This window comes from Amphiprion ocellaris, chromosome 22 (genome assembly GCF_022539595.1).
Source record: "Amphiprion ocellaris isolate individual 3 ecotype Okinawa chromosome 22, ASM2253959v1, whole genome shotgun sequence".
Classification (NCBI taxonomy): domain Eukaryota; kingdom Metazoa; phylum Chordata; class Actinopteri; family Pomacentridae; genus Amphiprion; species Amphiprion ocellaris.
The window spans coordinates 10,025,850-10,086,797 of NC_072787.1; the positions used below are offsets into that span (position 1 = coordinate 10,025,850).

The window sequence follows — 60,948 nt, forward strand, 5'->3', positions numbered from 1 at the left end:
CATTTCTGACAGCTGAAATCTTGAAAAAAAAAATTGTGGCGGTAATCATGGCACCATAGAAGGTGTCAGTTTAATATAGATGTACCCACAAACAAAATGACCTTACGCAGAGCACAGGCGTGTGTTATGCATGTGTGACCAGAGGTTGTGTGTGCTCTTCCTAGCCGCTGTTGGGCGCCGTGCCAGCGGTGCGCGTACCGTAATTGCTGGGCGGTACTATGCGCCCTTTATAGCCAGGTGCATGACAGCGGTATTTCCCGTCTTCTGCTCTCTGCTTGCTTCGGTGGTGGCCGTGGCTCTGCGTGGCAGCGTTGCTGGGTGCAGCTGCTTCTCTCTGGTGTGGCTGCCCAGCTGTGGTGATTGCCGTCGAGGCGCGTGGTCTTCTGTACGTGAGTGCTCTGCTGTCTCTCCCTTTATTGCGGGTGATTGCGGTAGTCTTACCTTCTATGCTCCTTTTAGCGTAGCTGACTGCTGGAGGGCCAGAGTGACCATCAGCTGGAGTCCAGCTGTGTGCGCGAGTACCGGCCCGCTCCAGGAGTGTTGCGAAACTGTGTTGTGTTCTGTAGTTATAACCAGGAGGCGCTACTGAGCATATTAAGGTGATGTAGAGGTGGTTTTAGTAAGTGAGGGAGAAGAAGAGAAATTTATTTATTTATTTATTTTTTAATTGAATGTTCATAATAACATTACATTTATTATGCCAGGGGTTTTTACTTAAAACAAAACAGTGAAAAACAATAATGTTCAACAAATAAATAAAAATAATATAAAGACAATGGGGATTTGTTATTTTTCAGACACCTTATTGCTTCATGTACTTCCTGGAGGGTTAAATTACTATCACAGAGTTTCTTATCTGCATCCGAGATATTTTTATAATTAATTGAATTAAGAAAATTATTGGCTTTTGGTTCAGAAAAGTTGGAAGAGTAGAGTTTGCTGTAAAAGTTGGAGCAGAATGAAGATATAGATTTAAAGTTGGATGTAACTTCATTATTAATTTGAAGAGAGTCCAGAGACTCAACTCACTTCTTCAGCCATAAAGTCAATCGTTTTCTTGAGTCCTTCTATTTTGAGAGTAAACACTTTCTCCAGTGAATCAGCCCGGGAGTTGATAAGAGCAGAAAGTTTATCCACAATGGAGTCAGGGTCCTGGATGGTATCGGCGGGCTTACCCTTCTTGGTTGCCGGAGAGTGAAGCGGGGAGTCCGGCAGGGGGGAGAGCGCGAAATCTCCCACCTCTGTAGGTCCAGGCTTAGCGGTGCTAACGTTAGCATAGTTGTGCAAATCTACTTCCATTACCGTGGACAACTCACGTTCCTTCCTCTTGGTGTCGGTTTTAGGTGGCATGTTGGTGACAAAATACACAACGTGATAATTGTCTCAAAAGTCTTTGTATATTTGGCTCAAAAAGCGTTTTTCTGTGGAGCTTGAGTGTAGAGATGTCTATAGAGCCGCCATCTTGCCCAACCCCCGAGAAGAAGAGAAATAAAGCTATGAAGTGAAGCATAGATGACGTTTCTTCGGCTGGTTATTTATTTTCGTGAACTGGAAATACCACATTTTTGGCGACGAGGATGGCAATTTCTGTACCTTTACCTGCACCGTTCTTGCTCTGCCCAGGCGAACCAGCTATTGCTTTTCCTACTTGGCTGAAAATGTTTGAGAACTACATGCTAGTTATTGATGCTATAGCTGGCCTGAAGAAAGAAAACGCGCCGTTCTCCGTGCTCTGGGCACAGAGGGACAGACTGTTTTACTCTTTACATGATACAGGCACTACCTACACTTCCGCTGTGGACGGACTGAAAAAGCACTTTGTTCCCAAAGTGAATGTAGTTGCAGAACGCCACAAATTTCGTGAAAGGGCGCAGAGACACGACGAGACAATTAACCAGTTCCTGGCTTCACTACGTGAGCTGGCAGCAGCATGTGAGTTTGGAGATATGGAGGACCAAATGCTTCGTGATCAACCAGGGGCGGATTTAGAGAAAAATTAATAGGGTGGCAGATACATTTTAGGGGGTGGCATATACACTATATTTTTTATTTATTTATATATATATATATATATATATATATATATATATATATATATATATATATATATATATATATATATATAGATATATAGATATATAGATAGATATACACTCTGCCAAGGAGGCGGAGCCTTGACAGAGTCGTGATGATTAGCATTGGTTTGTCCGTCTGTCTGTTAGCAACATTACTCAAAAATGGAATGATGGATTTGGGTGAAACCAACCAGCAGGCATTATCAAATTGACGCAAATACTGCTGAAATAAGTATGTTAAATAAGTAAATATCATTTGTATTTGTCAGCCAATTCTAAACGAGTTGTTCTTATTAGCTGTCAATCACAATATGTGATTTGATATGTCTAGCAGAAAGGGGAAAAGATTTAAAATGAAATAAAGTCAACCTTATACACTTTGAAGAAACCAAATGCTAGATATGTTAAAAATGTTTCTTAAATTTAGCAACAAATTAGATTGACTAGACAATGTCTCTCTTATGCACTGTTTTGGGAAATCTGCATTTGTGTGATCTACGCTTATGTTCGGCCTGCCACAATGATTACATTATTAATTCATCTAGAACAGAGTCAGAGTCCAGATAATTTTATTTATTGTCTTAGATTTGTGGTTTTATTTTTTGATGCTCTTTATTTGAGACATTTCTTACAATAATTCTATAATTGCAATATTTGGATATTCCTAAGAATTAAGGATCTACTTATCATCTTAAAATTAAAAGACTAACTACATCAGATAATAATTTGTCCAAAAAGGTAATTATTGCAACAGGTGTACCTCTGACTCAGATATATTATACTAAAGCAATATTCATAGCATGTGGACCAGCTGGACCAGAGATAGTCTCTGATTTACCTTTCACTGTCGGAGCTCTGCATGCCTTCATTTCTTTCTCTCTCTCTTAACTCTTCCTCCTCCATCTCCTCTCTGGGATGGTCTTCCTCCTCTTTTCTTTTAGGCTGGGAAAAGCTGGTGGTGGTTCCCTTCCTCTTCATTCTTTACTGTCTCCTACAAGAATCACACTGACGGAATTTTTTTCCTTTGATAATTTTCATTATTAACTATGATACAATCTGATGTGTACAATTGAAAACCTTTAAAGAGATACTTAACATGTAAACGTTTTTTCAGCTGTGTAGTTTCTCATTCATCCAGGTCATGGTTATCCAAAGTTGTTTAAATCAATCCAACTGGACTTTTTTCACCTGTAAACTCAATGATATGACTGATGATATGAATGATGTGATGAAACACATCAATGTTGGTGTTATTATGACCTTGACACCAAAATTAGAAAAAACAGCATTAAACAAGCAGGATGTAGTTTTCAAACTGTGCATGAAAACCTGCTGTGACTGGCGGTTTGGTTACACTTTAATGTCATGTAAAGTCTTAGTGAATGTGTGATTTCTTTTGAATTACAGTCTGTTGTCAGAACCACAGGTTGTAATTATCCAAAAAAAAAGAGAGAAAAACTTCCACAGACATCCCCCACCATCCTTCTGTGGCTGTTATCTAACATTAGCTAGCTACATAATTAAAAATTAGCAAGGCCCAGGCTCACTGGAAACCGTGGCTCGTCTCGCAAGCAAACACTTTATGTGAATTTAGGCACTATTAGCATTTAATACATTGTAAACAGTTATATTACCATGTGGTCTAACCCAGTCTAACTAGCGTCTTACTGTCACGTTTTGCCGGCCACACCGAAGTCCAGCTGTCATCCACATGAGTGACGTCTAAGAACAGCCCCCTCAGGGGATTCGTGTCGCCTCGTATCTGTAGCAGCATAGACTGTACAGGACGTGACGTCAACATGGTGCATTCGAAAGCACTCGGACATCGGAGTTTCACTCGTTATTCGTCTTTCCTGGACTTTCGCTCTTTACGGCCGGCCACAACCTTTCATATACATATTTTTGAATTAGATTGTTCAGAACTGGGGTGGCAGCCAGGGTGGCAAGGCATCTTCTAGGGGTGGCAGTTGCCACCCTATGCCACCCCAGTAGATCCGCCCCCGTGATCAACTAATAGAGTGTGTTGCTAATACACGTATATGGGACAGATTGTTGCTGGAACCGGATTTGACTTTAGCTAAGGCTACTACACTGGCTTTACAGATTGACACCGGACTACGAAACGCTGATGTCCTTTCCGACACTACTGCAGCTGCACCGGTAAGAGCCATACACACCCAGCCACGGGGCAACCGCTGGCGGGAAGAAAGCAAAGCAGCTTCAAAGAGTGCTCCTGCTACTGCTCACACTGCCGCTAAACGCCGCTCCTGCTACCGATGCGGATCCACCAGCCATCTGGCCAATAAGCCTTCATGCCCTGCAGCTAAAGCTACGTGCAATTGGTGTGGAGAACTTGGACATTTTTCTAAAGTTTGTCAATCCAGCCCAAGGGAGCTAAGTGAGGTACGCATAAATGAACTGACTGTGCTTTACATGAATGATGCTGTGCAGGATAAAATACTCTGCACTGTGCATGTGAATGCAAGCGGACATTTTCATGACATTAAGCTGATAGTAGATACAGGTTCATCTGTTTCCATTATTCCAGTGAGCATGTACAAGACTCTCTTTCCTACATGTAAACTTGCTAAGCCTACAGTGACTCTGCTCATGTATTGAAAACAGTTAATACCAGTTATGGGATCTTTGTATGCTACAGTGACCCATGCTGGACATTCAGCTACTCATTTATGGTGATAATCAATCTTTATTGGTCATTGCACATTTTCATATACAACGAAATTTCATTTGAGCTGCCCTGCCAATGACAGCTCCGGCTGCTGCGCAGTGTTGCGCGCACCTTTCTTGAAGAAAAAAGAAAAAGGACATGTTGGGATCTGGGTAGGGATAGCAGAGGGTAAAAGAAAAAAAAAGGCTCGTTTTACCAAATGAAACCTCCAATGTTGGGAAATTCAATTTGAGAAGGAACCTAAAAAAACAAACCCGCAAACAGGCAAAGCATGACGTTAGACAAGGATAGTTGGGATAAGGATTTGAGGAGGTGGAGGGGGGGAGCACTGCACAGTTAGCCGGTTCCTGTGCAGGTGCACGGATTCCTGGCTCCTGTGCATAGCGAGGGAAGCTTGTGGAGGCGGGGGGGATGGGGGATATGGGAATGTGTGTGTGAATGTTTAGCTCAGTCCTCAGTTCATGAGTCCGAATGTTTGTGTATGAGTGTAGCCCATCTTCTTCCGTCTCAGACCTCCGGTGTCTCAGTTCGCGAGGGTGGGAGTGCGATAACACAGCAAGGTTGCTATGGAGACGTCCTCGGTTGGCCCAGTCCAAAAGTCAACAGGTGTCCTTGGGAAGGTGGGGGGGGTGTAGGAGAGCTATCTCTTGGCCATGAAACTTCCAGAGGAGTTTGTTATTGTTCCAGGGGCGCCAGAATGTAATCAGTTATTCACATGTTTGGGCGGGAGAGAAGTAATTTCACCTTCTCCCTACTGCTCTCAACAATTTTAGACCTCAGCTGTAGCGATTCTCACCCTGATGGCTTCCAATCTGCGACTCAAATCAACAGTCACACCAAGCAAATTGTTCATCTTACGATTGAGTTCGTCATACCGAGAATCGGCAGCCGTGATCCGTTCGTTTGCATAGACCAGCAGAGTTTGGACGTCGTTTCTGTCTGCGGTCTTCCTGATTTTCCAGAAGCTCAGGCCAGTGAACAAGCCAATTATCAGCAGGCCTGTCATCATAAATCCGAATATATAAACATCTTCCACATCCTCCACGGATAGGGGTGCCAGGCACATGATCCCCTTCCACTTCCCCCCAGGCGTCGATCACGTAACCAGAGGCAAAACTCCCATCCGGACAGGTAGGCTCCCCTAGGCCTGTGCTCTTTGTGGCGACAATCTTGTCAATTGCGTTGAGAGACCAGTTAATCAATTCCATGATCGGTGTTTCGAAGGTCCAGTGCCAAGCGATCGCTCCAAGTCAGACAGACGAGACGAAGAAATGTAGCAAGCAGGGAGATATGAGGGTAGGGAGGAACAGAGATAGCGGAGCAAGGAAAAGTGCGACCGCCTCCTACGAGAGCTGAGAGCAATTTTGAGTCAGGTGCTGCTTTGCTAGGGCTAGACTTATTTGTTGCTGTAAATATGCGCATTGAGGGGAACACAGTCCTTCCTGCTACAAGCCCCAAGGACCCCCCTGCTCCACAGAATGCACCTACTGTGCCAAATGTAACACCTCTGACTGCACCAGAGATACAAGTACAGGACGTTGGATGTGCCAAAGGATTCATACACAAAATAAAACTGAAACCAGATGCAGTGCCAGTACAGCAGAAACTGAGGAGGTTTCCATTTACTGTGAGACAGGCTGTTACTGATGAGCTCAAAGATCTAGAAGAAAAAGGCATAATAGAACACATTGATGCATCTCCATGGGTCTCTCCTATAGTTGTGACCCAGAGAAAAGAGGGAGGAAAACCTCGAATGTGTGCTGACCTCAGGGAGCCAAACAAGTCAATTGTTAGCGACTGTCGTCCCTTATCGCATATGGATGAGCTGTTCACTAACCTGCGAGGAGCCACAGTCTTCTCTACCATTGACCTAGCCTCTGCTTATCACCAGATGATGCTACACCCAGACAGCCGTGACCTGACTGCATTCATCACTCACGAAGGTCTTTTTCGTTTCTGCAGAGTTCCATTTGGCCTTGCTACAGCTCCGTCAGCCTTTCAAAAAATGATGTCAGTCGTACTTGCAGGCCTACCAGGAGTACAAGCCTACTTTGTTGATGTCATAAGTTATGGTGCTACCCGGCAGGAACACGATGCTAACCTACAGAGGGTGTTACATGCTTTGAATGAGGCGGGACTCAAACTGAACATGCATAAGTGTAAGTTTAACCAGACATCTTTGTGTTTCCTAGGCCACACCATATCAAAAGATGGTCTTCATCCTGACCAAGACAGGGTCAGAGCAGTGGCTGATGGACCTGCCCCACATGACACACCCTCCCTACACTCATTTCTCGGTCTTGCATCATGGTACAGTAAATTCATTCCCAACTTTGCTGCTGTTGTCGAACCACTACGAGTGACACTGCGTGATTCTACAGACCTACAATTCAAATGGACTGCTGAGGCTGACTCTAGTTTTGCAGAAATTAAAAGACTGATTCTAAACAGTCCGGCTTCAGCACTCTATGACCCTGCTTTGCCTACACAAGTGACTACTGATGCTTCTGACTATGGACTCGGGGCTGTGCTTACTCAACTTCACCCAGACAATACAGAGAGGATAGTAGCTTTTGCTTCCAGGACACTTTCCCTTGCTGAACGAAAGTACTCTACTGTTGAACGTGAAGCACTTGCCTGTGTTTGGGCAGTAGAAAGGTGGAGAACCTATCTGTGGGGACATCACTTTGTACTGCGTACAGATCACCAAGCACTCACAACTCTCCTTACATCTAAAGGTACTAGTCGTGCTGGATTGAGAGTTTCCCGATGGTCTGCTCGACTGCTTTGTTTTACATATGATGTTACTTACCGCCCAGGGAAACAAAATGTCACTGCTGATTGTCTATCCAGACTTCCACTTCCCACTACAGGGGGCACTGCTGAGAGACCAGACATGGTGGCTGCTGTCTTCATGGAGTCTTCCCATGCCATGTCTATATCAGAGTTCACTGCTGCCTGTGAGACATGTCCTGAATTGACACAGCTGAGACATCAGATACAGACAGGTTGGCCAAAATGCAAAAAGAATGTGCCACCTGAACTTGCTCCTTACTTTAATGTGCGAGATGAATTGGCTGTATATGACGCACTTATTATGAGGGGCTCTGATCGTGTGCTTGTTCCCACTTCACTCCGGTCCAGAGTGGTAGATTTAGCACATGAAGGGCACCAGGGAATAGTATAAACTAATCAGAAACTACGTGAACTATACTGGTGGCCAAAGATGGACAATTGTGTACAGACTTTGATAGCTTCATGTGTGTCATGTCAGTACAACGACAAAACTGCAAAAACTGCACCTGTACCACTTACACCAGTAGAACTCCCAGATGGTCCATGGGAAAAGGTGGCCATTGACATTACAGGTCCTTTTGAGCGTGCCACATGGGACTGTCGTTATGCCATTACTCTCACTGACTATTATAGTAATTGGCCAGAAGTGGCATTTGTCTCAGCTATAACAACAGAGGTCATTATTCAGTTTTTAACGTCTGTGTTCAGTCGGGAGGAAACCCTTCATTCCTGGTTTCTGACAATGGATGTCAGTTCACCTCCACGGCATTTGCTTTCTCAGGGAGAGAGAGATAAAACACCTGCGCTCCAGCGTCTACTATCCAAGAGCCAACGGAGCCATTGAAAGATTCAATAGAGTACTTAAAGAGTGTATACAGACTGCTGAAAGAATGCACAGACCATGGAAACAAGCAGTTACAGAGTTCTTGCTGAACTATCGTACCACACCCCATGCTACAACAGGAGCTTCTCCATTTGAGTTACTGAGAAACAGGAAGATGCACAAAACTAAATATCCTTCCTGTCTCACACAAAACCAAAACACACAAACAAGTGAAAGAAACTGTGAGACAAAAACAACAGAAGAGCAAGGAGTATATAGACAGAAAGACTAGGGCAAAAGTTCCTACGTTCAAAGTAAATGACACTGTATGGGTCCGAAGACCTGAACATGTTCCTAAGGGATCATCCAGATTTACAGAACCTCGGACTGTTGTTAACAAGTTAGGACCGAGCACTTACCTGCTGAGTGATGTACAGGTGGTTTTAGTAAGTGAGGGAGAAGAAGAGAAATAAAGCTATGAAGTGAAGCATAGATGACGTTTCTTCGGCTGGTTATTTATTTTCGTGAACTGGAAATACCACATGTGGTTGGGCTGTATTTTCGAGGTTCACATCCACCGGTCGCTGGGTATGTGAATTTCGTCTCCTTAACTGTTCAGGTGTGTTTGTGTTTTTTGTTTTTTTTTTATAAATTCATTTATTAAACTTAGGCTTATCTTTCTTTTTTAGCAGCCCGACGTCCGGTTTGCCATCATGACTTGAAGCCGTGCTGCTGTTTTGGTTTTACCAGTTTGTTGTATTGCTTTGGTTTTCTTTTATTTCTTTGTGCTGCCGGCTCGGAGCTGACTACGTCTCAGCCCAGCACGGCTGAGTGCCGCCTGGGCCCGCTCCGTGCAGAGGCCGTTTGTGTCATCGCTGTATCAGAACCTGTCCGGCCTTTAGGATTATTTCAGTTGGCTCAGTGTTCATGTTATTAGGAAATTCATTTAGGAGTCTCCTTTTGGTATTTAAGGTTCTGTTGTTGGATTAGTTGGTTTAAATGTCTTTCTTTTTCTTTGTAAGTTTATTCAGTTTCCTGTATTGATTTAATTGACCGTTCTTTGTTGTTTTGTTTAGTTTTTTTGTTAATTAGCTAGTTTGTTTTCTTTTTTTTCCCCTTTTGTCCACACCAGTTATGTTTAGTTTGGGCGTGTTTTATTAATCTGTTTTGTCTCTGTTGTCAGGTGCTGTGGCTGACTGCGGCAGTTAATCCCTGGTGGTGGTGCGGTTCTTCACGGTCGCCCCGTTCTTTTTGGTTTTGTGTGTGTGTGTCTTCATTTGCAGTGTCACGGGTGATTAATTTGAGGACCCCTCTTCTCTTTTTGATTATCCTGCCGCATGGTAAGCCCTAGCCTTGATTTTTTTTTTTTTTTTTTTTTATTCCCTCTTGCCCATTCTTTCATTCAGTATGTGTTAACTGGTGTGGGACATTATTTTCTTTGTTAAAAAACATAATTTGTTACTAAAAATTGTTAAATTGCAACACGTCTCGCCCCCTGTGTTACTTGTGCGACCTTAATTGGTTTAATGACAGTGGAAACTCACCTGAGCTAGGATTTCCTGGGTACAAGTCCCAGGTGGCGTTGTCGGGACCATAATTGGTCTGATTAAGCACAAAATTCCTCTAATCTCGCCACACATGTTTGCGTTATGCACCGATACCAAATCGCGTGACCTAAATATGTAGCGGGCGCCGGGAATTGATGAGACTCAGAAACACCCCCACAATTTAATCAATTGTTCTATCATTTTCGATAACTATGCAGCGGTGGATTTGTAGTAGGATCACAATTGTGCGATCGTCAGCAGGTAGTTGACGTGGCGTTCACTTGTCATAGTTACAGTGACGCCGTGCTGCTCTCTCTCAGTGACACAGAAATCTTTCACAAATCCGTGAATCCAGGCTATAAGCTGCATCACTGCCAAAATCTAATCACTTTGTCTCTGTCATTTCTGACCTTTCCTGAACATTTCATCCAAATCCAACAATCTGTTTTTGAGCAATGTTGCGCACAGACAGATGGACAAACCGACGGACAAACGTACGCCGACCATCACATAACTCCGATGTTCCTTGGCGGAGTAATAATAATCTAACAATTTAATCAAGGTGAAACAATATTCATAAAAGATTTGAGTTTAGTACAGCAGTTACATTACATGAGAGAAACATTCATAGTGCATTGTGTCTATACATGAGTCCATCGAGTTTAACTGGCCTCAGAAATTTTGGTTTCTAGAATACACACCTACATAACAATATCTACCGGTACTTTACAGTCATGTTCCTACGACTCAGACATAAATGAAGGCTCAAGGAACCTTTTGGAGTTCCTCGCCGCTGCAGAGGAGCCTTTTGACTTCTAAACAGTTTCTGGAGGAACTCCGTCAGAAAGATTCATCACCATTTTGTGGGGTTTGGAGTTCCATTTTGAACTAATTATTACGATAAATTCCTAAATAAGATAAAATCAATGACATGAGTCAGTTGCACACAACTCTGTCAGCAGAAAGTCAGACAATATTATAAGTTGTCCAAATACACAAAATCTGTAAAACTTACACTCAGTAATATCTTGAACTTTGTCAAAGAGCTCCATAATTTCATTATATCAAAATCATATAACCTATGATAATTCTATGTTTTTCTAACTCTAATGAAAAAAACTTGTTTGACATTAGACTAAAATAATACTGCTAGCTTTGGTATTCCTTTATCATAAAATTAGAATAACTTATATTACGTACACTACCATTCAAAAGTTTGGACACACCTTCTCATTCAGTGGTATTTATTTTCTACATTGTAGATAAACACTGAGGACATCAAAACTATAAAAGAATACATGTGGTAAACAAAAAGTGTTAATCTTCAGTATTAATCCAATTAAAATTAAATAAAAAGCATTGGATGAGAAGGTGTGTCCAAACTCAGCTGGTAGTGTACATGTAGAAATATTGTAATGTACAGAATTACAACTTCATTTTTTTTTTTTTTTTTTAAGTTTAAATGCAGAAATAACATGTTAGACATTATTCTAGAAACAAAGTCCTTCAGGAACCCATTTTGAATTAGAGGTTCTTTCAGCAACATCTTCTCTGTACTGAACTAAACTGAAGCAATGTTTCTTAAATATATCTCCCCTAATTCTAAGAAATTAGTACTAAGATTTAACATGATAAAACTTCACTGACACTGGACTACATTTTGTTTTACATCTCTGTGAGAACCCATGTGACTGATGTTTCCTGTGTATTTGCGTCAGCATTTTTTTCTCTGTATCACTCATACGGTATTATTAATTTACATCACGCTATTTTTTTTCTTTTGTATTATCACTACACTCCAGAGAGCCACACATAAGTTTCACAACTCTGCTTTACGCATTTAAAACCATCAAAACATTGCGGCTAAGCTAGACAGACAAGTAGTGACCACAGTACATGCATTTTAGTTGTCGTACACTGTAATATCCTCCTGAGGAACTTGAACCACCATTGATGATTCACTGGACTCCTTAGTATGCGTATTCTTAAAAACAAAGGTTTTAAATACATAAATCATGAATGTTGCCAATGTCAGCACATGCAAAGATCATTAACTTCTTTTTAAGAGTCTATGCATGAAAAATGAAATAATTGGTTATTTAAAACAGCTTGTTTTAGCTTAAAACACATCTAGCTTGGATTTTGTTTGGTCATGTACAACACACAGCTGTTCATACAAATCATAACACAAAATCTAATGTGCTGCAGTTTTCTCCTGCTTCACCTGCAGTTGTAGTCTTTATTGAGTAAGAGTTATTCACAAAAGCAAAAACTTCTCTGAGGAATTGGAGGACTCCTGCATTCAGTCTATTTGCCCTTTCTAATTTTGCCTGGTGTGGCTCCAGTTTTCTGCTTTTTCTTTGCTGATCCTTTTACCTCAGGTTCCTAAGAAAGACAAAAGTAACACAACAGATAATTTCAACATTCAGAAGATTGCTAAACGACCACAACAGTAGCTTCCTTGTTATGAAACCATGATTAAACATTGCAGCCTGCTCTTTATGATTAAAAAGGGAACTAGATAGAGGTTCAGACATGGGGAAACATGTAAAACACTTGTCCCAGAAGAATCAGAAGAAGAGGAGCAGCCCAGCAACTCCAATATTGGAGATTTGTCTGTCAAGTTTTGTTGGCGCTTTCAATATTGGATTTGGAGGTGGATTAAGTACAAACACACATAGGAGTGGTTGGAAATACATATACACTACCATTCAAAAGTTTGGGGTCAATTTCATGCTTTCCATGAAAACTTACACTTTTATTCATGTGCTAACATAATTGCACAGGGGTTTTCTAATCATCAATTAGCCTTTCAACACCATTAGCTAACACAATGTAGCATTAGAACACAGGAGTGATGGTTGCTGGAAATGTTCCTCTGTACCCCTCTGTACTCCTATGATATTCCATTAAAAATCAGCTGTTTCCAGATAGAATAGTAATTTACCACATTAACAATGTCTACACTAGATTTCTGATTCATTTAATGTTATCGTCATTGAAAAAAACAGTTTTTCTTTCAAAAATAAGGACATTTCTAAGTGACCCAAATTTTTGAATGGTAGCGTATCTCAGTATATTTTGGACCCTATATAAATCATTTTGACCCAGTGTTAAATTCAGAAAACCCAAAATAAATTAAAATCTGTGCACCAAATTCTTGGGTTTCTTTACTATTAAAGATTTATGCTGTACAGCAGCTTAAAGAAACCCCCGAAGGCCCAATATTTCTATGTCATTTATGTTCATGATTAGTGCATGAACTTGTCTCTCTATATCTGCAGGTGGCACTGCAGTTTTCCTAAACGTACCTTCCGTTTGGAGGACAAGGATCCAGTGACAGAGAAGAAAGAGTCCAGCCGTCCTTGTGTGCTGCCCTGCCTGCTCTTCACGATCTTCTTACAGCCGTTACGAATCCTGTCCTTACTGCACAAAAAGACATTTATCACTTTTTTTAAAGCTGCACTTTGTCCTATGTGTACAACATCATTTTCATCAACATGTTAATTGAAACATTTTATTGTTTTATTATTAAGTGTTTGAAGCAGCAAATAGACAAAGCCAAAAGGACCTTTAAACACCTCATTTTAAACACACCTCCATGAACAAACTCTGGAATGAAATGTGAACAAAGCCTCATATTTTAAAAGCTTGCTCAAGTGATGCCAGAAACATCGACATCTACATGTCCAACAGTGCAACCTAGTGGTCAAACATTTTACAACAAGCTGGTCCAGTTTCACTCAGAGCAACAACTAATCATTATCTTAGTAAGAATACTCAATAAGCCAGTAAAGTAGAGGAAGTCAATCTGTCATAAATAAGCGTAGATTTTGTTCACCTGAACTGTTTCTCATTACACATAAACTCAATCAGTCCCTCCTCATCCGGCTCGGTCCACTTCAGCTCTACTGAGGAGCAATCCACCACTTCTGGCTTCAAAAACAAACCTCTAGCTTCTTTGTACAGCCAGTCCTCTGGAGCAGGATGTTTCTGCGTGATGGGAAGACACGCAGAATCAGAACCTGGACCTTGTTTACTGGTTTAATCACAGGACAAACGTGAACTTACGCTGGGGTCAATGTTTTCCAGGATCTCCTCAATGCAGCCGTGCTGTCTGATCAGATCAATGGCTCTCTTGGGGCCGATCCCCTTGATGGTGCCGCAGTAATCACAGCCAAGTAGGATGCACAAGTCTATGAACTGGAAGGGAGCACAGAAAAAATAAACAAAGTTTACAGCTCAACAGCACATATAGTTCTGACCAGCAGGAGAGTAACGCCACATTTCCTTGCTAAGTTCAGTGTCAGCATGATAGAAGCAGAGGAAGTGCTTTTAGAAATTTCACCTCAGTTTAAAAAAAATGACACTTGATTATATGACATGCTTAACCTTTCTCAAAGTCAGAAAAAATTTACCTGCTCATTGGACATGCCGATGTCCTGCAGGATGCGACTGAAGTGGAACTCTTGAATCGGAAGCTTCCTGAAACACAAATAAATTCCTTTTTATTATCAAGTTCATAACGGAATGCATTTCCTGTCATCTCAGCAGCTATTCTGTTCATATTAACAGCAAGTACACTGACTCTTTGACATCTTAAATACACAAAATCATCCAAGACAGTAAAATTATTAAATGGCAAAACAAGACAGACACAATAAAAACAAGAAAAGCACTCAGAGAGCGCAGTACTCCCCCAAGCCTGCTTAGTCGTGTCATTTCCGACGGCTGAAATCTTGAAAAAAATTCGTAGCAAAAATCACGGAAACATAGAAAGTGGCCATTTAATATAGATATGCCCACAAACAAAATTGCCTTGCAAAATGAATGTGTACGTTGTATGTATGGATACCGAATCACGTGACCTAAATACGTAGCGGGTGCCGGGAATTGATGGGAATCGGAAACACCCCCACAATTTAATCAGTTGTTCCTTGTACCATTTCCGATGGATAAGTCCCAATAAGTCCACAACGGTTGATTCACTAAAAATCGACAGCTGTGGTTGCAATCATGTGATCGTCAGCAGGCAGCTGATGTAGCATACACTTGTTGTCATAGCTACAGTGACGCCGTTCCACTATCTCGCAATGATACAAAAATCTTTAACATATCCGTGGATCCAGACTATAAGCCACATGCCTGTCAAAATCTCATCACTGGGTCCTTGTGTCATTTCTGACCTTCCCTGAAAATTCCATCCAAATCCCTTTATTCTGTTTTTGAGTAATGTTGTGCACAGACAGAGACAGACAGAAGTATGCCGATTGTCACATAACTCCGTGATTCCTTAGTTTTATCACTACTTGAAAACAACAGAGTTAAAGTATAGCTACATAGTGTTGTGGCTGTGGTACTTGTTCCATCTAGTGTAATGAATTTCTCCTAAATCACCCACAGCTGTTAAGATAACAGCACTGTCATCACTAGCAGAATATAGCTGCTTTCACTCTAACAAGTACAAAAACAAGATCTGTTAATAACGTCCTCCACAGACTGAAAGAAAAACAGACAAACATCAGGCCACTTCTGCAAACATCTTTATAGCATGACCTAAAAGTGGAAATCGTTCATACTTTGCTTCGCTGGCGGTGAGATGTCTAAGCAGGACATTTGTTCCAAAGGTTAAACCGTCCATATCCTCTGTTGCCGTGGCGAAGACCTTCCCTGCTTTAACCAGAGCAGCACAGCTGGCCTCGGCCTCACACGGAGCCTGCAATACAAAAAACGAGTTACACAGAATTACTCAACCTGATCCATCCTTTTGCTTATATTCAAAGATTTTAGGTGCTGACCATACTGCACAGAATATCACTGTTTAATGACTTTCTGTGTATTGAGACTGTTTTAAGACCAGTATTTGCAGTTCATGTTTCATTGTTACATTTTCAGTCTTTCTTTAAAGTCAATTAAAGTAAAGTTACACATTGGGAAAGTAAGAACACAAAAAAATACTCTGGAATGATTTCTAACAGGAGAAAATGAAGCAAAATAAAGTGAATCTTGACCTCACCTCGATGTAAGGCACTCCCATCATTGTCAGCAGCTTCTTGCATTCATCATTATGTTGCTTGGTGACTTTAACCAGACGCTTGGTGAATTTGTCAATATTCTCTTGTTCCCCTGATTTAAGACAAAAAAAAAAAAAAAAAAAAAAAGAAAAACAGTTCTTATAATTTTTCCTACATAAAGCGTGTTCACAACCTCCACTTAAAACTTATTGTAAAAGGCAAATCTTGAACCTCATCATTAGTCTGACTTCAAATAAATTTACAAACCAGAAACCTCCAACGAGACATTCTGATTGTGATCTCTGTGGCAAAAAACACAAAACAAACTTCTTTACCTATTTCCTGGGCTTGAGCGAGCATCTTCTCAGCCTCTGCTCTCCTCTCTCCTCTTTTCTCGAGCTGGAAGATCAGAGCAAGAGCAGAATATGAGAGAAATGTAAACAAGCGGCAGAGGAAGTAAGGTGTCACGCTGTCTGCCTGACAGCTAAACAAGATGAAGAGATAAAGTGGCAACCACAGCAATACCACACAGCAAATAAAATAAGTGAAGAGGATCTGTGTCATTACCACTTCTTCAGACACAGCAGGTACACGGAAGCATGAGAGGAAATCAGAGGCGATACTAACCTCTGCTGACTTGAGCTGTGGGGGTTTGCCGTCGAACACGTACACGGGTTTGATACCGTGTTCCAACATGCGGATCGTCCGGTAGAACATTCCCATCAGGTGGCTGTGAACAACAGCGAAGGAAAATGGAAAGATCATTTCACTCTTGTGCCCAGACTTGATCTATAGCACCTATAATGGGTCTCTAACTATGCTTTCTTGGTCTTAATTTTAGGTGTTTATTGTTGCGACTGTACCTTGTCGTCTCTCCATCTTCATTCTGCAGAACGTTGCCATCCTGTCGCACAGCAATCAGAAACTGGTAGATGCACATGGAGGCATCGATGGCAATTTTCCTGCCTGCAAAGGTTCGCAATGCCATTAGCAAAATAGTATTTTATAACTGTGGCTTTTTAACGTTTGATTTTTATAGTATCCACAGAGTCAGACCTGCATTAGTAAAACAAATACTATCTGCACAACAATACAACTAACACAACTGAAGCTCTGGGTGACACTTCTAATAAAGCATCCGATGTCAAATTGAATAAGTTGAATTTTCCATTTGAAAGTACACTTACACTACAATGATAAACTGGATATACCAAATTTCAGAGCTCCCCTGCTCCGGCTTTATCTCAAGGCCTCTTAGATTCTCAGAGCAGCTGTTTCTTACAGTCCCATGCTTGAAATTGGATGATAAGAGAGATCGTGTCTTTACGGTGGCAGCTCCAAAACTTTGGAATAACCTCTCTATCCATCTAATTTATTTATTTATTCACCTTTATTTAACCAGAAAGCCCCCTTGAGATTAGAGATCTCTTTTACAAGAGAGACTTGGCCAAGATAGCAGCCATACAAACTTTAAAAGTTATATAAAACAGATACATGATACATAAATAAGCAACAAAACAGACTGAGAGCTGTTCAAGGTGAGTGGTCTCTCAAGAAAAACATTGACATTCCTCATTCACTGTATTCTTCAAGATATTCTTAAACTCATTAATGGATATGACTGTTTCAATTTTAAGAGCTTTTTATGAAGATTAATCCATGACTATGGTGCATGATGCCAGAACGCTGTTTTGCCAAAGTCTGTTCTGGGAACATTCAAAAGCAACCACTTGAAAGTGCGCAGATGGGAACTACTAGAACTGAAAGTGAGAAGGGTGCTGAGGTATTCTGGGAATTTGCCCAGCAAATAGATGAACATGTACCAGTTTTGTTGTCTACAAATGCATAGTGATGCCCAACCAACCAAATCATAAAGACTGGAAATGAAACACAGTGAAGCATGATATACTTGGTAATTGACATTGTTTTCAGAAAAAAAATCAAGATTTACAGGGTTTCAATCACAATTCTAAGTTGTTGTCCTATTTGTCAGGATACTATTTTAAAATAATGATCTTGCAGGTTGTTTGTGATGTTTTAGATTTACCCCCTTTCCTGACTTGCTATTTGCACACATTATTGTTTGTGTCTGTATAACAGCATCTTCAGGTATGTGATAAACTGTTTTATGTTTAAATGTGTTATATTAATACATTTTACTTGATTTAATCTGTTTAATCCTCATACCTGATGTAGCAATACCGATCTGTTGAGCAGGCCACATAACTGATTTATAGGAAAATAGACCTGTTATAGTTACCAAAGTAGTTCTTGATGTCTTGCTGTTTAATGGCACCAGGGGCCTGATCTGCAATCAGCTTGGCAAGTCCGTGTATTCCCATTATGGTACGAAATCTGAAAAACAGTAAAAATCATGCTAATTATGTCTAATGTAACATCTATCCTGACGATCTCCAGAGGCCTCAACACCTGTTATAAAACAGCTCCCTCCACGCTGCTGAAATGTGCGGAAACAATGCAGGACAAGCAGAATTCGTTTACATACATGCTGCTTACAATGTTGCACACACACCGATTAAATGAAACCTTCTAACTACGTGAGGTTGGTGCATTAACGATTAATCAATAACAGATCAAACTACTAGCTCTACTATAGTGATCTGAATGGCAGGGATGTGTCCTGGCATGTAGCTAACTTTGGCGCAGATACGTAGCAGTAAAAGCGACTGCAGAAAGAGGTTAGCGCGAAAGCTAAAACATAAACAATGCTACATTTAACCATAACGAAAATTCTCCTAGCGAACAGCTGCTACTCACAACTCTACCTTCCAGTGTTAATTTGGTTTAAACGGTTTAACTGTTTACTGCGTACTCACCCGTTAACAGTAACAGTCCGTTTTGTGCACTTTGTCCGGCGTCTCGAGCGTGAAGATCTGCGTCTATTTCGCGGGAAATCAAGTAGCAGACATTACCTGCCTATCTATCGAGCGCGGCACCTTCACAGACGCTGAGGATGTGCACATCGATAGCGCGGGTTCGATTAAGCCGGCCTGAGTTCTAACACGGAAGCCGTGCAAGGGCATTCTATTGGTTCGTTGAGGTTGAAGGAAATCCGGTCAATACAGAAAAATAACAGAGTCGCTGAGCTGCGGCTCTTAACGGTTTGAACTGTTTGTTTTCGGAGGCGTTAAATAAGCTACCTGCATTTCACATAGCTTATGAGAGGGAAATACTGCCGGCTGTGAACAACCGGTAAGCCTGCAGGTGTGTGTTTGTTTCTCCGCCCACTCCGGAAAACTCCACCGAGTCGTCGTTATTTTTATTTTTAAGGTGACGTGGAGTCGAGCCCTTCTTCCACACTGCTTCATGTGTCAGTAAAAAAGGACTTGGTGTACCCGGGTATGAACGCAGCGGACACATAATACTTTGAGACGCTGCATCGAGGATTTCCAAGATGTTTAGCTGCAACCTGAAATCTTCGCACTGAGCTCCACTATCGGCGCAAAGCGGAGCAGAGAGAGAGAGAGAGGGACTGTCGGGGCCTGGAGTCCGAGGAATCCGGCGGACAGGTTTAGTTGGCTCTGCCGCATCCGGACTGAAGTGGCAGTGAGACCGGTAGAGGAGATTTCTCTAACTTCTTGTCTGTAGTCATTTGCTGTCTTTGTAATTCCAGGCTCCAAATGAAAATGTGCCACTTTGGAATAAAGTAGATGGAGATCAGTTGTTTTGCTCCATGAATTAGATTAGACTGAATAAGATGAGATTCGATTGGATTAGATTCAACTTTATGGGCATTGCACAGAGTTGAAGTACTAAGACAGCTAAATGCAGTTTAGTATTTAACCAGAAGTGCAAAAGAACCAGTAAAAATAATGTGCGTTGCAAAATTTCCTAGTTAAATAGCTTTAAGAGCAGTATATGATACTAATAAATATATACATGTTTATGGGTCATTCCAGAATTGGAGGACATTTAACATCCCACCCATCAAATTTCAAATAATCCATGCACAAAATACTAAAACATGCAGCTGTTGTGTAAATGTACTTGTCCTGAAACCAGATCTTAAAAAACTAGGAGAAAAAAATGTTTGAAAATATTTTTAAATACCAAATAAGTCTGGAGTCCCCCCCCCCCCCCCCCCCCCCCCCATGACCAAAGTGGATCTCAAATAAAACCATTATAATGAAACCTAAACCTCCTTTTTTTGGTATTATTTTTTTCAGTGATGTCGCTTGTAATTGTGGGAACATTTTTTATAATCAACATAATATTTTAAATAATAATTATCGTGCATGTCACACAACAATCCTGTTAGCATAAGCTTTTTAGCTGGTAGAGGAAGAAGAAAACAGTGAATTACATGATACACTGGAATTAACATCATCAAACAGTTTTCATAAAGAATTAGTAGAGCAAAAGTATAAGCTCACTTCTATTTTTCATATTTTCATAACATTGTCAGCCTTGATTGAATGTCTCACTCTACCTCATGCAATGCTGTTATGTATATTATCAGGATAAGATGAATTCTTTTTACTTTTTTCTCTACTTTTTTCCATCAGTCAGTTTGTCCTCTTGGTCAGCAGTAACAGCTAGCTAAATATCTAGCTTCTACTCCTGAGAAAAAGCTAACATTAGCATGGATGAGCAACACTGTTACTGTGAATAAAGTAGGGTAAGCAAACAATAGTATTATACAATAATAAAACAATAATAATGAAAATTGTACCATTGATGTGTAAGCTGAGCCAATCAAGCCTTTGATAGTTTATTACCTATTATTGATGAATATGTAGCAGAAACTGTAAAAGAGAAGGTTAATTTTTCAAACGTTTTGAAACCTAAACGCCTTCCAATTCTGGAATAACCCATATATACAATAAACTATAGGTAATATAAGTGTGTTATCTAAATAGTATAAAAATGGGGATAAATGACAGTATGGACAGCACATATGAGACGCAGGATATATACATTATGTAGGTAGTATAAGTAGTGTGGTGTGTACAGAGTAAATCACTGAGGCCTCCTCATTAGTCACGTTTATTTCTGCAGAAACCTCAACATTAATAAGATGCGCTCTGTGCTTGACCTTGCTCTTACTGCTATAATATGGTGAATGTAGTAATTATCATTACCTAACTCACTAGACACACTTGTAGAAGGTTCTTTAAAGCATGGATGTGCTGTCTGTAGTCCTAAGATTGTTGCTGTTGTAATTGATGTAATTACACCCTATTGAAAGCTTGGTCTTATCAAATTATTGGGAGAAAAAAATGGTCTTGTTGGTAAAAAATTAAGAAGACCTGCTGCTGTGATGCTACTCTGAAGAGTTAAAAGAGGATGTAGTTTAACACAGGAGGTGATTGATCAGCTAATATTAAATGCAGTACAACTTCATCACTAAAGTAGAATTGTCATTGCTGTGACCAGAAATGCTATAGTAGTGCTGACAGTGGATCAGTGATGACACCTGTTCTCTTTATTGAGACAACAGATGTGTCTTTTGCAAGGCTGACGGCTAGACACGGTTTGTAAGATGAAAAATTTGCAAAGCATTAGCGGAGTGGCTCATTTGTTTACCTACATACTGCTACTACAGGGGGAGAAAAAGAGGAAAAATTGTGCTTTTGCATCAGATTTTACCCTTGCATCATCATTTTTCTTGCAAAATGTGGTGTTAATGCATATTAGCAGGCTACGCTGTGTAAGAAAATATGTTTCTAATACATTTTGAACTAAAAGCAACATTATGGGGATTCTGGGGACACGGTAGCTGTCTAAAAACATGACTTGAACATCTAGAAAGGCCTGCCCGAGCAATGTTACTTATTTTCTGCTCTCACAAACTCGTACCAGACAGATAAAAACTGACAGAACTTGTTTATTTCCAGTCAAAAAACCCTATGGACTGATTAAACTGATGAAATGGGTTGTAATTCATGGTGGTTACACACAGTTCTGTTGGAGTGTTTTACGATTTTCTGCTGTCTTTGTTAAAACATTGTATGAGTGACATTACATAAAATTCTGCAATTATACCTCCTGGCATTTAAGTCATTAGATACCTAAATACATACCTCTAAATTGCACAGAAGGGGCCTACATTCAGTGAAGTCTCAACACAAACAGATGCGTTTAAACCACACCTGTCCAACATGAACTGATGAACTGTCGTTTTTGCAACAGGGACTATATATTGTGGAACAGGACACCTGCCAGGTGGCTGTCAGAGGACGATGGTGCTGCACTGTGTCTTGATCCTAAGCCTGTTCTCAGGCTGGGCAGTGGGCTACAAGCAAGGAGACAACGTGACTCTTTATGTCAACAAAGTGGGCCCTTATCATAACCCCCAGGAGACATATCACTACTACACTTTGCCTGTTTGCAGGCCGGAGAAGGTCAGTCTTTGTTCTGTGTCACTGTTGTAACACACAGAGGAACTGTATTTTGTCATCTTAAACGTACACACTGGTGTAATGGCGACATCTTAGTCTTAACATTTCTCATAAAGTGCTTTTCTTTGAAACACGCAAAACAGTAAAAGTCTATATGTTTTAATGTGATCATGATGCAGCATTCAGAGGGATTTTATTTGAGCATTTATTTTCTTACTGGGTGCTTGAATGGATTGCCACAAAATCAACTAAATCTTTTACCAAAATGAGTGGAGTTTTGTTAGAAAAATCTGTCAAAATATACTTTATATACTTTATAAACTATAAACCCAGAAACACAGGGTGTTTTCAAGTAAATCTTCATTTTGTGGTGCTTATTTAAACACATATTTGCTGTCTGTGCTTTGCTCTTGAGAGATTGCCAACAAAAGATGACGATTTCTGTCCCTCTGTTTAAGGTGTAATTCAGGAAATGGATTTAAGTAAAAGTCATTATTGGATGTGTGATTGCGGTGGTGTCACTGTGACCCAAAGTTATGACAGCAGTAACTTAATCCCCACTTTTATGTGATATAGTAAATGGCCAGCTGTATTTTTGTGCAGTATAACTGTCCAAGCTTTCTTTGCTGTTTTGGAATGATTTGCTCACAGAATCATGACTAGTTAATGCTTTGTATTGTTTTTTAAATAACGTATAAATCCTGTTGTACCATCAGGTTCACCACAAATCCTTGAGTCTGGGAGAAGTGCTGGATGGTGACAGAATGGCGGAGTCTTTATATCACATCCGCTTTAGAGAAAATGTGGAGAAAAAAATTCTTTGTCACCTCACTCTGTCAGAGAAACAGGTATTTACAAGGATAGTTACAACTTACACAGTTAATTATTTTTATTCAGCTTCTTTTTGGAAGCCTGCAAGAATAACCTTTGTAAGGAGGTATGTTAATTATTATCATAAAACAGTTTCTCAAGTGAGAGATTCTCTTGAACACACCAGTCTCTTGCAATGCAGTTTCCAAAATACTGTGAAACTAATTAAATGCTACATTTCCGTCATTCTAAAAACTTATACGATGATAAAATGGAAACTCTTATTCAGCAAGTTGATATTTATTCAGCTTTACTAGCTTTTCTTTGCAAACTCATACAAGTGTTGAGTTATTTCTGACTTTGAAAACATGTAATCAGTATCTGGATCTATTACTTTATAGTGTTTTCTGTCACACCTGAGCACCTTCATATGCCAAACCTTTAGTTCTGTAGAGAAAGGCTGATGTAGCAGAGAAAGTTCAACACAGATGAGTGACTACCAACAATTCAATTCTTTGTCCACTTAAATAAGCCATTAAAATGCTCCAAGTACTGGGAGCTGTAGTGTTGTTTAAAACACATAAACTGTGTTCGTATGTTTTGTCTGTGTCTCAGGTTGATGAGCTTCGCGAGGCCATCGAGGAGCTGTACTACTTTGAGTTTGTCCTGGATGATATTCCAATCTGGGGGTTTGTAGGGTACATAGAGGAGAGTGGCTTCCTGCCGCACAGCCATAAGGTAAACAGCGAGACTGTAGATGTGTCAGTGGTTTCATCTTCATGCAAAATTCCTGTTTCTGCTGAGCCACATTCCACTTGTAATCAATTATATCTCCAACTTCATCCTCCCTCTGTTGTCATTTCTCTCTCTGTCTCTCTTTTGTTCTGTCAGGTGGCTTTGTGGACTCATCTAGATTTCAATATCGAGTACAACGGCAACTCTGTGATCTTCGCCAATGTCTCAGTGAAGGACATCAAGCCCGTTCCCCTGGAGGACGGGGCGGGAGTGGCAGTGGGTGGTGTCGGGGTGGGCGGAGGCAGCCTGACTGTCACCCACACCTACAGCGTGCACTGGTTTGAGTCCACTCTCACTCACGCCCGGAGAGCTGAGCGCCTCCGAGACTACTCGTTCTTCCCCAAAACTCTGGAAATCCACTGGCTGTCTATCATTAACTCACTCGTCCTGGTCGTGCTGCTCCTGGGCTTCGTCATCATCATCCTCATGCGAGTCCTTAAGAACGACTTCGCCAGGTCAGTAAGCAGAGCAGCTCTGATGGTTGGGTCAGGTGATGGACGATAGTCTCATGTCTTGAATTTAGAAAACTAAACAATGGGAAAGGCCTCAGCAGCCCTTTAACATTACACAGCAACAATGTGGGTGATAGAAAAACCTGAGAGGAAAAATAGAACCTTGTAGTTGTTAAAATACATAAAATAACTTTACCAAAGAGTTAAATTTTTCATAATGCATACTAGGTTTCTTTGCCCTCCATATCCACTGTGAAATGAATACAAAACAGGCTTAGTAGTGTAATATGTACCCTTAATATTAGTTCAATAAACAGGAATATATTCCAAAGAAGGTTCCTTAACAGTCTTTTTATTTCTGATAGTTTAGTTATTATTTGGCTTCACTTTAGTCAGGGTTTAAATAATTAGTCACTTCACCATGAAGTGATTTAATTGACAATTGATTTAAATTAGCATTGTCATTACGAAAATCAAATGCCAAGTGTCCTGATTCCAGCTTCTTAAGCAAAGGACTTGCTGCTTTCCTGTGTTTTTGATTTTTTTTCTTATTTATTTTTATTACTACTGTTTTTTAATTTAGTTTTTTTCTCTTCATTTTTCTATACCTATTGTATTCTCTTTCCCTATTCCTAGGATAACAATAGCAGCTGAAACCAAATTCCTTGCATGATGTGTAAATACTAGGCCATTAAAGCTGATTCTGATATCACAGTATAGAGAGTATTTTGGGGGATTTAGCTGTTAGCTGCCAGACCAAACAATGTGAAGACACACATCAGGTCTTCAAAATGCACATTAGAAATTGAGTTTTGCATTTTATATGATTTTTGCCCTCTTATTGGGTAAATAAGAATGATGAGTCATGAGTTTGGGTTCTCTTGAGAATTAAAAACAAAAACTTTTGCATCTTCTTTTAGACTTAATTTATGCAGGCGACCATTAAAATCTACACGTCTCGCAGATTGTCTGTTACAGTGGAATATTTATTTGAAATAATCTGGAGATCATAAGCCACTACCTTTTTCCTAAATGCCTTAGATAGCTCTTTAGATAGTTGCATGATGACGCCACAAACTTCAGTTGCAAAGGGAACAGCAGACCCTAAATGTCAGAGGTGCTTCTGTCACTCCCTGAGGAGTTTCTAATCATTTACACCTAATCTATTTTATTTAATTCTGAAAATGACAACAGAATATGTCAGTTGTATTTGTCATTTGCTTGAGTATCATCTGTTAATAGGCTCAATTTCAAAGAGGATATTAAGTTTACTTCTCCAAAAAGATTTTAAAAAAGCCAATAAGTGGGGTAACCCAATAGCATGTGTCAATGTTGTTAGCATTAAGTCCCTGGATCGATTTCCAGCTGGACGAAACCTCTGTTTCCCCTGCTCTTTTTCACTGCACTTTCACTTGCAGCTTGTTGAATAAATCAAAAATATCAAATAAATAGTCTTTTACATTTTTTTAACTATTTCTTATTCACGTGACAGTAAAATAGAAAATTGAAAAAGCAGATTTTAGTTATTTGCGTTAAACATGCAAAAATGCTGGTGTAGTTTCATGAGGTGACTCTAGGATTTACAATCCCTGCAGCAGCATACGAATGTAAGGGAAAGTTTTTCAGCTCTTGTTCTGCTTGTCAGTTACATTATAAGTTCCTGGCCGAAAATGCTTTTTCCCTGGCCTGCAGGTACAATATGGAAGAGGAGGGCGGCTGCGATGATCTGGATCAGGGAGACAATGGCTGGAAAATCATACACACTGATGTCTTCAGGTTTCCACCTTTCAAAAGCCTGATGTGTGCCGTGTTGGGAGTCGGGGCTCAGTTCCTTACACTTGCCACAGGTGAGCGTTTATTCTCAAATACACATGAGCTAAAAAAGAAAACGTGCACACTGTTCAAATCAGGAACAGCACTAGGACTTACAGTTGTTCTGTTAAAAAAATAACCCGTAGACCTGTAAATGACCTGTAGCCACGGTCCATATACTGAGCGTTTTAGCAATGTATCAGTAGCATACAGGTCATATTTACAAACCTCAGCTGTAGGAGTCTGATCTTTGTATATTATTTTTGCTTTAGGGATCATCGTCATGGCATTGCTGGGAATGTTTAACGTGCATCGCCATGGCGCCATCAACTCAGCAGCCATCGTCCTGTACGCTCTGACCAGCTGCGTGTCGGGCTACGTCTCATGCAGTTTCTACACACAGATCAACGGCCAGCGTTGGGTGTGGAACATCATCCTCACTTCATCTCTTTTCTCCGGTGAGTGAGATCAGAAGAGTCTCAGAGGGCACACTTATTCCCAGTTCAGCCTCTTCACACTTTTATTGTAAGAGGAAGAGAGAAAAAGCACTTTGCACATGTCCGGATCCTTGTGTCAGCGTACACCTCGCTAGACTGAATGTAAGTGAGAAGTGGCGTCATACTGGACTCTGGACCTTCCTGTTGAAGATGAATCAGTGACGTTTCAATAACTTCAATCATGCGCTAAACAGTGTACTGGGTTTTATTGAACATTTTCCTGAAACTTTATCTGAGATTAAACATATTCATTTACTTATTTTGAGCTTCACAGTTTATGTAGTTGAACAATTAACTTTACCAATTATTGACACCCCCAAGTTGACCCATTACTGTTAGCAGGTAAGACAGGTAACTACATTTCAAGAAAGCAGGCCTGAGTGATTAGGAGAGCTTTTGTAAAAGAGTTTTATCAACAAATAAAAATAAATGCAGATCCCTTCTCACAGACAGGGCAGGCAAGACTTAGAAGGAACGCTGGCTGTCAGTTCCTAAAGTCACTTTTGGCAGTCATTCATACTGACTTTGGCTCTCACGTTAGCATTTTTTCACCAGAAATAACAGCTCCCTGTAAGCAGTGTCTGGCTAGGTAATGCACCTCTAGTGTGTTATTGCAGTATCAAATAGTTTACTCAGTTATTGATTTGCTATTCCACATTATATAGACTGGTTAAAAACAGTGTCAGTCTTTTATCACCTTCCTTCCCACAGCTCCTCTCTTCCTCACGTGGAGCGTAGTGAACTCGATCCACTGGTGGAGCGGCTCCACTCAGGCTCTGCCGGCCACCACCGTGCTCCTCCTGCTGGGTGCCTGGGTGCTAGTAGGCTTCCCCCTCACCGTCATCGGTGGCATCGTGGGAAAGAATAGAGCTGGCAATTTTCAGGCACCATGCCGCACTCGTAACATCGCCCGGCAGATTCCTGCACAGCCCTGGTACAAACACACGGTCGTGCACATGGCCATCGGCGGCTTTCTACCCTTTAGGTAAGATTTCTTTCAACCGCAGCTAAATATAACATTAAAAGTACAGTCTCTTCATTTGGACTTTCTCTCACTAAATCCTACTTTCTATCAATTCTTTCCCTTAGTGCCATCTCAGTGGAGCTGTACTACATCTTTGCCACAGTTTGGGGCAGAGAGCAGTACACCCTCTACGGCATCCTGTTGTGCGTCTTCGCCATCCTCCTCTCAGTTGGCGCCTGCATATCTGTGGCGCTGACCTACTTCCTCCTGTCAGGCGAGGACTACCGCTGGTGGTGGCGGAGCGTGCTGAGCACTGGTTCCACCGGCCTCTTCATCTTCGTCTACTCAGTTTTCTACTATCGGAACCGGTCCTCTATGAGCGGCCTGGTGCAAAGCACAGAGTTCTTCGGCTACTCTCTGCTCACAGCGCTGGTCTTCTCACTGATGCTGGGCAGCGTGTCGTTCTGGGCCTCGCTGGCATTTATTCGCTACATCTACCGTAGCCTCAAGATGGACTAGACATGAAATGTGCACACACACAACTCTAAACAAACATGTCATAGCACACATGGACAATCTTTATTCTCTATTGCTCTTTCACTCACACACAACACACAAAGACCTCCTAATGTATTTGTAGGAGAAACAGGGGCCTTTACCTTGATTTGAAAAAAGTAAATAATTGAACTGTCAGTGTTGGAATAAAGGATGTTTGGATGGATGGACAAACTATTTGGGGATGGGATTATCATGGATTTATGGATAAAAGGGGATATTTCAGTACAAAAGGATGATTGTGTCATCAGGAATGAATGAATATAATGTATGATATACTACATGTGTGAATGGTTTTAGTTAATTGCATGATGCTGTGTGGCTTCATCTGCTCCGTTACCTAAGTCATGGTCTATCAAGGCTGGGAAGGAGCTACATGTTCTATACTTCCCACATTACACTGGTTCCCTGCTGAGAAAGCTCACTCATACTGTAGTTCTGATTATGCAGCAGTGCAAGTGTTACTTGCACTATACTATACGGTACTATACTACCCCACACATAAGATTGTGGCAGCCTGTTAAAGTATAACAAACATTTTTTTTTTTTTTTGCACTGGCCCTGTTTAGTTCCACATGGACCTGCCATCAGTAAGAGGAACGATGCCTTGTAGATCGAAGAGCTGTTGCAAAATAATGGTGATGGGAGCAATATTCTAATTGTATTCTATGGTCACCATTGACTGTAATTTTGGTTCTGATGTAAATATAGTATTTTCAATAAAATGCTTTTAATACAACATTGTCAGCAAACAACTTCCCAAGATTTCTTTTGTGACAACAGTTACTGGACCTCAGACCAACTGACACGTTATCCTAACAAATTCCCTTGCACCTCTGGACATACACTACCAGTCAAAAGTTTGGACACACCATCTCATTCAATGTTTATTCTTTATTTTTACTACTTTCTACATTGTAGATACATACTGAAGACATCAAAACTATGAATTATGTAGCAAACAACTGAAATAACTCTAAAGATGTTTTTTTTTTTTTTTTTTTTTTTTTTAAAAGATTCTTCAAAAAATTTTTGTCTACTACATAATTCCATGTGTTCATTCATAGTTTTGATGCCTTCAGTGAGAATCTACAATGTAAACAGTCATATAAATAAAGAAAAACCATTAAATGAGAAGGTGTGTCCAAACTTTTGACTGGTAGTGTACTGGTTGCAAAGAAGGCAACCTGCCCCATTTGCCTTGATGGTCCAAATATGAATAATTTTTCAACAATGCTGCATGTGACAAGTTGTCACAGCCGCTCAATCACAAATTTAAAAGTTATACCTCAATGTTATATGTACTACTGTACTATCATGCACTCAAAATGAAACAGACAAAATTTCAATTTGCCAAATTGAACATGTATTCATAGAAAAAAATGCATTGAAATGTCTCCACATCAGATCTGAATCAGTACTTTCAAAAAATTATGTAATACAAGGAATGCAGCCAACTTGGACACATCTGGTATCACCAAGCGCAATGAAGACACCAATATACATTAAAAAGGTGCATATATAAAAAAGAACCTGATGTTTAAAAAAAAGCAAAACCCTTTTCAACACTTGTAGGACTAAGGCACATATACAGCCAGCCTGACAAAAACTGACATCAGTTACTTACAACTAAATTCAGCAAGCTCAAAGAGAAGAATCAAAACACAGGCGCTAGAAAACATTTACAAAAAAAACTCATAGAATGATCAGCTCAAACATCGACTACAGGCTGGCATTGTGTACCATGGCAGTGTTCATGGTGCTCTGGCCTTTGATAGGCTCTCCATCCTTGTTGTCAAAGCTTGGGTCGTGCCCAACGTTGTTCACAACGTTGACACCGGCCAGGTTGAACGTGCCAGGGTTGTAGTCATAATGACTGACACCTGGTGGCATGGACCAGCCGGTCACCTGGGGCCTGTTGGGCACTGCGGCCTGTGATGATGTAGAGGACCAGGGGGGATACCCAGGAGATCCAGCAGCAGAGCCCATGGCAGCCAGATAGAAGGCCAGGTTCTGTGGAGCTGTCTTCTTGAAGGCCGCCTCCATCATGTGCTGGTTGTAATGCTCCCTCAGCGGGGGGCGCGCCTCTTCCTGATACTGAAACACAAACAAGAGGTAGTTCAAATTAATACCAAATTTACTAATAATATCTCATTTATGTATTTTATGATGATAGTATTGTTTCATCGAGCCTTTAAGGCCATAACCAGACTTTGGTTAGGCCTCCATTACGGATGTCTTGTTCTATGTCCAAACCGCTTTTTCTTTGTTACTAGTTAACAAGAAACTTGGGCAGGACAGTCTACTTTTGACTAGTTCGATGTAATTTAACAATAAAATCATTCAAATAATATGATGGAATTAACATATAAATTGCACATATATGCTAATGCTGCAAATAATGAGTGCTACTTACAGGTGGCATGTGTGAGGGCATGTTGGAGTACATGCTTTCCTTGTTGACAGAATAGCGCTCCGACACCCAGGTGGTGTCCTTCTGGTGTCTCCTCAGCTTCATCCTTCGGTTCTGAAACCAAGTCTTCACCTGCAACACAGAATGGCAGCTGATCAGAAACTGCACACAAGTTTTTCTTTTGCTTGTCATCCATTAGGCCTCATAAATCCCTCACCTGTTTGTAGGTCAGGCCTGTGAGCTCGGCCAGGCTCTTCATCTCAGACGGGGTGAGGTACCTCTGCACACTAAAACGCTGGACGAGGGCGTTCATCTGGCTCTCTGAGAAGGCTGTCCGGACCTTTCCTTTAGGGTTGTTTACGCCAGCGGCGCCTTGCTTCTTTGGGTCAGTTAAAGGTGGTGCAGAGGTGTCATTGTCGGTGCCCTCGCCTTCTGTGGTGGCCAACACTTGTGACTCCTCTCTTAGAGAGCTGGAGACGGTCCTGTTGGCATCAGGGCTCTTGTTGCTGGCCTCCTCAAGAAGGTCTTTCTCGACCCATGTAGCAGGGTCTGCCAGGGGGAGGCTCCCCTCCTTGCTGCTGCTGCTGGAGCTCCAGGAGTCTGAGCGAGAAAACACAGAGACCAAATGAGTCGACATAGTCAGAGCAGAAGACGGTTTTTATAGAGCAGCAACGTCACCTTCCAAGAACTTCTTATGTGACAACAGCTACTGGACATCATAGACCTACTGACACCTTATCCTGAAAATTTCCTACACTTCTGGACATACCCGTTACAAAGAAGGCAACCTGCCCCATTTGCCTTGATGGTCTTAATATGAATAATTTTTCATACGATGCTGCATGATGCAACAAGCAATAATATTACTATTCAATTCAATTTTCAATTCAATTCAATTTTATTTATATAGCGCCAATTACAGTCAAATTGTCTCGAGACGCTTTACAGAACCCATATGCCTGACCCCCAGAGCAAGCCAAAAGGCGACAGTGGCAAGGAAAACACCCTTTTAACAGGGAAAAAAACCTCGAGCAGAACCCGGCTCTAATGTGGGGGGACCCATCGGCCTGCTGGCCGGGCGGGTTGAGAGGGACAGAAGAGGTAGAAAGGTAGAGATAGAGGGGTAGAGGTAGAGATAGAGGGATACAGATAGAGGGGTAGAGATAGGGAGGTGTGGGGGTGGGACACAAGGACCATAAAACACAGCCACACATCTGAAGCATCCAGCATCCAGCTCTGGGACCAGGGACACTCGGAGAAAGGACACAGAAAGAAACAGAGTGAATGTAATGCAATAATGGTATATATAGTAAATACATAGGTAGTTAGAGAAGGGCTCAGTGCATCAAGAGAGGTTCCCCAGCAGCCTAGGCCTATAGCAGCATAACTAGGGGCAAACTAAAGGGACGTCAAGAGGGGAAGTCAGTTTTGCAAATGAAAACACCAGCCCACCCCGTCAGGGTCCCCCAGTCAGCCCTAACTATAAGCTTTGTCGAAAAGGAAGGTTTTAAGCCTGGTCTTAAAAATAGAGAGGGTGTCCGCCTCCCGAACCCAAACTGGGAGCTGGTTCCACAGGAGAGGTACCTGATAACTGAAGGCTCTGCCTCCCATTCTACTTTTAGAGATTCTCGGAACAACAAGTAAGCCTGCAGTCTGAGAGCGAAGAGTTCTGCTAGGATAATATGGTACTATCAGGTCTTTAAGATATGATGGAGATTGGTTGTTAAGAGCTTTATATGTCATAAGAAGGATTTTGAATTCTATTCTAGATTTAACAGGAAGCCAATGAAGAGAAACCAATATAGGAGAAATATGATCTCTCTTGCTAACTCCCGTCAGTACTCTGGCTGCAGCGTTTTGGATCAGCTGTAGATGTTTCAGAGAGCTATTGGGACAACCTGATAATAAGGAATTACAGTAGTCAAGCCTAGAAGTAACAAATGCATGGACTAGTTTTTCTGCATCACTCTGAGACAGGATGTTCCTGATTTTCACAATATTTCTCAGGTGGAAAAAGAAAGTCCTACAGATTTGTTTTATGTGCGAGTTAAAGGACATGTCCTGAGGTTCCTCACAGTAGTACTGGAGGCCAATGTAATGCCATCCAGAGTAACTATATGCTTTGAAAGCAATTCTCTAAGATGTTTGGGGCCAAATACAATGACTTCAGTCTTGTCTGAATTTAGTAGTAAGAAATTATAGGTCATCCAGGTCTTTATGTCCTTAAGACAATCTTGCAGTCTAGCTAGCTGATTAGTTTCATTTGGCTTCATAGATAAATACAATTGAGTGTCGTCAGCATAACAATGGAAATTAATACAGTGCTTCCTAATAATGTTGCCTAAGGGAAGCATGTATAATGTGAACAGTATTGGTCCTAAGACAGAACCCTGAGGAACTCCATGATTAACCCTAGTATGCTCAGAGGAGTCATTGTTGACATGCACAAACTGGAACCTGTCTGATAAGTAGGATTTAAACCAGTCCAGTGCTGTCCCTTTAATGCCAATAGAATATTCTATTCGCTGTAATAAAAGTTTGTGGTCGATTGTATCGAATGCTGCACTAAGGTCCAATAAAATAAGTATAGAGACCAGTCCATTACCTGACGCTATGAGAAGGTCATTAGTAACTTTCACCAGAGCTGTTTCTGTGCTATGATGCACTCTGAAGCCTGACTGAAACTCTTCAAACAAGCTATTCCTTTGTAAATGTTCACATAATTGATTTGCAACTGTTCTTTCCAGAATTTTGGAGAGAAATGGGAGGTTGGAAATTGGTCTATAGTTGGCTAAAACATCTGGATCTAGAGTGGGCTTTTTAAGTAAAGGTTTGATTCCAGCAACCTTAAAAGCCTGTGGTACATACCCTGTTACTAGAGAGAGATTAATCAGATCTAACATTGAGGAATTAATTAAAGGTAAAGCCTCCTTGAACAGTCTAGTTGGGATAGGATCTAAAAGACATGTTGATGGTTTGGATGTAGAAACTATTGAAATGAGTTCAGAGAGATGTATGGGGGTGAAAAATTCTAAATATCCATCTGGTCTTACAGCCAATTCTAAAGTATCTGTACTCGATGATACATCTGTGACATTTGCAGGAAGGGCCAGAGTAATTTTTTCTCTAATCGTAATAATTTTATTTGTAAAGAAGCTCATGAAGTTGTTACTGCTCAAAGCTAAAGGAATACAAGTTTCAACAGAGCTCTGACTCTTTGTCAGCCTGGCTACAGTGCTGAAGAGAAACCTGGGGTTGTTCTTGTTTTCCTCTATTAAAGATGAATAATATGTTGTCCTGGCATTACGAAGAGCTTTTTTTATAAATTACTAGACTATTTTTCCAAGCTACATAAACTTCCTCTAAATTAGTGGAATACCACTTCCTTTCCAGCTTTCGGGACGCCTGCTTTAAAGTCCGCAGCTGGGAATTATACCAAGGAGCAGGTCCTCTCTGAGATAGAACTTTCTTTTTTACAGGTGCAACACTATCAAGTGTTGTACGCAGTGAGGCTGCAGCATTATTAACAATATAATCCACTTCTGTGGGGGTAAAATTATAATATTTCCCTTCCATTATATCAGTAAGTGGTGCTGGACTAAATAGAGAGGGTATTATTTCCTTAAATTTGGTCACCGAATTGTGAGACAGACATCTACTGTAATGATATTTATTCTTAACTCCTATACAATCTCTTGTTGTAAATTGAAATGTTATCATAAAATGGTCAGAAAGAAGAGGGTTCTGGGGAAATACTGTTAACTGTTTGATTTCTATGCCATAAGTCAGAACGAGGTCAAGGGTATGATTAAAACTATGAGTTGGTTTATTTACATGTTGAGAAAACCCAATTGAGTCTAATATTGAATTAAAAGCAGTCGTAAGGCTGTCACTGTCCACGTCAACATGAATGTTGAAGTCACCCACAATAATGACTATCTGAGCTGAGCACTAAATCAGATAAAAAGTCTGAGAATTGAGATAAAAACTCAGAGTAAGGAGCAGGAGGACGATATACAACAACAAATAAAACTGGTTTCTGAGCTTTTAAATCTGGATGAGAGAGACTGAGAGTAAGATTTTCAAATGAACTGTAACTAGGTTTAGGTCTCTGGTTCATTTTTAAGCTAGAGAGGTAAATTGCTGCCACTCCTCCTCCTCGGCCCGTGATTCGAGGAACATGACAGTTAGTATGACTAGTAGGAGTTGATTCATTTAGACTAACATATTCTTCCTGCTGCAACCAGGTTTCAGTCAAACAGAACAAATCAATCTGGTTATCAGTTATCAAATCATTTACTAACAGAGATTTAGACGAGAGAGATCTAATATTTAACAGACCACATTTAATTGTCCTGTTTCTTCGCTCAGTTGAAATAGTGGTATTAATTTTAATTAGATTTTTATGGTTACTATGTCTTTTGTTTATTTTTGATTTGCTTAATTTATTGAATTTTGGTGGTCGGGGGACAGACACAGTCTCAATAAAGCTAAGTGATTTACTGGAGGGTGACAGCTGAGAGGAAACTGCAGAGAGGTGTGGAAGACTACAACTCTGCATCCTGGTCTGAACTCTGGGTTGTCATGCTTTAGGAGTTCTAATAAAATCAGCCATATTTCTAGAAATGAGAGCTGCACCAGCCAAAGTGGGATGGATGCCGTCTCTCCTAATCAGACCAGGTTTTCCCCAGAAAGAGCTCCAATTGTCTATAAAGCCAACGTCGTTTGCAGTACACCACGTAGACGACCAGCGGCGAAACGATGCCATACGGCTAAACATATCATCGCTTGTCAGATCAGGCAGTTACACAGTTACACACCGATGCCACACTAACTTTGGTGACTTCCGATTGGCGTAACCGGGTGTCATTACCGCCGACATGAATAACAATCTTACTGTATTTACGATTATCTTTAGCCAGCAGTTTCAAATTTGCTTCTATGTCGCCCGCTCTGGCTCCTGGGAGGCATTTTACTACGGTCGCTGGTGTCGCTATCTTCACGTTTCTGACTACGGAGCTGCCAATGATCAGAGTTGGTTACTCAGCGGGTGTGTCGTTGAGTGGGGAAAAACGATTAGAAACGTGAAGCGGTTTGTGGTGTGCCGGGACAGCGGGCTTGAGCTTAGGACTACGTTTCCTACGAACTGTCACCCAGCTACCCTGACTTCCCGGCTGCTCGGGAGCTGCTAGGGGACGGCTAGCAGAAGCTACACTAGCAGCTATATTATTGCGGTCCGCACCGGCTAAGGGAGCCTGGCTAACAGCTAGCGGGGTGTTTTCCATGGTGCGGAGCCGCGCTTCCAATTCAGAGAGCCTCGCCTCCAAAGCTACAAACAGACTGCATTTATTACAGGTATCGTTATCACTAAAGTAGGCAGAGGAGTAACTAAACATGTGACACACTGAGCAGGAAAGAGAAGGAGAGGAAGAGGGAGAAGCCATGCTAACTGCTAAGTGCTAGGCTAGCGGACAGAGATAACAGATTAACTTAGAATTAAGTACTGAGAGGGTGCGTGAAGAAAACGAGTGTATGTTACGATTCAAATATTACCGCTACACAGATTTAATGAATATCAAATTAGATGGAGTGGATAAGCTACAACAGTCACAGAACACAACACAGCGCTACAACAGGAAGTGACGCAATACGCTCACCGTAACGTCAGACGTCAGCAGGATCACTATGACTGCTCAACCATCAATTTAAAAGAAATACCTAAATGTTATATGCATTACTGTAATATTGTGCACTCAAAATGAAAAAGACATTGTTTCAACTTGCAAAAGCAAATCTATATTCGTAGAAAAAGGAATGCACTGAAGTGCCTCCACATCAGATCTGCATCGGGTCTTAAAATAGTTCTAAATAATCTGTGATACAAAGAATGCATCCAACTTGGACACATCTGGTATCAATCACCAAGGGCAAAGAAAACACTAAGCTATATTAAATGCATGCATACAAAAATAGAATCTGGTGATAAAAAATAAAGCCCACTAAGAAAATCTTCAGAAAACTCAATAATGTTACAAAAAAAATGTATCCTAAGCTGCCCATTTCCTTTAACATGTTTTGTTTTCCGTTCTGAAACGCAGTCGCTAGATGTCGCCATTTTATTTTTGTAATCCAGTGGCGGGACATTTGAAATCCAAGATGGACCTGAACTGCACTTCACACTCGACTCTCCAAGAAATCATCGCTTTCAGCCTCGGACATGTAATCACTGGCACACAGCCTTACAACAACATAAAGTTAAACGTAACTTCGCTGCCACATATTTACATACCTGGTGAAGTGTGCGCCTCGGTATCACTGATGGAGTCGCTCCCGGGCCGTCCCACCTCGTTCTCACGGGCTTGGTACGCAGCCCGCTGGGGTCCCGCCAGCAGCAGGCGGCCGGTCTGGGACTCCCCGAAATAAACAAACCCGGAGCCCTGGTAGTGGCAGTGGTCGTTAACGGCATTCTGCTCCGGGGTGGGAGGCGGAGACTCGTCCTGGGTCTTGGCGGTGGTGGCGACGGAGTAGTAGGCCGGTGGTACCCCAGCGTTGTAGTTACTCAGGTCGGTGAACGTGCCTTCGCCCCAGCCGGTCAGGTTCCCGTGGTTCTGCTCGGACCCGGACTGGTACATTAGGCCGTACGCGTAGGCATGGTAAGGAGGGTTGTAGTTGTAGCTTATCTGCGTCTTCCAGTCTGCCATGGCTCAGGTGGGTTCACCGCAACGCGATGAAAATACACTCTGAAAAAAAATGGGTGAAGAATTACTGCAAACGAAGCTGGAAGGACCCCGGGAAGGTGTGAATCCGTCCAGGTAAAACAAACGGACCTGGTTACGGTTCAAAAACACCGGGCAGCCTCACAGCCGCTGTTTTTAAGGACGTGTGTGGGTGTGGACAGGATGGAGGTGGGAGTCCTCATCTGAGCCAATGTCTTTGATCCACTCTCCTGGGAGGCAGTGAGGCCTCTTCATTGGCCACTGAGGTGATCTGCTTTCAAATTCAGTTTCATTGTGTTTGGATACAAACGGGAAAGTAAAGAACTGAAAACATTTCGAACTGAGATGTACCTAAATCCACAATGTTCACAATGTTAAATTATAGATGTTTAGATTTACTTTACCTGTGTTTTGATCAACTATGCCTCAAAGATTCCGATCAGGCCAATAAATGTCACAATCATTGAGTTTCATTGGATTCCCAAAGTCAGACATGCAAACCAGATGCCTATCCTGGACTCACATTTATTATATGCAGCTCTTTTGCGCTTATTGAGCTTACATGATAAGGGTCTGAAGTTTGGTCCTGTTTCATTACAAATTTTAAAGCCCATAGAGCATTTGTACGTCAAAAATTTAGCTTTAAGGTTGTCATTATTTCATTAGATACTGTGTTTTCATGACATCTAAATCAGTTTCTGTTTAACCAAATTACTACCGCAAATTACTGCAGCTTAGTTTATATAGTAATGCCACTGTAGAAATATGACGCACCATGGGCAGAGAGGCCTTCAATTAAAGGCTAATCTAATCTGAAGTAATTTGTTTTCAGTGCACTTGACAGACTGCAAAAAAAAAAAACAATTCCCATTACATCTGCACTGCCTGTAGGCACCACAGTCCTGTTATCACACTTGAGCTTGTTTCATGGCATTTATTCAGGTTGTGTCTCCTGACTAGATCCTTGCTTGTGTTGTATCTACTCTCAGTTATACGTCGCTTTGGACAAAAGCATCTGCTAAATGAAAGTGGAGAATTGTAGAATTCAATTCAATAAAATAAGATATGTATTATGTAACAAAGGTTTTTTTTAGCTGTTACCAAAGTTGGATAGGCTAACCAGGCAGCTACTCAAGGAGCCCCAGTATCCCAGTGGCTGCAAAAGGCCCACACTGTGCACAGTTGCATTATTTGATTATATTAGTATATTAGTATTTTTTTATTTCCTCTATTCAAGCTTGTCTACCCTGAGGCCCTTTGCTTATATGTCAAAATCTAGTTTTAAGGCCCTCATTATTTTAGCTTAGTTTCAGCCTACATCACTAGAGACACTTTGGTTACATGATGCATATCTATTATTTATCAAATTACCACACTGCACGTTACAGCTAAACAATTAATTTATGCATTATGCAGTATCTAAACTGTCATGTCAATGGTTTTACAAAGTCATGCCGTCCTCCTGGTGTGACGGTCACGCTAAATTTTAATGGCCAAGTATGTACAGAACATACAAGGTTTCGGCTGTTGGTTGCACCCTAGGAATAAGGAAAAAGAATCATAAAAACTATAGAAAGAAGAAGAGAAAAAATATAGTAGTCTTAAAAATAAATATAACACAATATATACCGATATTTCCCAAGCTAGAAAAAAATATATGATCACAGTAGTGCAAAATGATAATTGCTGGAGTGATACCACAGTAGAAAAAGCAGAGAATGCTGTTCTTAGTGCAAAAAGTAATGTACATATACACTGATTTGTTGTACAGGTGTGTAGGAATGGCTCAGCTTTTTATTAGGGTGATGGCAAGGGGAAGAAGCTGTTCTTGTGTCTGGTGGTTTTAGTGTACATGGCTCAGACTGTAATTATTTTGTGGTTTGTGTTCATTGCAGGAATTTATCTTCAGCAATCAGAAGCATCACTTGTATTCTCAGTTGGAAACAGAGGTATTACTGCGCACTGATCATATGGTTCAGAAAAACAGGGTATATTTTAAGGCATCTTGAGCATAAAAACTTCCCTCCCTTGAGTTTTTGTGTACCACTTTTACATTTCCCCTCGCATCACCGCAATAAAATCAGCTTCTGCACATGAGAGATCAGTTTAATAACTAAAGTGGGCTGTCTAAACACAGATTTTGCTGTAAATAACATTAACTTGCAGAATTGGCAGCAATAAGCTTTAGCCCTGTGTGACCCTTGAGCATGAGTGTTCAGCACTCCAGTTGCATGACTGTTGCATGTTTTCATGAGCATCAGTTCCAGGTCAATAGTCTAAATATAGTATCTGGGTCTCAAGCATGAATAGTTTATGAACTACTAATTTGTCTTAGTCAGCATTGTTGTTTACAACTGAGAAATCCACTTATGGAGCTAAAGCAGCAGAATTTCATGTTTTTACTGTGTTTGAAGACTAATGCAGAGTACAGTATATAGGTGGAAATATGATTTAAAACATATATTGGGATGTTTCATGTGTGCACAACAAGTGTTTTAAAAGAAAAACACTAAATTTTAACCTTAAACCCTCCTTCAACACCCCACCTCTTTCACCCTAAACAATGGACTGGGCATGTTGACACAGACTGCGTTTTTTACTCCCATTTCTAAACCTTTTCACAAAGATGAAACAGATTAGCTTGTGCATTACTATCTGAGCGTTGTTTGTGTTCCACCTCCTGCTCTGCATTGTCATGTCAATGATGCAGTTACCATTGAAATGATGAGAGAGCAGCCGACCTAATGGGCACATAAGCATTTCTAACTGCTCTCCGGTGGGGCAAGGCGTGTTTGTCTGATCTTTTACGAGCCGAGACGTACAGGTGGGGGTTGGCGTTGTAGGTGTGCATAGAGGGTGGGATAACAAGTGTCCAGGTCATTAGCATTTCTATGTGCTGAGAGGATTACAGACTGGTTTTCGGTGATTGGGATGGGAACACTGCTGCACTGCGTTTGGCAAGAGTTAAAGTGGGGTAAACAAGTTCATGTAGCAAACACATTTTTTTGCATATTGCCAAAGCTTTTGTATCAACCCTACATGAAGCATTGGAGAATTTTAGTTTCCTAAGAAATCAAACAGTCAATAACATTTTATTAGTAAGCATATGGCAAAATACTTTTTTTCTGCAAATGTCTTTGATTGATGGAGTTATAAACAGAGGTATTCAAGTCTCTGGTGATATTACTATTATGTAAATAATCAGGAAAACAAACAGGTTGATCAGAAGCCCTTTTTATTTAATTGAATTTCGAAGTTATGCACGTAACGGTAGAAACAATTTTTTTTTTTACTGTTTCTTTACTGATTCTGATACAATGAATCAATATGATATGAATCTGCAGCAGTTCTGATAATGGATGGATTAGTTAAGTAGTTCATTTGGAAATAAAATCCCAAATTTTATGATCCAGTTTCATAAATCTGAAGACCTGGGCATGGACTTTGTTTACCGGGATACACTACTCATGGGTTTGCATGTCAAACGCTTAATATCTTGTATTGCAGTGATTTTTTTATGCACCAAATTGTGCTTTTCTGCATCAGTTTGATTACAATGTCTTTACTTTTCTAAAGGAACACACACAATGCAGGCATCACTTCTCCCACTTTTCTGTCTTTTGTTTTGGGAAGCAACCTTTCTTCTGTTTCCTCCTGTTAAAAGGTAGTCGTTCCTCTCCATCACTGCAAATATAAATAAGAAAAAGAAAGATGGTAAACAAAACAAAATAGATAAGGAAATCTATGGAATCCTTGGATTTGGTGGTAGATATTTTTAGGGTCATAACTGTCATGTTAATCACCATAGTTAAAAATAATGTAGGGCCCTAGCCTTAATCATTACTGTAATCAGGTAAAATTGTATTTTACATAATTATTGTAGGGTATTGAACCAAAATATTTAAATTATTCAGGTAAATAGGGTCTTGAGCTCAATATTTAAACTGATAATTCATAAAGCCAATCTCATTTTGGTGTTTTCTGATTTTTTAAAAATGTGTTTAATTCTCCAACATTCTGAATGATTTTTCCACCCTAAAGCACATTTGGTCCATAGGTTTGGTCAATGACTGTTATTTTAAATGCCCTATATAAATATGTATGATAAATTAATAATTTGAACAGACTTATAATCCCCTGGACTTTATTCATTTGAATGGCTTCCTTCTGGTTTGTCTTATTTCTCTCTTTTTTATTTTTAGTGTTATATTACTTGCTAGATTTGTATATATATTTATCCCTTTCTTTATTACGTTATTGTTGCACTGTCTGCTCTACGTGCCTTTTTAATTGCCCCCTGGGGACAAACAAAGTTGTCTGAATCTGAATCTGAATTTATTAGCTCACATTCAAAGCTCTCTGCACTTTAAAAACCAGTCACACGCATCTGTATTTGACAAGCTGAAGAAAAAAAGACCTCTTTGATTACATGTTGCATCCTGCTTCTGAAGTGTTTCTATTAGGGGAAACTAATCCACATGTCCGAGCATTGGGAGAGACGTACTCCCTGCGTCCAACCTAGAGTCTACGCTTTTAATTTTTATATATGGCCTCCTGTCCGGCTGCCGGCGCTGTTTTTTCCTCCGTCAGACCGGGAGTCTAAAATCCGCAGGTCCCTTTAACGCAGCTCACATGGAGCTGTTGGCCCGTTCTACCTCGCGTGCTGGCAGTTGAAGCGTTCACGAACCAGCCAGAGCAACGGACTCGAACCGGTCACTCTCTGCGTCTCCGCCCTGGAACTTTACACACACACGACTATTTAGAAGTTATTTTTCACTGCAAACTCTGTAGCTGGCGTTCAGATCCTCCCGGAGAGACTTTGTTTACATAACTGACAAATGTAGCATACTTGGGTAGCCACACGGCGAAAGGACAACTCGTTAATCTCTGCGGGTTTGTTAGAAACATTGACGAAAAGATTGACTAAAAGTGAAAATTCCGAAGTATCGACATGACAGAGGAACTGGAGCAAATTCTTTCACAGCTGACAGAACCTGACAATGCCGTTATTCAGCAGGTAACGCCAAAAATATAAGTTGAAATTATTTTATTAGACAAGTCGAAAGTTTGACAACTTGTGCTAACGGTAAGAGTTAACAGTTGTCGAATCAAGCTAGCTAACATAGCAACGTTAACGTTTGTTAACGTACAGCTAACTGTCAAACCCTTGGTCCTTATAATTGTTAAGTGTTGGTATTTAAGTGTTTTGTGTCCTACCATGAGTTACCCACTGTCTGTGACGTTGGTAACTTAAAAGGAAAATCAAAGCTTAGATTGAGATCACCCTTTGATTTCTACAATCATGCGCTATGTGTGTGGCTGCCTATTTATCTAATGAGGACCTCTTTTTTCCTCTTTTAGGCCACGGCCAAGCTGAAACAGGCTTTCAAAGATCCAGCCATTATTCCAGCCCTGTGTGCTGTCATGAGTGGTTCCCAAAACCCTCAGGTATTGTGAGCTCTAAATGAGTTCTTCAAAGATAAAGGAAAATTTTATCTTTGTCTGTAATACAAATTTTACAGCTCCATGCAAGTAAAACAAAAAATACACAACTAGGCACAGAATAAGTCACGCGTGTGTAAACCATATATGAACATTTGTCTACCTTAAACATACGTATATATCCACACATGTTGAAAACCTACATATACGTTGCACTTGTATGAGCACCATATTGCACCTGGCCAGATAAATGATGTCAGCAGAATAAATTCCAGGGACCCACCGTGAGGATCAATGCTTAGGCCAGGCTCAGGAGTTCATACTAAGCCATTTGTTTGTTAACCAGTGTGATAGAAGTAGAAATAAAAGACTGTTTAAAACAGTTGCTCTTACATTTGTAGGATCTGTAAGGTCAACCTGAAGGGCTGTAGCCTGAAAATAAGATATGTAAGGGGTCCTTCAGGATCTTTTTTCATTGATTGTGTAAGATGGGGGTTCTTTCTTCCCAATTCTTTTCATTCCTATTTTAACCAAGCTGTTTATTTTTGACTTTTGATGCACTGGGAGAGTACTGTAGCTTGCTGTCATGCTGCATCTGATTATATTCTCCATTACAGTATTATAGAATTCTGGCACTGCAAAAGTTTTATCCTATAGGAGCCATCATTTCCAGAACTTGTGTCTCTCTGTATGTCAGAAAAAGAGATTGATAAGTATATGCTCTCACTATTTTGTGGTTTTATCTACGTTAGCCAAGTAACAAATATTATCTTCATTTTTTGCCTCACATCCAGATTCGCCAGTCAGCTGCAGTGATGCTGAGATTGAGAGTGAAGAAACACTGGAAGAAGATCAGCCCTAATGACAGAGAGAGGTTTGCATTGTACCTTTACAGAATAATTATCCACTGTTGTAGCACTGCATCCAGTTGCTATGTTTGAAATGAAGTTGATTGTGCTGTAATTAAGATGTTTGCCTTTTTATACAGCTTAAAGGCAGTGGTGTTGCAGGCCTTCATGCAGGAAACAGAGTAAGCAATTTGTTGTAAATGATAAATGCAATGAAGTGTTAACTCTTGTGAAATGTTACTGAACTGTTGACTGTCCCTCTGCTTTGCAGGCACTCAGTGCAGTACTCCATCTCCCAGCTGTGTGCAGTTATGGTTAAACATGAGACACCAGATCGCTGGCCTGCACTGCTGCAGCTTCTCAATGAATCCACCAAGAGCAGCAACCCTGAAGACAGACAGGTACACAAGTCATGTAACAGCCAGAAACGTAGATAAGATTAACTTACTGCTGCTTTTGAAGTTCACTAAGCATGTCTGAGCTTATTTACAGATTGTCTATATATTGGTGTGGGTTTTTTGACCCAATAGTTATAGTTTGTTTATAGCTCTACAGATATGTAAGTCTCCTCTTACATCACATTTTACATATTCTTGGGCCGAGCTCTAAAATATCAGCATTCTTTTGTTCTAACAGGTTGGCCTCCTGCTGCTTAATAAGGTGATGGATTCCAATCCTGAGCCTTTCAAGCCTCACTACTGTCAGCTGCTGCAGCTGTTTGGTACCGTGTTACAGGACCATGAAAACCCAACAGCCTTGTACTACTGCATCCTCACTCTCACAGCCATCACTGCATACACTGGCACAGACGAGATGGTGAGGAAATCATCCTGTTTTACACTTTAATATCTGTCAGGAACAGAGTGTCGGATTGCATGTCGACTTTGAAATCATTACAAATAGGATATACTTACAGTTAAGTTTAGGAAAACCATTGCCTGAATTGTCATAATTTTGAAGACACTTTTTGATGACATTTTACTGTGCTGTCATTTTATAGAACCAGATGCGTTCTATCATCCCAAGTCTGATTGTTGCTCTGAAACACCTCATCAAGGCTGATCAGGTAAATTATGATATTTAAAAATGTTTTAGAAGTACTGATGTTACTGTTGCTAGTCAAATCTAAAAATATCGATAAACTAGACTTTCTAGATTGTTGTGTTTATCTGTGTTTGCACAGAACCAAGCCAGTGAGGCTATGGAGGTGTTTAATGAGCTCATGGAGAGTGAAGTATCCATCATCGTCCCTCATGTTACTGACATTGTCAGATTCTTCTTGGAGGTAGGATTTGAATTTTGGTTTTCCCTGCCAGCTTTTTCTTCTGAATTTCATTTTAATTTCTGAACTGACAAATGCTATGTAATATATGAGATGTTTGTGATTTGAATGCCCTTAGAGTTTTACATTTGTATTTAAACACCATATGCTTGTGTTAGGTGGGCAGTGACACCACATTGAGTGACTCCCTGCGAGTGAAAGCCCTCTCTTGCATCGCCTTCCTCATCAAGTTGAAGAGCAAGGTAGTGTCACCCACCGGCAAATATAAATAAATTATCTATAGCTCTTCTTCAATTTGTAATAAATAACAAAGCTCAAAAGCATGACCAAAAATATTTGAAGGTTCTACAGTCATGAAGCATCTCAGTTTTTATGGATTTGAGGAGATAGTGGACAACTGTTTCTTTTTCTTTCTTGATTGTCATGGTCTTTTAAATAAGGTAAATATTTATACACAAACAGTTGTAGTAGATTTAAGGCAATTAATTACACATTTTACACATATTTTAACTTTCCTAAGCTGTCTATAATTCTGAGGTAATATTTCCATCTGAATTGGAGGGCAGTTGCCCCATTATATCCAGCATCAAGCAGCTTGACCAGAAAGAAAGTGCTTGGGTCAGTAGCACTTTCTTAACTAAATTTAGGTTAAAAAAAGGTTTTCTCTACTTTGCAGACAGTGATAAAGCAGAAGCTGCTAAACCCCATCCTACAGGCCGTTTTCCCTGTACTGATAGCAGCTCCCCCACCTGGCGAGCAGGACCCAGAGGATGAGGAGGATGACACTGGAGATGGCACAGACAATGAAAATACCAAACACTGTGCTGCTCAGGTGGGGAAAGGTTTTTTAACTGTGTCAGTACAGTTTGTGTTCCTCAGCTGCATTTTGTTTTGTGCCACCATTGACTTTGCTGCAACTTAAAACAGTTTGCAGTTCCAAGTAAACTGTTTGTCTATTTCCAGATTATTGACACTATGGCGCTTCATATGGCTCCAGAGAAACTGTTCCAGCAGCTAGTAAGTCACCTAGATATTAAGAAACTGCCCTAGTGATTCAATAATTAAGAGCCTTTACTTGTATACCTGCTGTGTTGACAATGCATTATGTTGTGTCTTTTTGTAATAGATGCCCCTGACTCAGGCCTGCCTTGTCAGTGAAAACCCCTATCAGAGGAAGGGGGCTATCATGTGTCTGGCTGTACTGGCTGAAGGATGTGCAGACCACATACGCACTAAGTATGTTTCTCTTTTATTCACTGATTTTTCTTTAAGAAACCTCTTGTTTTAAAAGGGGACACAGTCTGTTTTTTGTAAATGGCTGGGTGGTGTATAACAATTACCAGGATTTAACCATGTTCACCCTCTTGTCTGGCACATCTATTGCAGGATGCTGTCATCTCTGCTGCAAACAGTATGTCAGAGTCTTTCTGACAGTAGTCAGGTGGTGCGCAGTGCCGGCCTTTTTGCCCTTGGACAATTCTCTGAACATTTACAGGTGAGTGACATCATATACATTTGTTACCTTTGCACACATATGTAGAACTTTGCCATAGTGCTTTTAAAGATGTGTTTATGGACAAATATTTTGATTATTTTCACATACTCTTGTATTGTGGCAAAGTACGCTCAAAGTTTAGACTAAGGACTGTGTATGCAGGAGAGGACAAAAATGACATTACAGTGTGGAATCCCTTTAGTACCACTTAACTTTTACTCTAGTATCAAACTGCTCCCCAAAATCTGTAGTTTGCAGAATAAAACTATTTTTATGATTAGACTCAAGACCTCAGACCTTCTCTCAGTTTCTTTTGTTTCCTGTTTTTCCTACTCTGCTTCCTAGCCTGAAGTGAGCAAGTACTGTGCAGAGCTGATGCCTTTGCTGCTGGGCTACCTTTCGTCTTTAAATGAGGCAAAGGTCGGCCACGTCACTAAAGCCTTTTACGCCCTCGAGAACTTCATGGAGAACCTAGGTAAGCTAAAAAAAAAAAAAACCTTCTGCAGAGGAAACGTGAAACTTCCAGAGATGTTCAATTTCCTGGCATCCTTTTAAAGGACCCAAATGCTCACTGAACCACCCAAAGCTCCACTATTTGACTAAACGGCACTCAGTAGTACGTCATCAATATTTGATTTAATATGTTTATTAGTGCTGGCTTCTAAAGTTACCACCATGAAATTGTTAGTGACACTTTTTGAATGGAGAATCATTCAATAACAAAAAATTATGTCTCTTATTTTGTTTTTCTGAACAGGAGCTGACATCGAGCCCTACTTGCCCACCCTAATGGAAACTATGTTGTCTGCTCTCAACAACACTGACAACCTTAAGATTAAAGAACTAGCTGTGTCTGCCATTGGTGCCATAGGTAAGATGTAGTCAGTTATTTATTCTGAGACATACACTAGGAAATAGTCATGCAGTTTTTCTGCCTCATTCTATAAGCTTGTGAATAAGCTAATGCCTTTCTATCTTTTTCTTCTCTGACTTCATATATATAGAAAAGTACAAGGTGACTGTCAAAGTCATCATAATAGTATAAATTTTAGTGTCAGTTTACTGTTATGTTGGTGAACAGCTGTGTACTAACAGAAGAGTCAAGCAATCAAACAGAGATGCTATGGCTTAAATGTGAACAAAGTGACCCGCTCCGTGAATTACTGTTAATTACTTTGTTATCAGCCAATGCTGCCAAGGAGCTGCTGGTTCCTTATTTTTCTCCAGTGATTGAAAGCTTAAAGGGCTTTCTGACTACCACCACAGAGGAAATGAGGTCTCTGCAAACTCAGTCCTTGGGTAGGTAAACTCTCCATATTTGCATCTATACCTAATTTTTTTTCTTTAAAACTATATTTTCTCCAACCACTTATCCCCTGGTGGTGTTTTGTCAACCAATTTCTGTATGTGTTGTGTCTCTGTACTCAAAGTAAGGCAACTAGAAACCCAACAGCATGACTATATGGATAATGATCATGTTTTGTGGTTTCTCCCAGACACTCTGTCTGTGTTGGCCCGTACCATTGGCAAAGATGTCTTCAGTCCTCTTGCTGCAGAATGTGTTCAGCTGGGCCTTAACCTCACTGATACCATTGATGATCCTGACCTGAGACGCTGCACGTATGTAACTCAGTGTTTTCGTTTTCTCTCCACTCATTTGGCTGGACTGAACACTGTTTGCTTTTGCAGAACATAAAATGAACAAAATGAACAATAAAAACTAAAACAAAACACTGTTTCATACGTTAGACTATACAAAACAGTGTTATAATTTAAAAACACATATTTAGTTGTCTTCCCTTTAACAGAAGGGATGTCCAAAGCTTTTTCTCTGTTTAGTTGTGGTGTTCAGACAGTATTACAGTGTAGCTTCAGCCCACTCCAGATATCTATGATTTTGAGCAATTTTACCTTCACCCCTCTCTCTTTGTCTCTGTCAGGTACGGTCTGTATTCCGCTGTATCCATTTCCAGTCCCGACTGCCTGATTCCTCACCTCCCTGCCATAACAACTGTTATGTTGCTCGCCCTGAAGTCCAATGAAGGCATCACGGTATACACACAGCTCTCCGAAAACAATTTTTGAAGCTATGTGTAATATAAATAAAATAAACTACACAGTGATTCACTTTTCATCCCCCTGTCCTCCTTCTTTTCAGGCACACCTCGAGGAGGACAAAACATTTGTACTGCTGGACGATGACGATGATGACGACGACGACAATGAAGAAGAAAAAGATGGAGATGATTTTTTGGAAGATGAGTCTGAGACAGATGTCCATGATGTTGCAGGGTATGGCTCACCATATGTACACACACGTACATACATTTACTACCACTACTGAGTAAAAGACGGCTCTCACTCACCTGATACCTCATCTGTCTGTCTCTCAGGTTCAGTGTGGAGAACGCCTACATTGATGAAAAGGAAGATGCCTGCGACGCTCTGGGAGAGATTGCCTTCAGCACTGGGTAATAAATATTTAGAAATTGTCTTGTTTTAGCATAGACACAATCCTTCTTTGGCCTCTCCCCCACTTAGACTCTACTCTAAGCAAATGTATTACTAATGTTGGTCATTATGGGAAATGTACAGGCAAATCTGAAAATATTTTTTTTCTTTGGTGATGGTGAATCTTTTTTGTTTGTTTTGTCAGGATGCGTGATTTTTAAAAAACTGTTACGTTATGTCAGACATTTCTGTTTTGAGTATGTGTGCCTAATTTCCAACTCCTGTTGCTGTGTTTTCCCCTGACAGTGCTGCCTTCCAGCCCTTCCTGGAGTCCAGCTTCCAGCAGATTTATGAGATGAGAGATGTAAGTAATTCAGGCTGGCCGTTCGGCCCAATCATCCCTGTCTGTCTAATATGTTGTGAAAGTGACTTTGTGATCTGTATTTGTGCTATGCACATTGTTCCTCTGCGAGTGTATGTCTGGTTATACATAGAAGTGTCTGTAGGTGGACTCATACTGCCAGTCTAGAATGCCTTAGTTTGTCTTAGGGCAAGTTTGACAGCTATTTTAACACATGTAAATTATCTGTGAATTTTTTTAATTTTTTGCCATTTCTCTTTGAGAATCTCATAGTTGATAAAATGGGGTATGTTAACATCAGCACCCCACAATAAGGTTCAGTCATATATAAGACTGTAGCCTATATATAATCCAGATAGTTCTTATTTTTGTTATTCTGTCTATATAATTTCTCTTAGTTACTCCTTTCTTTGTCAACTTACGTGTTCATTTGGGGAAATTTTAGGAATTAACTGAGAAAAGCATTTCAGTTTAACCCACTAAAACTTCAGTGCGTGTTTTGTGATGTGCAAGTGGCCTGCTAGTGTAGTGTTCTCCATTGTCACCTCATAACAAGAAGGTCTTGGATTTGAACTCTACTGGAGGACACTGAGGTTTTGGTCTGTGTTTTGTTGTGTTTTTTTCTCTTACCTCAGAAGACATGCTTGTTGAATGCCCCTGCCACTGGTTCTGATAAAGGCACTTACCCCACAGTTTGGATTGGTCAGCAGACACTGCACTTTAGGCTCTTAATTACAGTAGTTAGAATTGGTTAGACCAACAAGATAAATATCCCATGTGGACTAATGATGGATAGTAAAATATATCCTGTATCAACAAGCCTCCCCTGATTGTTCACCCTACAGTTTCTGTTGGCAGATGCATGTTTACTGGGATCTTGGTAGAAAATAGATGCCTTTAGAGGGGGAGGTAATCGCTGTCATGGGAAGTTGAACCAGTGCTTTTCAGTTATGGGATGGACCCTCTACTTGTGACCCCATTAACCTGCCGTTTTTTTGAATGTGCTTGTATCTTGTTTGTTTGTTCTGTAACTTGATGCCTTTTTATATCCTCCCTTACTTCCCTCCCTCGCTAGTTTCCCCACGAGGACGTCCGCAGGGCAGCATTTGGAGCCATGGGCAAGTTTTGTCGAGCTCAGCACAAAGTGTGGAAGGAGAATCCCACTGAGGCCAACCACCAGGGTAATACAGGATACGGGATACAGAAATGGGCAGTGCTGCTTTCTGCTGTAGTGGAGATTATTTAACAAAATCAAGGCACACAAGAAGATACGCAGTGCATATACTTTTAGATTATACAAAAACATAAGATAAAAACTAGATAACATAGAAATATTCTTACTTATGTAAGACTGTGTCAAACAACAATCAGTGCTGTTGCCTTTAACTAACTTTCTTGCTTGTCGTTCTTGTACACCGTGTCCCTCATGCAGCCCTGTTGAAGCTGCTGGAAGTGGTGCTTCCTTGCTTTGTGGAAACAGTTCGAACAGAGCCTGAGCGCCTGGTTGTAATGGGTGTCCTGGAATCCATGAACGGTGTCATCAAGTCTTGCGAGGGGGAGGTTTTCAGAAATCCATCACGCCTTAAAGAGATCAGCTATGTTATCCGCGATGTGCTCAAGAAAAAGGTGAGGCAATGTGAAGATGTCAAAGCTAAGCTTGGTGAAATCATTTTTGATATACTTGGATGAATGTTGATCTATAAAACCTCAGATAATTATTTTTGTTTGTTTTCTCTCTGTCCACTTAGATGGCTTGCCAGGATGGTGGTGGCGATGAAGCTGAAGATGAAGACCAGCAGGTGCTGCAAATTTGTCATGATCATGAACGTCTATTTACACGTTATATACAAGGGATCTATTCTTGACTGCCACCATATTAGAGCAGATATATACACATTTTTTGTACTGTACACTGATGAGTATGGGATGGCATTTTTGGATGCAACATGCTGATGTATTCCTATGAGGGTGAAGGGAGAAAATATTGGACTCCAAAAGAAGCGCAAGAGCTTCAATATCTTCTGTTGCCTCCCACATTTAAGTGTCCTCACAGTGCACTGATACAGTCAATATAAAAATACTCACCATAATGTGTGAAGTATACAAGTGAAGAATGATTGTTAAGAGACTGTTTTTCAGCTCTGATTTTTTACATCCTATAAGTGCTAAAGTTGTTTTCTTCTCTATGTGTGTGTTTTTTTCTTGTCCAATTATTCAGTGAGTTTTGTGTTGATGTACTGTCTGTTTCAGGCCGAGTATGATGCCATGCTCCAGGAGTTTGCGGGGGAAGGAATCCCCTTGGTGGCCTCTGCTGTTCCTGCTGACAGCTTTGCCCCTTTCCTCAATGACCTGCTGCCTCTCATCATGGGCAAAACTGTGAGTTTGAACGCACTGGCCAGCACACGGGTTTGACAGAAGCCCACTTACTCCATCACTTAGTTTTTTTAAACTCTCCTGATCACTCACCAAGGAGAGAAATGATCCAAATGGAACTACAAGCTCAGTTTAAGGAGAGTGACTGCTTAAGTGAAAAAAAAAAAAGGTGGCAGTGGTTGCTTGAAAATGTGATTGCTTTCATAGAAACAAGGATGCTTTTTGTCACAGCCTGCACAGCTCAGCAGTTTAAAAGGTTGGAGACAAACAAGCGATTGTGAATTTGCGTGTCATCTGTAAGTGTTAGCTTGTCCCTTGAAAGAAAACATGGAAGAAAGATGACATCTTTTCTATATCCATGAGGTGCTTCACATCTGTAAAACAAGCTTCTTGCTGACAAATACTCAGCTGCAGTAAAGGACGCTGTCCAGAATCATTTGTAGAGCTCTACACAGGACAGTTTTCTTAATCTGGCTAGATTTTTTACCAGTGCCTTCTGCTCCTGTCAAACATTTTGACCATTCACACCCAACGATATAGAGATCCACTGATTTTGTATCTTCCCAACTAAGAAATTCATACCTGCTGGTAATTACGTGGGAGAATGACAATTGCATTCATAAGAATTATTCATTCTAGTGTAGTAAATACAGGCTTAATACATTCCTCGTTAGTATCTTTTTTTCAATTCAGTTCAATTCAATTTCATTTATATAGTGCCAATTACAGTCAAATTGTCTCGAGACGCTTTACAGAACCCATATGCCTGACCCCCAGAGCAAGCCAAAAGGCGACAGTGGCAAGGAAAACACCCTTCTAACAGGGAAAAAAAACCCTCTAATGTGGGGGGACCCATCTGCCTGCTGGCCGGGCGGGTTGAGAGGGACAGAAGAGGTAGAGAGGTAGAGGGATAGAGATAGAGGGGTAGAGGGTTACAAGTAGAGGGTTACAGTTGGTGGGAGAACAACCACACATCTGAAGCATCCAGCTCTGGGACCAGGGACACTCGGAGAAAGGACACAGGGAGAAACAGAGTTAGTGTAATGCAATAATGGTATATATAGTAAATACAAAGGTAGTTAGAGAAGGGCTCAGTGCATCAAGAGAGGTCCCCCAGCAGCCTAGGCCTATAGCAGCATAACTAGGGGCAGACTAAAGGGACGTCGAGAGGGGAAGTCAGTTGTGCAAATGAAAACACCACCGTCAGAGTCCCCCAGTCAGCCCTAACTATAAGCTTTGTCAGCCCTAACTATAAGCTTTAAATATATGCATGGAGTAGTGCTTTTTCTTTGAAGGACAGCTTACGTTGACTGAGGAAAACAGAGCAGAATGCCATATTTGTGCGCGCTTGACGCAGCTAAGTTGAATTCTTCTGTTATTGTCAGTAACAAAAAAATCTGTCCATTGTCAGACTTGCCTTGCTTTGCTTTGAACTTTAAAAACCTGATTTGATCTTCTCTCAAGTGTATTTTCTGACTCCTTGCTCCCACTCACAACAAAGATAAAACTACCCATTCCTGCAAGATTTGTGTTGGGCTCCACATGACCTGCAGGATCCCAGTCTCAGTGTGGTCCTCTAGTATAATGTAATATTGATAGAAACCTTTAAAATGCAGTTAACGTATAATGTTTTTGATGTGTCCTATTTTATTTTAGTTACTGTCATGCTCACACTTTTGCTTTCTTAATAGAAATCCACAGGCACGGTGGCAGAACGATCCTTCTCTCTGGGTACGATTGGAGAAATCCTCCAAGCTCTAGTGACGGCCCCTGGAGGCCAAGGACTGGCAGGCCGACTGTCCAACCGTTTGCTCCCTGTGCTGGTGGCTGGAGTGAGGGACAGCGATCCGGAGGTTCGGAACAACAGCGTGTTTGGACTGGGATGCCTGGCTCAGGCTGCTGGACCCATCGTTTTAACGTATCCTTCTGAGCCAAGTCTGATTCTGTCTTCAATAGGTGTTTTTTTCTTTATTTTAAATGACATAACGTCTGGTCCTTAGCAAAGTGTGTTCCAGAGACTATCCCATGATGCTGTCTGTGTTTTCCAACCTGCTGGTGAAGGAGTCAGACGCCAGGGTGATTGACAACCTGTGTGGTGCCCTCTGCAGGATGATCCTGAGCAATGTGGAAGCTGTCCCTCTGGAGCAGGTATGTCACATCAAGTGGATTTTAGCCATCGCAACTAATGTTTATTTGTTGTAAAAATAGTCAAAAGCAGGAAATTCACTGCAAACTCAACAACTGAACTCTATCGGTTGTTCAGTCAAATGACGTAGCTTTGCTCACTGACAGGTTGTACCTGCTCTAGCGGCTCGTCTTCCACTCAAAGAGGACATGGAGGAGAACAAGACGGTGTTCAGCTGCCTGGCTTTGCTCTACACACACAGTCCTTCTCTGGTACAGTAGAAACCCCATTTACCTCTGGCTTTAAATTTTCCATAGTAGAGAGGATATGTGTCAAGATTGTGCCTCTGTTGAGATCCAAGCTATAAATAGTAATATTTCATAGAAAATAGCTTTTTATTATGTGGTCTGGGAAAATATGTTTACTGCTTAATAGAAAGATTTTCTTAAAGATGCTGACAACAAACACATGTAGGGTATGTGATTATTCTGCATTAATAGTACAAGAACAGCTGTTTGATATTTTGAATGATGCATTGTATGGACCACCATCAGGCCACCCTGTCTTTAATTTTTTTATTAAATGATACTTGTTAAACAGTATTTTCATACAATCCACCATAAGATCATGACAGAATCCTCAAACCTAAAGAATTGAAATAAATGTAGACACAGTGCAGAAACCTAAACATTCAATTCAGAGCAGACTTCACAGACAACACTTGCTCAGATGAAAATCCTGACGTTCGCAGTATGTCTCACATTGTGCACACTTAGTCCAAGCTTTATATATTAAATGCTACCATGTGTTTTTAAAAAAAAAAAATCTCCTTTTCCCTTTCAGGTTGTGAAGGTAATGAAGCAGATAGTTGTTGCCTCCAGTCACGTCTTGGACCACAAGGATGTTGATAAAGGTGAAAATTTCTTTGATAACATGAAGGCTGTTTTTTCAGAAGGCACTGACAGTCACCCTCTTTGAGCAAAGTACATCAGGCTCATTATTGTTCCAACTATCTGTGCTTCAGTTGTTCTCGAAAACAGAAAAAACACAGCACAACTGACACTCTCACACTTTATCTCACAGGTCACCCTCAGTCATCATCACTACTCTCCTCTAATCTCTATTCAGTGTTTTGCTGTCATCCCTAACCCTTAGTTTCCTTCTCCTCCACAGAAACCCAGAACACTGCAGTTCTACTGATGAAACAATTTGCCCAGAACCACTGCGCAGAGTTCCAGGCAGCTGTGAGGCCTCTTCCAGCAGAGCAACAGGCCAAACTTAGTGCAGTCGTCACTGCCTCATAACTCTCACACACCCTTCCACTCAGAATTTTTATACTGTAGGTGGAAAAAGGGACAGTTGTGTGTGAAGTTTCCCCTAAAATGATCTAAATACAGCACTTGAACCATTCTGCTCCGGTTATTATTATATTCAGCAGCTCTGCTTCTGACTATTAACTTTTAATTTGTTTGCTTATGTGCATGGTATGTTGAAGTTTTATTATTTTACAAGTTCTGGTTTACCATCCTGTGTATTCTGTTTTGTTTTCTGTTATTCCTGTAAAGTGCTACCATTAATTGTTACGCTGCCCCCTTTCCACTGTTTGGAAAGACCTCTGGCTTTACTATCAGAGTGTGAAGCAATTTATTCTCCTGGTAAATATCATTTTTCATTACCATCTACCATTTTAAATCAGCAGGCTGTGACCTGTGGAGTCCTATGTGCTCTTTTCTAACATTGCCTTATTCAGAGATTTCACTGCTGCTTAAAAATTGACTTCTGCACCGAGCCAACGACCCGTAGAGCTCACTGACTAACTGGACATATGCTCATTTGTTATTAAAAACTGCGCTTACTTTACCCTTAGTGCACTCTGTTAATGCTCAGCAAGAACTCTAGAGTATTTGTGCTACTTTTTAGTATTTACAAACAATATCCTGCAGTACAAATTGAAGAATACTTTTACAAATGCTTCCAATATTTAACAGGATGCTATATCGCCATCTAGGTTCACCATGCAGTTAATGTCAATCCATTCAATCTCACAGAGAGGGAGAGTGCCGACATGTTGAAGCCTCTGAAGTAAATGCAAACTTGCATCAAAAAATGTGCTTTGCTGTGGACAATTTGAACTTTTACATCGCCCCGTTGTTTTAATTCTTCTAAAAAAAAAAGCGTAACCAGATGTTGGCCTGTAGAGTCACATTAAATTACACTCCTCTTTTATTCGGGATGATGGATGCTGCTCTTCAGATCTCCCGTTGTCCCTGATCCTCGGTGACGCCAGGCTGCTGGTTCTGAGCGTCCAACGCCATCGTCATCTGCACCGGTGTCAGTCCATTCTCTGCTGATGCACACACAGGCAGAAAACATGTTTTTAACGGTTTCATATTGTGCACAATCCACTTTTTACTTGCTTTAACACATAGAAAAGACTCCTCAGGGCTAAAAGCTGAAGTATTCTAGACATGTGACACTTCTATTGTTAAAAATGTATGGGACCTTTAAGCACATTTGGTATTTAACACGCATGTGAATGTCAGACGGACAAATTCAACACATGTATGTCAGTTGTGGATGAAGAGTTACACAAAAATGTATTTTGTTGTCTAGTTTGCAGATCTATGTCACAACAAGCCTTATTTTCTGCCTGGAAGCATCTAATTTTGCTCTGAGAGATGAAATGGTGTTTATTCCAACAAGTCAACCACATCTTTTACAAATTCCTGACACCGTTTGAGGTCCAAGGTTTTGTTTGGATGCTGATGTAATGTTTGGGATGATCTCATTTCAGTTTTCAGCACGGCACCGTGATCCACATCAGTTCACGCTATGTGACGCCTCACTGAGTGGCTTGTAGATGTATTTTCCTCCCTCAAATGTTCATCTTTTGGGAGAAATCTGAATCCAGAAACCCTGAAGTGACTCAGCAGAAATGACATTAACCTTTGTGTTGTCTTGCGGGTCAAAATTGACCCGTTTTAAAGTTTGAAAATATGGGGAAAGAAATAATTTTCACAGTGAAACTTCTGATGTCCAAATTTTCAACATTTTTGGGAAGTCTTTGAACATTTTTGGTGGAAAAAAAATGTTAAAAATGTTTCTTACGAACATTCACAAAAAAATCAACCAAAATCCAGCGAAATTCGCTGATTTTGGTTGATTTTTTTGTGAATGTTCTTAAAGAAAATAGAAGTTTTACTGATAAATATGTAATCACTAGATATTTTTAGGGGTTTTTTTTGAAGATTTTTACTCATTTTTTGAAAATATTTACTAGAATTTTCTTGCCAATTTTTTATTTTTTTTTTAAAGTAAAACTTTTAAGGGAAACTTTTAAGGAATTATTGGAATTTTCTTCCTGAAGGTTTTGCAAATTTTATGAAATTTGGAGATTTTTTTTCTTGCAGAATTTTTGGAATTTTTTCAGACAAAGAATATTTTTTGGTGGCCGTAAATGAAGACAACAGGACATAAATAGTCTTTATCTGAATGGATTAAAGCTGCTCCCAGACCTGTGTATCTCTGTTTCCAGGGCAAAATATTCATCCCGGTGCGACAGAAGGAGCGGTCGGTGTGGGCCTCGGTGCTGTACAGAACCTCCTGGAGCTGTTTGTCTCCTGTTTTCTGGGCTTTCACTCTTACCTAAATCAAATAAACACACTGGAATCATTTTACTTCTCTTCACATCCCTGCAGATGAATGTTAAAGTCCTACCTCCAGGATGGTGATCTCTTTCTCCTTTAGCTTCCCTGCTTTGTTCTTCACCTGGGTCTTCTTGGTGTCCACCCACACCACCCTCTCCTTCACCTCTGACCTGAACACACATATAACATGAGCACACACAGCCTTGTTCTAATAAATGTCCCTCAGACAGTTTTACTCACTCTTGGATGCCCAGGTCGGCCAGAGTGGTGTCCAGGAAGGGGAAGGGTTGGTAGGCCGGGTCGGGCTGCACCTGGATGGGCAGTGTCACTGCCATGGGAATGTCCCACTCCAGCTCCACTCTCACCATCAGGTTGCGAGGGAGCTCCTTGCCTGCTTCCCTGTTGGCCTCTCCCTCCTCCACCAAGCGTTTTGTCTCGTCTGCAGCCAGTTTGACTCACTGATCTGTATCTTTGTTCTGATGCTTATCTGCTGCAGATACTTTCTCTCCTCCTCCTCCTCTGGGTGATTCAGAGCTCTTCTGATGATAGAGGCCTCTGGAAAGCGTGGATGTGTGATGCGTCCAGACTGGTGTTGTGCCCTGCAGGCTGATATAAGCAGCCGGGGTGGATGTGTGTTATGTGTCGCTGTGATGTTAGGTTTATTAGCCTGTCAGGGGGCTGATGGATGGATGGTGGTGTTTGTGCTGCCAGGTGTCCCGCTGGGTACTCAGTGTGACTGAGGCCAGGGTGAAGTCACAGTGTTAAAGTTTTGGCTCTAAATGGAGGAAATATGTGGCCTTGAGTGGGTGAGAAATAAATGATTTGACTTGATTGATTCTTGCTTTTTAAATGGAGGCATTTAGTGAGCAGAGGTGGAGCCGGACTGAGACTCATACTGGAGAGCAAATGATTTTCATCCTCCTTCAGGCTGCCATGTAGAAATATATGACCACATCTACACAATATAATAATCTTGATCATGTAGCCCTTAAAAATCTGGAACAGCAGCTCAAGTTTAATTAAATTGTTGATAAAAACATAATTACAATTAAATTTATAAAAGACAAATACACCTAAGACACTTACACTGTTGTTCAAAAGTTTGGATTCACTCAGACAATTTCATGTTTTCCATGAAAACTCACACTTTTATTCATGTGCTAACATAATTGCACAAGGGTTTTCTAATCAATTAGCCTTTCAACACCATCAGCTAACACAATGTAGCATTAAAACACAGGAGTGATGGTTGCTGGAAATGTTCCTCTGTACCCCTATGGAGATATTCCATTAAAAATCAGCCGTTTCCAGCTAGAATAGTCATTTACCACATTAACAATGTCTAGACTGGATTTCTGATTCATGTAATGTTATCTTCATTGAAAAAAATGCTTTTCTTTCAAAAATAAGGACATTTCTAGGTGACCCCAAACTATTGAATGGTAGTGTGCGTTAAAAGTTTTGACACGTCACACTAGAGCTGCAGTGATTTATTGAATAAAGTTTTAATGTCAACTATTAAATCCATTGCTAACTACTAAACAAAGCTATAACTGCATGTAAACAGTCTTCACGGTTTACAAAAGGGTTCAGCTTGTGCACAAAAAAAGTGTCTGAGCTGTTTTACTGGTGACAAATTCTTGACCCTTGAGTTCATTCACACCCTGGTTGGTTACAGGACAACGATCCTAGTACGACCAGTACACAGCTTTATTCAAACAGATGACAACAATCAGACGAGGACAGTCTGTTGGCTGCTGGAATGTCAGTCATGGCTGCACTTGAATGTCCACAACTCGTCTGTTTATTATCGAAGACAGGGGTGTCAAACATGTGGGAAGACTTTGTATAGTGTAAAAATTACAGAGAAGACATCAACTGCAAATTGTAAATTTGTAAAATTATATATTTCAAATAATTTCCAGATCATGACAAGTTGTTTTGATCATAAAGTAAAATACTAGATTGTTCATTGTTCTTTTGTCATTTAGTGTCTCATTTTTGTAATAGTTTGTCTTGTTTTTTGTTGTTTTTTGTGTTTTTTTGTCTGACTTTTGTTGTTTGTCTCATGTTTTTGTCATTGTGTGTTTTTGTCTTGCTTGTGTTATTTATCTATTTTTTTCGTCATTTTGTTTCTTGCTTTTGCCATTTTTGTCTTATTTGTGTCATTTATGGATTTTTTTTTGTCTCGATTTTGTCAGTTGTCCACTTTTTTGTGGCTTTGTAACTTTTTGTCTAATTTTTTTCTCTTGTTTTTTTTCGTGTCTGTCTCATTTTTTTCATTTTGTTTCTCGCTTTTGATGTTTTGGGTCTCATTTTTGCAAAATTTTGGGGTTTTTTTGTTGTTTTTTTGTCTTTTTCAAGTAAAATACTGTATCATTCAGTTTCATGCTTGTGACTGAATGTTTTGTGCCTTTTTGTAGACACTCTGTAAGTTGTAATGTGTAAATGTTCAACTGAGGCATAATGTTGAAATATAATTCATTTTTCTTAAAAAATTCTAGGTTGTTCATAATGTAAAAATATAGTTTCTTAAACCTGAACTTTTTTGCACTAAAAAAAAGGAAAAATTCAGAGTTGTCATTATCTATAGATTATTATGCTGTGGTTTTACTGGTCCAGTCCACTTGAGATCAAATTGGGCTGAATGTGGAACCTGAACTAAAATGAGTTTGACTCCTATGGTCAAATCCCTTCAGACGGCTCTGGATGGACTGTTGTGCACTGAAACAACAATATGTTAATTTATATTGTTTGTTTGGTATGGATTAATTAATTAAGTATTAAAAAAAGAAAAGATTCAAAATTGTTTTATTCAAACCTCTTTAATGTGAGTAACTTTGGAATATCTTTGGTTTGCAGGCAAAACAAGACATTTAAGGACGTCAGCTTGGGCTTTGATGGACAATTTTCACCATTTTCTGACATTTTATGCACCAAACAGTTTGAATTATTTTTTTTAAATGACAAATGAATTGTCAGTGAGAACAATGGTATCCAACCTGCCTTTACTTTTCTTGTGTGTGTGTGTCAGTCTTGCATTGTTCAGCAGTTTTATTGTTTCCAGAGTTCTTCAAAGTAGGTTTCATCCCTGCAGTCTTTATGTCGTATGAGAGCTTCAACTAAATCCACAGCTGAACTTAAATAATGTAATATAACCAACAGAAACGTGCAGAAAGCTTCTTTATTTACACAGGAACAGATGCATTTCTGTCCTGTCTACACTTTGCAACAACAATAAAACTAAATCTGAATTGCCACAAAATCACTTGGTCTGAACTGCTGTCATATGTGCTTTTGCTGTTAACCCTTAGATGCATAAGTGAGTCAAAAATGACCCAGTGAGGTTGTTTTCTTGCAATATCTTTGTAATGAAAAGTTTTCATCATTTCATTTTCCAGCTATTCCTCAAAAACACCTTCCTGATATCACTGCATTAAAATTTTGAAGTTACCTTTTACACTGCTTTACTACCTCAAGCTCTTTATCACTGATAATATCATACAAGAGGTGATAAAGTGCACTAACTCGGAGCAACAGCTGGAAGAAAAGAGTGGGAGAATGTCAGCAAAATGGATGTTGACATTCTTCTATTGCTGTTCTG

The 60,948-nt window shown here is 40.4% G+C and overlaps 5 protein-coding genes and 1 pseudogene across 6 annotated transcripts; 2 read left to right on the forward strand and 4 right to left on the reverse strand.

Moving 5' to 3' along the window:
* Positions 1-12,125: 12,125 nt before the first annotated feature.
* On the reverse strand, positions 12,126-18,908 carry fen1 (flap structure-specific endonuclease 1). The gene is made up of 12 exons (XM_023275442.3): positions 18,782-18,908; positions 18,205-18,299; positions 16,808-16,910; positions 16,572-16,674; positions 16,280-16,343; positions 15,947-16,056; positions 15,510-15,646; positions 14,349-14,415; positions 14,002-14,133; positions 13,772-13,923; positions 13,242-13,356; positions 12,126-12,315 (listed from the first exon to the last, which is right to left on the reverse strand). The coding sequence occupies exons 2-12, from the start codon at positions 18,284-18,286 to the stop codon at positions 12,238-12,240; spliced, it is 1,143 nt and encodes a 380-aa protein (XP_023131210.1). The 5' UTR covers positions 18,287-18,299; positions 18,782-18,908; the 3' UTR covers positions 12,126-12,237.
* Positions 18,909-19,013: 105 nt separating this feature from the next.
* tm9sf1 (transmembrane 9 superfamily member 1) lies at positions 19,014-28,930 on the forward strand. The gene is made up of 9 exons (XM_023275448.3): positions 19,014-19,520; positions 22,098-22,309; positions 23,023-23,154; positions 23,732-23,854; positions 24,008-24,366; positions 26,056-26,210; positions 26,448-26,633; positions 27,384-27,657; positions 27,762-28,930. The coding sequence occupies exons 2-9, from the start codon at positions 22,148-22,150 to the stop codon at positions 28,153-28,155; spliced, it is 1,785 nt and encodes a 594-aa protein (XP_023131216.1). The 5' UTR covers positions 19,014-19,520; positions 22,098-22,147; the 3' UTR covers positions 28,156-28,930.
* An 891-nt stretch (positions 28,931-29,821) lies between these two features.
* On the reverse strand, positions 29,822-37,483 carry nanog (nanog homeobox). Its single transcript, XM_023275449.3, has 4 exons — positions 36,894-37,483; positions 30,822-31,204; positions 30,608-30,736; positions 29,822-30,288 (listed from the first exon to the last, which is right to left on the reverse strand). The coding sequence occupies exons 1-4, from the start codon at positions 37,303-37,305 to the stop codon at positions 29,914-29,916; spliced, it is 1,299 nt and encodes a 432-aa protein (XP_023131217.1). The 5' UTR covers positions 37,306-37,483; the 3' UTR covers positions 29,822-29,913.
* On the reverse strand, positions 32,672-36,266 carry LOC129347967 (uncharacterized; annotated as a pseudogene).
* Positions 37,484-41,951: 4,468 nt separating the features above from the next.
* On the forward strand, positions 41,952-55,557 carry ipo4 (importin 4). The gene is made up of 30 exons (XM_023275441.2): positions 41,952-42,337; positions 42,682-42,768; positions 43,557-43,636; positions 43,751-43,792; positions 43,882-44,011; positions 44,247-44,426; positions 44,611-44,676; positions 44,794-44,895; positions 45,051-45,134; positions 45,569-45,724; positions 45,856-45,909; positions 46,019-46,128; positions 46,279-46,387; positions 46,733-46,862; positions 47,145-47,258; positions 47,573-47,686; positions 47,884-48,007; positions 48,328-48,439; positions 48,546-48,679; positions 48,781-48,858; positions 49,145-49,202; positions 50,275-50,380; positions 50,632-50,825; positions 50,948-50,998; positions 51,450-51,575; positions 53,264-53,490; positions 53,588-53,720; positions 53,865-53,969; positions 54,541-54,610; positions 54,871-55,557. Exons 1-30 carry the CDS (start codon positions 42,272-42,274, stop codon positions 54,999-55,001), a joined length of 3,273 nt encoding a protein of 1,090 aa, XP_023131209.1. The 5' UTR covers positions 41,952-42,271; the 3' UTR covers positions 55,002-55,557.
* On the reverse strand, positions 54,259-57,942 carry si:ch211-196f5.2 (uncharacterized protein LOC556372 homolog). Of its 2 annotated transcripts, none has more exons than XM_035950604.2 (4): positions 57,585-57,942; positions 57,415-57,514; positions 57,213-57,342; positions 54,259-56,044 (listed from the first exon to the last, which is right to left on the reverse strand). In XM_035950604.2, the coding sequence occupies exons 1-4, from the start codon at positions 57,710-57,712 to the stop codon at positions 55,947-55,949; spliced, it is 456 nt and encodes a 151-aa protein (XP_035806497.1). In that variant the 5' UTR covers positions 57,713-57,942; the 3' UTR covers positions 54,259-55,946. The 2 variants fall into 2 exon arrangements, with proteins under 2 accessions (XP_035806497.1, XP_035806498.1); XM_035950605.2 differs by having other exon boundaries at positions 54,259-56,041; positions 57,585-57,940.
* Positions 57,943-60,948: the final 3,006 nt, after the last annotated feature.

Bases quoted from the DNA above. Each gene is read 5' to 3' on its own strand.
- nanog (XM_023275449.3), bottom strand. From the start codon at position 37,305: ATGGCAGACTGGAAGACGCAGATAAGCTACAACTACAACCCTCCTTAC. The intron at 30,737-30,821 runs GTGAGGGATTTA...TCTGTGTTGCAG, and splicing joins CAGGCCTGACCTACAAACAG to GTGAAGACTTGGTTTCAGAA. The intron at 30,289-30,607 runs GTAAGTAGCACT...TTTGTGTTTCAG, and splicing joins TGCCCTCACACATGCCACCT to TATCAGGAAGAGGCGCGCCC.
- tm9sf1 (XM_023275448.3), top strand. From the start codon at position 22,148: ATGGTGCTGCACTGTGTCTTGATCCTAAGCCTGTTCTCAGGCTGGGCA. The intron at 23,155-23,731 runs GTATTTACAAGG...TCTGTGTCTCAG, and splicing joins TCACTCTGTCAGAGAAACAG to GTTGATGAGCTTCGCGAGGC. The intron at 27,658-27,761 runs GTAAGATTTCTT...TCTTTCCCTTAG, and splicing joins GGCGGCTTTCTACCCTTTAG to TGCCATCTCAGTGGAGCTGT.
- si:ch211-196f5.2 (XM_035950604.2), bottom strand. From the start codon at position 57,712: ATGGTGAGAGTGGAGCTGGAGTGGGACATTCCCATGGCAGTGACACTG. The intron at 57,515-57,584 runs GTGAGTAAAACT...ATGTGTGTTCAG, and splicing joins GCCGACCTGGGCATCCAAGA to GTCAGAGGTGAAGGAGAGGG. The intron at 56,045-57,212 runs GTCTGGGAGCAG...TGTGTGCATCAG, and splicing joins CTGGAAACAGAGATACACAG to CAGAGAATGGACTGACACCG.
- fen1 (XM_023275442.3), bottom strand. From the start codon at position 18,286: ATGGGAATACACGGACTTGCCAAGCTGATTGCAGATCAGGCCCCTGGT. The intron at 16,675-16,807 runs GTACAGTCGCAA...TGTTGTTCACAG, and splicing joins GAAGATGGAGAGACGACAAG to CCACCTGATGGGAATGTTCT. The intron at 15,647-15,946 runs GTGAGGTCAAGA...TTTGTATTGCAG, and splicing joins TGGGAGTGCCTTACATCGAG to GCTCCGTGTGAGGCCGAGGC.
- ipo4 (XM_023275441.2), top strand. From the start codon at position 42,272: ATGACAGAGGAACTGGAGCAAATTCTTTCACAGCTGACAGAACCTGAC. The intron at 46,388-46,732 runs GTGAGTGACATC...TCTGCTTCCTAG, and splicing joins AATTCTCTGAACATTTACAG to CCTGAAGTGAGCAAGTACTG. The intron at 49,203-50,274 runs GTAAGTAATTCA...CTCCCTCGCTAG, and splicing joins AGATTTATGAGATGAGAGAT to TTTCCCCACGAGGACGTCCG.